We start from the raw sequence: 61345 nt of genomic DNA, 5'->3' as shown, positions 1-61345 counted from the left end.
GAAGGCCTCGCAGAACAGTTGTCCTTTGAAGTAGCTCTTGAAGGCAGAAAGGAAAGTTATCAATCAGCCAAGATAATCTCCTGTGCAAAGGCTTACATTGCTATCGTAATTTCTCTTTGCAAATTTTCTCTCTGAAAGGGTAGACTAATTTCTTGGAGGGTGGGAGTGAGAGGTGGTGCGGTCAAATGATTCAATTCGTGTTTAGCAAGATCCTTCTGGCGATTCTGTAGGGTGTGGGGAGGTGATTAGAGCAGATGACACTGGCGAGACGGGTAGTCGTTGTAGATTCACTTTTTAGAACCAGTAGCAGGTTCTTGGTTTAGCAGAAAGCCACTTCCTACTGTGGACTCGGCCCGGTTCTAGGCGCGGTGGGGGCGGGAGCACAAGAAAACCCGGCCTAAATCCTGCTGCCGCCCAGGGGCACAACAGAGGTGGACACCTGGTCCGGCGGGAGATTGCGGGGGGAGGAATCAGCGCCGTCGGGGAAGTGGAAGAAGCTGCAAGGCAGTGGGTGTTGGGGGAGGAGAACGGGAGGGTGAGATGCGCTGAGTCCATGCTACGTGGCCAGCCGGGTTGTGGGGCGTCCACATCCTCCGCAGAGGAGGCGTTGGGTCACTCCTGGGGGAATCAGCAGGGAAGAGAACCCCTGAGGAGCGCCCTGCAGGCCCACGATCATTGGAAGGGTCTCCCGAGCACAGAAGCAGAAGTCGGCGTCCCCCAGGGAATGGGAGTTACACAGCTTGTGAACGCTCTGCTATCCGACCAGTCCCGCTGCCCAAATGGTCTCCTCTAAACTCCCACATCTCACATGGAACCCACCCTTCCCATTGCATCGTCACCATCTCCCGCGACTGAAGGACCCAAACAGGAGAGAACCCGAGCAACTGCCGTGAACGCAAGGAACTGTGAGTTCTCAGACAGGCCTTAAGCTGAAATCCCGCCCCGTAGGCGGGGCTTTTAGTGACGTGCAGACTGGGAAGGCCTATAACTATTGAAAAGGATAATCGAAAGCGGGCAGTCCCAAGGCTCCGGTAGCTCGCCGTGATCGTATAGTGGTTAGTACTCTGCGTTGTGGCCGCAGCAACCTCGGTTCGAATCCGAGTCACGGCATTGTGGAACAATGACACGGCAAGGGGCCTGAATTTTTAATTCTTTCTTTTCTTTACCCACTCGATCTGTTTTGTATATATCATAAATTGCTTTTTAAAAAATAAGCCGCTGCACCTCCCCAGAATATTGAGCCGCCTCTATTGTCACCACCCCCAGTAATTCTGGTTTAACGCTTCGGCTTCGGATCAGTATGAAAATCGGTGTCCAAATCATTCTCCTACACCAGCAAAACAGTGCCTCTGTGACCTTGCGATTTTTTTTTCTTTTCATGCATTTTTTAAAATTTGTGTTGTTCTTTTTCAAACAGAGAGTGCATGTGCACAAGTCCAGTGAAAAGTAAGTCTCCTCATTCTTCACTCCGTCCACCAATTATTGCCAGTTTCCAGTGTATCTTTCTATGACAGTCCTTGTATAAACACTTATATGTATGCAAATATATTCCCGCTCTTCTTGCAAAATACAAATGACCTCTTCCCTTCCTCTCTCTCACCCTCAGAGTCAAAACTTGAGGTGATAGATTTGCACTGATAGGCAATCTCCACTTACAGGGAAGAATAGTACACATACCTGGAGGGAATCTCTACTTACCCAGATCCCGTCCTTTTTCTCCCCAGCCCTCCATCCTGGCTGGGGAAGGTGGGAGATGTTTGGGTTGGTAAGAGAGGGGAAAGTGGTTCACTACTGTGTCCATAGAAACCTTTGGGTGGGAGCCTGGGCTCTGTAAGGAAGCAGCCCTATTTTGATTTTAGGTTGGAAGGGCAGGGACGCATCCTGGGTTTAGAAGTGGGAAAAGGGATTTGATTAGTTAATCCATTTGAAGGCTCTCAACTTCCATCTCTCCCCATTCTTATTGTCAGGATCCAACCTAAGTCACAAGCCAGTGTAGTTAGAAAATTCAAGTTCATTGAAGGCAGAACCAAATCTTACTATGTTTGTGTTCCAAGCACACATCTTCTCCATAAATATTTGAACTGAGGTTTCTAATGGAGTTTATAAATGAGTGAAGTGGCCTAATTTGCTTTTTGGTTGTAAATTAAGTTGTATCGTTTCAACACAGAATCATGTTATTTTCATATCAGACAAATAGAAAACTTGGCCCAAATGAACCTCATTTACATCCAGAATCTCAAAGAACAGAGTGCATATGTGAGTGTACTAGGATATGTTAGTCCTCATGAGGTTGTGGACAGAGATGGGCCCAAGGCAGGGCAAGGACCAGACTTAGAAGAAGGCAAAACCCAGAAGGAAGCAGAGTTCAGGACAGAATGAGCATCCAAAGTCAGGCACAAGCAGAAGTGATGACACCCAGAGTGTACGCAGTAAGAAAAGTGAGGGCTAAGGACTAGGCCTTGGGATGTGCGCACAGTTAGGAGGTTAAAGGGGAAAGAGAGGATGTGGCCTGAGAGAAAGGAAGAGAACCAGAACAGTGTCATTTAAAGAAAACTTTGGGAGAAGAAGATTTCGAGCACAGAGAGGTCAGCAAACTCAGATGCTGCAAAGGAGAAAGAGGAATGAGACAAAATCTTTGGGTTTGACACTTAGAAGTCATTGTTGATTTTTAAAACCTTCTATGAGAGCAACTGGATAATGTGTTTCAAGAGTCAGAAAAAAAAAAAGTATACTCTTTGCTCTAATAATTCTACTTTTAGGGATCTTGCCAAAGCAAATAATCCTAAACTTGGAAAAGTTATCTGCATAAAGATGTCTGTTTACAGAGTTATTTGGAAGGGAGGAGAATGGGAATAGCCTAAATGACCAACAAATAAAGTGCTGAACTAAACTAAGGTATATAATAATAGTCATTTTAATTTTTAAAAAATAATAATCATTTTTAAAGTATAAAGTCAACTTTTAAATATATATTTTTTTAACTAAAAAGAGTAAGATTCCCTTAAAGAAATGACTGATTACAGCTCTTCAGCAGGGGAAGTACAAGTTGAGTCTGGAATATCTTGTGTAACAAAGCAAGTGCTTAAAGACTGATAGGACCAAATCAAAAGGACACAGAAGCCTTCTGAAAGGACTCCTATTGGACAAATTTGGGGCAATTTGAGCATCAAAAAGAATATTGATAGTAATAGATTACATCACAAAGGATTAAAGAATTTTTGAGATCATGGGGAGAGAGAGAAAAAGAAGGGGGAGAATTCTTTACAGAAGAATGCCAGACAATAAACACAGAAGTAATGACAGAGGTAGAGAGCCACCATTTTGCAATCGCAGTGTAATAACAGATGCAAGCAGGGAAGCCAAAACCACTTGGAAAAACCTTGTTGGGAGCAAATAGTAAAAAGGTCTTAGGAAAGCACACCAGAACTTACTTTAACTTGTCGCGTAGAGAGATCTGATGAATTCTAACTTAACCAAGTGAGCAAGCCTGGCACCACCAATAAAGAGACAAATATACACTATTGGCCTCCCAGTGTGACACAACATCCCCTACAGGGTGGTCTTTTCAAAACTGAAAAGTCTTCTCAAATATGTTTAACCTGAATCTAGTCATGAGGAGACTATGGAAGGATCCAGAATGTGGGACATTCTATATGACAACTGCTTTGGATGCTTCAAAACAATGCTATGAAAAAACAAACTAGCAATAATAAAATGGGGAACTGTTCAAGATTAAAGAGACTAAAGAAACTTAAACAAATGCAATGGAGGAGTCTAGATGAAATCAAATCTATATAAATATATGTAAATATATATATATATATATATATATATATATATATATATATATATATATGATTTTGCAGAGAAAAACAAAAAATTCAGTGTAGACTGAATTTTATCTATTTATCTATCACAATAGACAATACTATTGTGATAATGATCTTATGGCCCTATAGAAGAATTCCTTATTCTTAGGAAATTGCTGCTGAAGTATTTAGAGCTGAAGTGCCATGATATTTGCAACTTGCAATAAAATGGTTAAGGAAAAAAAGGGATAGAGCAAATATGGCAAAATGTTCAAAAAGAGTGAATCTAGGTGAAAGGTATACAGATTCCTTTCTTTGAGCTTCTCTGTAGGTTTGCAATTTTTTAAAAAAGGAGTTGGAAGACAATAAGACATAACAAAAATGGGGGAATTATGCAATGTTAAGTATAGCTCTACAAAATAAGAACAAGAGAAATGTTCTTTATTCATTTCAACATTTGCTAAGCTCCTGCCACACAACAGGCTCTGTACTAAGTGGTGGGAACACTCTGTTCCCTTCAGAAGCCTGGGTTATGCTGTCATGCTTAACGTACTTAACTTTCAAGACTTTGGATCCGGCCAATGCCACCCAAGTCTCAGAGGACCCTTGCTGTGACAGCTTCACCTCTGTTATCCTGGGTTCCTAGCAAGATGCCTGGTCCCATGAGGCATTCAATAATGCCTGCTTCCAGGAGTCCACACTTTGGTGGGGAAGGAAATTGCATTAACAGATCATTTAAAATAAGATTAAGAACATGGTGCACACAAGGTATTACAGCATTTTAATTACCATTTAAACTCTTACCTTTATGATATCCTCCCCCTCCTCATCTAACTTTATTTCCTACTCTTCCCTACTATGAATCCTCCCCTTCTTTATGGCATTCTGGTTCCTACCTCAATGCCTTCGCTCAGCTCATGCTGACCTCCTAGCTTGGCATGAATGAACTTTCACTCCTTTGCTTCACCTGTCCAAAGCCTACCCAGCTCAGGTCTACTTTTACAATGTGCACATGTCATTTTCCCAACTGTAGTTCATGAAGCCAGACAGAGTATCAGATATTTCAGTATTTCCTATAGCCCAGCTCAGTGGTCGGCAAACCGCGGCTCTCGAGCCACATGGAACTCTTTGGCCCCTTGAATGTGGCTCTTCCACAAAATACCACATATCCTAATTAAGTTAGTAACAATGTACCTACCTATATAGCTTAAGTTTAAAAAATTTGGCTCTCAAAAGAAATTTCATTCGTTGTACTGTTGATATTTGGCTCTGTTGACTAATGAGTTTGCCGACCACTGGCCCAGCTAATCAAGGTGTGGCGGGAGAACCAGCTTCATCTGTATCAGCTGGGAGTCCATTAGAGCTACAGTCTGGAATCCTACCCAGCCACAACTACAGAATCAGAAACTGCAGTTGAAGATTCATGGTCACATTAAAGTGTGAGAAGCACAGTCCTATAACACTAGAGTATGAATAAAGCAGAAGCTCAAATATTTTGAGACCTGAGGCCCTCCCAGGGGATCCCATGGGGATTCTCAGGGTTGCCCTCCAGCTTTGAGCCCCCTTCCTTGGTTCTTTGCTCCCTCAGAAGGCAGATACGAAGCTAAGAGTGAGGGAGACACTGAGGCAGTGTCCACGGGGTGATGGGGAGGCGAAGCTGCTGCCTTCCCAGCAGAGCCGAAAGCCAATGTTGATGTCTGCTTCGCGGGTACATTTCTGGGGAGAAACTGGCTTTACGTCTAAGACAAAAATGCCTATCGCTTCAGCATCCGAGCCTCAGGACAAGAGGTCTGTGATAGACAACATTGGAACTGTTTCTAGCCTCGATTTATTGACTCGCCTGTTTCTCTTCTGTCACTAATCTGATTGACAATGAAACCCGGGATGTGACTTAACGTGGTTTCTGCGTGAGCGCGCTCGGTGGGCCTGCTGGACGCGGGTGCTCCGGAGGGCGACAGGCGTTTATGCGGGGGCTGTTGGCGTGTGAGGAGGGCGTGCGTGGAAACGACACGGGAGAAGCGGTACCTCTAGGAAGTTGATTGTCTGTGATGGGAGATGTGTCTGCCTGACGGGGAAGCCCTGTGGGCTCGAGTCTGCACCAGGCGAGCAGTGGGATGGGAGGAGGTAGGTGGGGCTCCCACAAGGGAGGGTGTGGTCACAGACACATCTTGGGCACAGCCCCTTTTCTCGCCCGCCCCCGCTTTTCCTCCTCGGATACGATTTCCCAATTGGGGGGTCTTGGGGGAGGGGAGGGGGAGGGACGGAAGGTGCCCGAGGGCTCTTCTCTCGGCGTCGCCCGCGAGCTGGCAGCTGAGGAGGGAGAACGGATGGGGACAGGTGCGCCCCCACCGGGGCCCCGGGGCGACACGTGGAGGGCTCCTCCTCAGTCCGGGGCTCGCCCCCGGCCCTGGGGTCGCCCGCTTCAGTCCCCCTGAGTCCCCACGGCAGGACGCCCGCGCCCCTCTCGGCGGGGGGCCCGGGGAGGTGGGCCCCGCCGGGAGCGGAGCCCCGCCCCTCCTTGTTACTGGCGAGCCCCGCCCCTCCCGCCGCCGCGGAGCCCCGCCCCCGCCCCGCCCCCCGCGGCCGCGGCTCGGAGCGCAGTCGGCCGGCCCCATGCTGCTGAGCGGAGCTCCGCCCGCGGGCTCCGGCCCCGGGCCGCGGGCTCAGGGGGGCGCGGGGGGCGGCCCGGGGGGCTCGCGCCGGGGCGCTGGGGGGCCCGGGGCCGGCCCGGGAGGAGGCGGCAGTGGCGGAGTGGCCAAGTGGCTCCGGGAGCACCTGGGCTTCCGTGGGGGGAGCGGCGGCGGCGGTGGGGGCAAGCCGGCGCCCCCGGAGCCGGACTACCGGCCGCCCGTGCCCGCCCCGGCCGCGCCCCCCGCGCCGCCCCCGGACATCCTGGCCGCCTACCGGCTGCAGAGGGAGCGGGACTTCGAAGACCCCTACTCCGGAGGGCCGTCCGGCTCCGCTGCCCTGGCCGCCCCGGTGGTCCCCGGCCCCACGCCGCCCCCGCGCCACGGCTCGCCCCCCCACCGCCTCATTCGGGTCGAGACCCCGGGTCCCCCAGCGCCCCCGCCCGAGGAGCGGACCCCTGGACCCCCGGCCAGCAGCGACAGGGTGAGTGCCGTGACGGGCGGGGTGTCCGGGAGGAGCGGCGGCTGGTGGTCCAGGGCTTTCGGGAGGGACAAAGGTGGCCTGGCCGCCCGGCCCCTCGGTGTCACGGTTCCTGACGGACCCGGTCTCAGTCCCTGACCCCGGGGGGCTCGGAGCCTTCATCCACCTTTGTTCCAGTCCTCGACCTACTGATCTGGGACGCGTGCCCCAAACTCTGCCTCTACCCCCTATTGTCGCCCCAGGACTTGGTGACCCTCCCCCTCCAGGGCTCTGATCTCCTCATCGCAGTCTCCTGGGACCTAATCAGCCGGCCTTTTTCTAACGGGATTTGAGTTCCCCTCACCCCGCCTATTGGCCTTTCTGCCCACTGGGAGCAGCAGCTCACTGCCCTTTGATCTCTGACCCCTCCCACCAGAGCAGAACCAGCACAAAGCTCCAGTCCTCCTCACCCCTCTGGTAGCCCAGGCATCCTTGCAGGTGCTGAAGCCCCAGGAAGGGGGTGGACACAGCAAGAGCTGGCCTTTGCCTCACCCAGTCGGACTGGAGCTGGGTGGACTGTTGTTCTCAGGAAACCCGACGGGCAGTATGCAGCTCTGTGCTGAGGATGCTGACCACGGAGGTCCAGGCAGGCCCACTACTACACTCCTTCCCTTGTCCCCCCAGGTGTGGGGACAGTCAGTGCTCAGAACCTGTTGCCCAGAAGGGGCTGAACAGCTGAGACCACGCTCCTTCTCCTCTTGGCCTCTCCCTCCCTCTGTCCATTCTGAGGGTGGCGAGAGCCTTTTATGGATCTGCAAGCTTGGGGTAGAGAGGAGAGCTGGGCATCCCCGGTTCCAGAGAACACCCGCTGTGCCTCAGCAGGCCCTGGTGAAGCCACCCCATGCCCAACCTCAGTTTGACGTATCCCTCCTTGACAGCGGAAAGCCATCCCCAGGTCCCTCTAGCCCTAAATTTTATGACTGTCTGGGCCGCTCTGGCTCCACTGTCCCTCTTCACTCTCCCCTGGGCGCTCAGCTCTGGGGCTTTTCCCCCCCTCCTCCTCAGAGAACAGTTTTTTTTTGGATTGGAGAGCAAAGTTGCTGTCCGAATCCACTGGCTCCAGGGTGGAGGCTTTCAGCTGAGAGAGTGCCGTTCTGCCTGATTTCCTGGGTAAGAGAGATGTGTCAGGGTCAGAGCAGAAGCCTCAGGAATGCGAATTATTTTCCCCTAGTTCCTGCCATGGGGCACGGCTGCCCATCCTGAGTTAGGATCCTTAGCCTGCAGAAGGAGGCTGTGCTTTCTTCACACGTCCTTACCTTATCTTCCTTTTTCCTGATTGTCCCCGGCTATTGGGTGATGTGATGGTGGTGGAGTAAGGCACAGAGAGCGTTAGGCCTTGTTTTTACTATTTTTTAAAAAATGTTTTTGTTAATTTTAGAGAGAGATGGAAACATCAATGGTAAGAGAAAATTGATTGGCTGCCTCCTGCATGCCCCCTACTGGGGATAGAGCCCTGACCAAGAATGGAACCGTGACCTCCTGGTTCATGGGTCCATGCTCAATCACTGAACCACACCAGCCGGGCTTGTTTTTACTATTGACCAATAGTTTCCTCCTCCCTGTCTATACCCATTCGCACATGGGCCTGAGCTGTTCCTGGCCCTCTTCGTCCTAGAATGGTTTAACAGCCTTCTCACCAAGCTGTGGGCTCCTCCAGGACAAGGACCATGTTCTCCTCAAGTCTGTGTCTTCCAAGTGATGGGCACCATTTTTGGCATAAAGAAGGGTGCGTAAATATGTCCTGAATGACGGCTGTCCATTGCCTTGTGGCCCGAGGGTCAGGGACTCCCCTTGTACATTTCGCCACAAAGACCCCACGATGAAGGGGCTGTGCCCACACAACCAGTCAGAGACCTGCAGCCTCCTCTCACTGAGGGCATCCATGCCTCACCCTGGGTCAGCTCTGTGATCTGTGGGCTGTTCAGACCTTGGGGCCCAAGAGGTGTCTGACTCCTTTGTCAGCTGCAGGGACAGGAATGAAATCCAGCAGGATATCCTGGGAACCACACAAGCAGTGGCTTCTTTACCAGGTGTGATGAGAAGGAGCCAGGATGCCATCCAAGATGGCCCAGGGGCAGGGATGCTGACCTGGGACTTCCCACCATTCCGAGAGAGCAGCTTCACCCCTTTAGGAGCCGTTTTGGGGATCCCAGAGTCTTCCCTTAGGAAGAGCCCTGACAAGGTACCTGAACCCCTTACCCTAAATCCAAGTGTCAGCACATGCCTACAGAGCTCACTCTGCCCCTGAACAGTGAGCTGGCTCTGGCTCTTGAGGCATTACTGAGCCAGTTTTTCCATTCTGTGGCTGTTTTATCCCTATTCTCTGTTCTCCCTCCTCTCAGCCCTGCAGATCCTCTTGGCTTGTTGCTTTTGGGTCACTGGCTGAGGTGAGGTAGGCACTGGGGACCAGGATGTGCCTTGGGCTGGCCAATTTCTCTCCTCCGGGAGCCCAGTGACTGGTGCTGGGTGGGTCAGAACCCTGTGAAAGGGGCTGGTTTGTGAGGTTTGATGAAATGGGTGGAAATGTCTCTGTGATGAACCAGAGAGATTGAGGGGAAATGAGTTCAGTGAATATGGGGTAGGAGAGAATGGGGACTTAGATAGGACCCTGAGAGGCCCAAGGGGCTCAGGACCATTAGCTTTCTCCCCAGGCAGGGCTCTGGCTGCTGGCCTATCCTGAGACCTACTGCTGCAGTTGGCAGGGTACAAGGGTGGCCATCTGGGCAGGCCTGGCAGGACAGGCATGGGAGCAGCAGGAGCCGAGCCCTGCATGGGATGGGAAGGCAGGGACTCGCCATCTGGCTGAAAAAGAGCTCCCGCATGTTGTTGGACCCTTTCTGGCCGCCAGGCCATGCTCTGACAGAGGGGTTAGAGAGCCAGGCCTTCCCTTGCTTTGCTCCCTTTTCTCAGACCTTCAACAAGAAAAACCTGGTCTAGGAAAGGGGGATGGGATGGGAAAGGGGCCCTGATTGGATGAAGCTTTGAGCTGTCTGTGACCATCTGCACAGTGTCCTTTGCGTCCATCATGCCAAGATATGCATGTGTGTGTGTGTGTGTGTGTGTGTGTGTGTGTGTGTGTGAGAGAGAGAGAGAGAGAGAGAGAGAGAGAGAGAGAGAGAGGGAGAGAGAGAGAGAGAGAGAGAAATGTGATGGGAACAACAAGACAGGCATCTTGTATGAAGTGAAACTAGAGCTCTTATTCTTAGCTTATGGGGGTGTTTCTGGAGTTCCTGAACCTTCAGAAATTGTGCAGATATTTGAGTAGATGAGCATTTTTCTGGGAAAGGGGGTTCTCACAGGGCCCAAAATATTAAGAATGTAAATAAAAATAGGTGTACCTTATAGATGGTATCCACATGGACTTGGATCCTTCAGGCCCAAATTTAGAATGAATGAACAGACAGGTAGGAAGGGTACAGTAAAGTGAAGGAGATATTTGGTTGTCTGAAATTAAACAAGACATGCCTCCCCTGGGGCTAGGAGAGCGGGTAGGGGCCCTCCCTTACCCAGTGTTCATTGAGTGTTTATGTATCATTAAATGATACCTAGGCCCTGAAAGGGACGCACCACCCAGAAGACCTGGTCCTTGACTTTTTTTGAGTTTGCTTGTTTGCCTTAATTTTCCTTGTTATGCCCTCCACAGAGCCCGGAGGTCTGATCTGTTTATCTAGCACATGGCCTCCTGTGGAAGTAGAGGGAGGAGAAGAGAGAGGTCCAGATCAGGGACCTTTGTGGACTGGCTAGACCTCTTAACCCTTTGTGGCCTGAGCTGGTCGTCTGTGCTGCAGTTGGTGCTTCGGGGAGGGCTGAGGCCTGAGACCTGTGGGATTGTGTGGCAGGCCTGTCCACTCGACCCAGTGCCGCCTCCTCACATTGCGGCAGTCCGACCCTCTAGAAGACATCTTTGGCTCTGAGACACCTCAGCCCTGGCACTCTGTCCATTGGGAGTCTGGAACAGCTGGGGCCCTGGAGACCATGAATGGGAATGGGAGCAGCTGGCTGGGCCCTGGGCTTGGAGGGGGACCTGCTGCCTACCCCAGTTGGCCTCACCACGGAACCAGTGTGATATTATATGGCAGCAGTGAGCCTGTGGTGCTTCCAGAGCCTGGGTCCCAGACGTGGGGCTTCACAGCAGTTCAAGATGCTTCAGTCTGTTGGAGCTTATTCTGTGTCTGTCACTGTGAGCTTCTGGAGGACCAAGGAATCTGGTCTCTTCATCTTTAATGATATAATGGCGGACATTTACTGAGCACTTACCTTGTGCCTGGTACCATTTTGAAGCAGCTGACATGGATTAGGCCAGTTGATCCTTTCCTCAACCCTATGAGGAAATTCAGTTATTATCCCGGGTTATATACAGGGAGACTGAAGCACAGGAATGCTGGGTCACACTTGCATGGTTTCATAGCTAGTAAGTAGGAGAGCTCAGGTTGACAGCGAGGCAGCCCGACTCCAGATTGGCTGCCAGCACCATGCCAGGGGGCCCTTGCACTTACGGAGAGGAGCCCTGCAGAGCAGAGGTGTTCACTAGACATATGCTAACGAACAAGGGGAAGGAGACTCAGAGAAGGAATGAGGAGTGCATTCTGGGCTGAGTTCACCAATTTCTGGATGATGAAGGACAGCATTTGCCACCTAATCTCGAGGGAGCCATAGACACACCTTATAAGGGTTGGCAGCATCGATTGCATTCATCATCTTCTTCCCAAGCCTATGAGGTAGGTACTAATACCAGCCCCATTTTACAGATAAAAATACAGAGGCCTCCAGACATTAAATGTAAACTAAAGAAATGGAGAAAAGGGGCAGTGGTAGATTTTGGGGACCTTGCCGAGCCAAATCCTGTAATGTTTGTCCCCTTGGTCTCCCTGGACTCACAAGCCCCATGGAGGGCGGAGGGCCCAGCTGCAGAGTAGAAGGTTCCACCAGATGGTGGGCCTTCCAGCACCTCAGGAGAGGCTTGGGCAGGAAGGAGAGTTCAAACCTGACAGCTGCTCTGGGAGGGGCACTGCCCAGTTGGAACAGGCACAAGAGCTGCCTCCTGGAGGCACCCTGCTGGATGATAGAAAGGAGGGGACCTGGTTGGCAGGCGGTATGGGGACAAGGGGGCCCTCTGGGCAGCAGCTACTTACATACTAGCTTGGAAATGGTTCAGCATTTCAACAGCATTGTGACTACCAGAGGGCTTGCCCAAATATCAGCCCTGGCCTTGATGTCTTCCTTGCTAGTTTCTCCCTTCCGCTCCTGAGTCAGGGGCTTTGATTCCCATTCTAAAGTCGAGTCTCTTGACAGCCTGCTCCTACAGCTGCTGCTGGTTGGTCAGAGTTCAGATAAATGGGGATCTGAGAGTCTATGGGTACGGGGAGAAGGACGCCTGTTGAGCCTCCAGGTAATGTGCACTGAGCACCCACTGTGTGCCAGGCTCTGTGGTGGACGTGGTGTATAATAGTGAGCACGTTAGAGTCCGGTAAAGGGCCCATACACAAAATAAACAGTGGGAGGACAAAGGTGTCAGAAACCTACAGGGGCAGCTTCCCCCACTGAGCAGTTTTGCCTCCTGTGTAACCCAGAAGCTCCTGAGGAAGCAGGCCTGGCCTATGACACGGGTCCTCTGTGCTAGGGCAAGTGCCTGTCCTGCCTGGTTTCCCAGCAGGCATTTCTGCTGTTGCTTCTGACTCGCAACCCCATGGGCGGCTCCTTGGGCACCCCAGCCCAGGGCAGGGGGGTTGGGGCTTCCTGGAGTAGGGTGTGGAGCCAGGAGTGGAACAGAGGAGCCATTGAGCTGCCCACAAAGCTGCCACCTGGGCGCCCACAGGCACCAAGGGCTGGCGCTAGGGAGGCCCACGCCGGCCTGGGAGGGGTCGTGGCTCTAGGCACCGGCCCAGGACTCCAATGGGAAGGGTGCTGAGTGCAGCTGTGACCAAGCTTGGTGAGGGAAGGGCTGGGGGGCTCTGTGGGGTTGGGGGTCGCCGGTGCATGGTTCTGGGTGCTTCTGCTCTCTGAGCAGCTTCCAGGGTCTCAACCCCCCTAACCTGATCCTCCACCCCACCCAGATTCATGCCTCCTCCTTCTTCTGAATGAACAAGAAAATGCGCTTCCTTTGTCCATTCTTCCTGTTTTATGTGAACTGATTTAACAAAGATTTACTGAGCACTTTTGGGCACTCGGAATTTAGCAAGTAAACATGGTTCTTGCCCTCAGGAAGCTCACAGTCTGCAGGAAGACATAATAAAACAAGTATTCACTACACACAGGATGACAGCCCAGCTCAGAGGCACCTAACCTGACCTGGGGGAGAATGGAAAGGCTTTCTGAAAGAAGAAAAGAATTTGATTCAGGCTTAGGGAAAGTTTTTGAGGTGAGAAAAAGAGCATTGAGCTTTCAGGTAACAATGTGATCTGAGATGGGTAAAGAGAAACCAAAGAGGCAAGTGGAATCTTTAAATCTCTTTAACTATGGACTTTTTATTGTAGCCACTGGAGAGCCATTGCAAGGTTTAAGGATAGCGTGTCCGTTGATTCAGTTACTGTTGAGTTGCTGCCATGTGTGAGTTGTGAGGCTGAGTGCTAACTGGGCTGGGTACCCAACAGGCTCACTCCAGAAATCCCCTTGGTCAAGCGGGTGGGGCCACTTGGTGGTGTGCCAGCTGGCCTGGGAGGAAGCAGTTTGGGTTAGGAGGGGGTGAGTGGATTTATTTTCTTTACTTCTTAGAGGAAGGAGGATGAGGTGTGGTGGGCTCTGAGGGAGGTAGGAGCTGATCTAGTAGAAACATTTTTCTAATAGAAACATAACTCTAGTGCCTACTGTGAGCTGGGTACTTACTGGAGCCGGAGAGACAAAAATGACAAAGGGCTCCAGGCTCGTGGCTGATTTGGTGGTGGGTCAGGAAGATCTGAGATGGTAGTATTCTTGGAAGCAGGCAGAGATCTGAGGGCGGAAAGGGGCTGGGCGGCTTGACTAGGACAAAATGGAATAAGGTGGGAGCTGAAGAGCTGAAGGGTGAGATGGTAGGAGCCTTTGGGACATGCTTTGGAGACCCTTGGAGGGGTTTGCAGCAGCCCAAGGAACATGAAGAAGGGGTCTCTGAGGTGGGTAGCTTCCTTTTTCCATCTCTGCCTTACTAAGGGTCCCAGATCCACTAACCCAGGGCAGGGAGGTCACCCTTACAGCTTCCCTGCTCAACTGGCTCCCACAGTCCTGATCTGTGGGATCTTGGCCCAGAACCAAAGCCTAGAGCAAGAATGGGGGAGAGGCAGGAGGGGCCCCTCCCCGTGCTGCTGGCCCCAGAGCCATGTCTTGTTAATGCAGTGCTCCCCTGAGGGGCTGGGTGGGCTGGGCTCTGTCTCTGCCTCAGCCAGTCCTCCCCTCCCTGCCCCCCAGGAGCCTGTGCCCAGCTTGGAGAAAGGCTCTATTGTCCTCAGTTGTGCCCCGCCCTGAGCACCTTGAACTCCTCTGCGGGGTGTGCAGCTTGTGGTTCCCTGTGCCTTGACTGGGAGCAGGGACAGAGGGGTGGCCATGAGCCGTTTGTGTGGGAGAACGCACGGGATATGGAGGGCCAAGACCAGGCCTTTCCTGTCCCTGTTCTCCAGGCGCCCAGGGGGTTTCAGCAGAGCCCGGATCCTGGCTTTCCTTATGGCTGTTCTCCTGGGACAGCCAAGGTGCCCACTGGTGGCAGGTTGGCAGCATGATTTTGTACAAAGGATGCAGGTTCCAAGCCTGGTTCCTCCACTTACTTGGAATGGTCTGGGGCATGTTGTCCCCTACCTGTTTTGAGCCTCCTTTTCCTTAAAACGAGGATAGTAATACCCACATGATGATTATGATGGATGCTCTGCAGCTAAACCAGCAGAACCGTGGCATAAAGTGAGCACTCAGTCTTTCTGTTCTTGATGGTCAAGTAATATTTGTTCAGCATCTGGTAACACACTGGTAGGCATGGACCACGCTAATCTCCAGCTTGCCTCTTGTGCCTGTCCACTCTTTGAACTCGGTTGTAACCAGTTCTCTGAATTAATCCCCTCTGTGGAACCACCTGGTGTAAGCTCTTGGGCTGCCTGGACCCTGACCGAGGCAGGCTTTAAGGCCCAGAGTCTCATCCTGGCTATTTAGCCTAGGGAATGGCCTAGAGCAGGCGTCCTCAAACTACGGCCCGAGGGCCACATGCGGGTGTTTTTGCTGTTTTGTTTTTTTACTTCAAAATAAGATATGTGCAGTGTGCATAGGAATTTGTTCATAGTTTTTTTTAAACTATAGTCCGGCCCTCCAGCGGTCTGAGGGACAGTGAACTGGCCCCCTGTTTAAAAAGTTTGAGGACCCCTGGCCTAGAGGCACAAAATTAACAGAAAAGAAAGTACCATTTTGGGGGCAGCCTAGTGGGAGACCCCTGCAAAGGAAGAGCCAGGGCTTGTCCCCATCTGAGTTCAGAGCCTGCCCTTGGGTACCTGGGGCTCCGGGTCTAAGGCAGCCTGTCCAGGACTCTTGCTCCTGTGGATAGAGCATCTGGGGAGAAGAGCTGTCTCTCAGATGTCTGAAGCCTGCTCTCTTCCCACAGTTGGCGATCCTAGAAGACTATGCAGACCCGTTTGATGTCCAGGAGACTGGTGACAGCCTAGTAGGAGCTTCAGGAGCCCCAGAGAAGGTCCCGGAAAACGATGGCTACATGGAGCCCTATGAGGCCCAAAAGATGATGGCCGGTGAGTGATAGAGTAAGGGAGAGTGTTGGGGGAAGTTGTTCCCTGAGGCCTGGGTGTCTGCAAAACAAGCTTTGGGACCCACATGTCTTAAGAATTGATTCCTTGGTCTCTAGAAATATGGAGAATGCCTTTGCTGGGTCCTCGGGGAAGGTGACCACTACTTTCAAGATAGTCACTTTGGAGAAGGAGCTGTGATTTGTGGTACCTGAGACCTGAGGTGGTAGAGAAGGCCACACAACCAAAGGTCAGACAGGTGGAAGCATTTGGGATAGTCAGGAAGGGGAAGATAAGTGGTGTGGGCTGCGGTCATTGGTCCCTAAAAGAGAATCACTAGCTTTAGAGAAGGTGGTAAGTTTGAAACGATGTGATGTCAAACGATGTTATGACAATTGGAAACGCATGACTATAAATGCAGATGCAGTGCCCATGATGCTGGGCAAGTAGTTTAAGGAGTGAGGGCAGGAAGAAATGGATAAGACCTGGCTCTGGGGAGCAGAGAGCAAGAAAGGGCCCAGGGAAGGACCAAATCGGGGCAAGGAGGACAGGGGTGAGTCAGTCTAAGCCAAGCTCCCAAGGCAGGAGAGGCAAGAGGAGAGAGGCCAAGAGGGACGTTGGAAGGCCTTACAGGCTGGAATGAGGCATTTGGACTTGCTCCAAAAGGGGAAGGGGAGCCATTATGGATTCTTGAGCAAGAAAACAACAGGACAAATAAGGCATTTTAAGGGGATTACAAAGGCTTTGGTGTACAGAACAGACTAGAAGAGCTGGGCATCAATCAGAAAGATGAATTAGCAGCCTATTGTGGAAATTACTGAGGCTTTACAGAACCAATAATTAACACCCCTTTCTTCCCCTCTGGAGCTTGGAAATAATTGAGAAATAAGATCAAGGAAACAGAAAATGGAGATAACAATGTCAGTTTTATTACTGATAAAGGTGATTGGAGAACTTTACTTAGCTATGTCACTACAATGGGCTTCTTAATACTTCCCCAAGAATTAAACTTGCCCACTCAGGCTTGGGCAACGTAGCATGACTGTAGGCCCCTGCACAGGGGCAGGAGGAGAAAGAACCAGAATGTTCTCTCTGTGTAAGAAAGCAGAGCAGATAAACTGCTCTCCCTCCTTGGGAGAGGTGGGCGAGGGGCAGAGAGCAGTCAGGAGTGTTATTCCATGGAGCCAATGAAACAAGGTCCTGAAGAATGGAGGTTCGCCCTAGTAGTAATCTAGATGTGGAGAGATGAGGGTGAGACTCACCAGGCACTGGCAATGACGGATGGACTCAGAAAATGAAGGAGGGCCAGGACCAAGGAGAGCAGTATTGGAGAAAGTGGGAGGGTGGCTACCATATTTAGGTCAGAGGGGTGTGGCCCCCTAGGACAGTGGTCGCCAACCTTTTGGACCTCACGGACCACCAGTGGTCCACGGACCTCCGGTTGGCGACCACTGCGCTAGAAGGTCCATGAGTGCCCTGGAATTGATGAGAAAATTTGCACATATGGGGAGCTCTATAGCTTTTATAACAGTTAACACAGGTCAGAGATCTCAAAAAGAAAATCATAGAACAGACTAGAAGAACATTTAGGGAGAGTCGTGAGTTTGAAACATCAAACTGAAACATCTTTATGGCAACTAGAAACATAGATGCAAAGGGTTCCATGAGACTGGGCAAGTAGTGCAAGGATGAGGCCTGGGAGAAATGAATAAGACTTGGCCTTGGGAAACAGAGACCGAGAGAGGATCCAGTAAAAGAGACCAAATGGGAGGACAGTCCATGAAGGGGACAATTTCAAGGATGGGGTGGTCAGCAGTGTCTGAGCAACAAAGGAGGATTGTCATATTGTGAAATGGTATCACTTGGGACACAGGAAATAAATGGAGTTGGGTAACAAGGAGATGGACTAGGAGAGGACCCTGACTTGGTTTCCTAAATGTGTAAGCCTCAGCTCCCCAGCCCTTGCTGGTCATCCCAGGATCCTTTTTCTGGCTTTCATTCTGGTGCTTCTGCCCCTGCATCTGTTGGGTCCCATGCTTTTGGAACCCCAGAGGTGTTTTGAGGGAGAGGGACCCTGTATGTGTGTCCCAGAGCCACCAGCATCTGTGAAGGAAGCCTGACTGGTTGCTGGGAGCCCTGCTGGGGGGCTGAGCCAGGCAGCCAGGCTCTCACACCTCCCTCCTGCTTGTGCTGGTAGAGATCCGGGGCTCCAAGGAGACAGCCACTCAGCCCCTGCCTCTGTATGACACACCCTATGAGCCAGAAGAGGAGGGGGCCACCCCTGAGGGTGAGGGGACCCCTTGGCCCCGGGAGTCCCGCCTGCCTGAGGATGATGAGAGGCCGCCCGAGGAGTATGACCAGCCCTGGGAGTGGAAGAAAGAGCGGATTTCTAAAGCCTTTGCTGGTGAGTCCTGGGCGGAGAGGGTAGGTCCGCGGGGCCTCTGGGCATCTTTCTGGGCTGGGGGAGTGAAGGAGTGGCACCCTGGGGTGGGGGTGGGGGGCCCAGGAGAGAAGTGTAGTTGAGTCTTCACCATGGAGCTGTGAGTTGGCCGGTGGACAAAGCGCTGTGTGCAGAGTCAGGGTGTGGGCACAAGAGGAGGATGAAGGTGTCTCCCTGCATCACCACCTCTCCGACGCCAAGAGGCTTGGGCCACTTCCATCTTTTGGGGGACTGGGTATATTTAAAAATAAAGAAGTTCCAAACAAAATTATAAAACTTGTGGCATGTGTTAAATACTTAACAAAAGAAGGCATTAACCCTCCAAACAATGAAAACAGCTGCCTCTGTAACGTTAGAGATACCAACCCTGAGTGAGAGGGCTGTGTCTCCCAGGGTAGGCTATGCAGACCGGGGGTGCCTACTCCCAGAGGATTTCTGAGAAATCCCCTTTACCGAGTGAGGATAGGTTTCTTCGGTACCGAGCACCCCAGTGGCCATCCCAGGCCTGGAGTCCGACATGGAGAGGTGTGTGTGGGGGGTTTGAGTTGGGGACAGGGGGCACAAGAGCTTTAACTCCTGGATCCTTGATTCAGTGAGGACATAGAGGACTCAAATGCCATTAGACTCCATTTCCATGCCCACGGTCCTCTTTCTTCTCCTTGGGCAAGAGGCTCATCCTGGAGCTGGACCCAGCTCTTTGCTCGGTGGGGAGGCCCACCCTGGCAGCCAGACTGAGAAACCACAAGGTTTCTAATTTGTTTCCTGTAAAGCGCGCACCGTTGAGGATGGGCCGCTTATCTCCAGAAGTCTCCTTGGAGAATCAATACTGTTTGGCTTGCTTAATGGGAAAATCTATGCTCGTCATTAGGAAACCTTGTTAGCAGTCCTGGCGCCGCCCGTGGCATCACTCTTCTCATTGTCAGGGCTTGGGATTTAGGGCGTGGGGGGCAAATTTCACGAAAACAGCTGCCCCTACATCTGAGTATCCCTGACAACCTGGAGCTGGGCTGTCTCAGCTAGGCGGTGGGGAAAGGAGGGACGGAGGCAAGGCTGGGGGTGCCAGGAGGCTGAGGGAACCTGGGGGTGGTGCTGGGAGACGTGGGCAGCTCCTTATCCCTCTTTCCCTCCTTTCCCGGCCCCTCTGGTTCCTGGAAGCGTGTGAGAGGTCAAATGAAGGGGATCCGCAGGGCTGACAGCAAGACCCTGCTTTTGCCACCTGAGCCTCCCACCTTTGACCATGCCAGCCCAGTGTGGTCAGTATGGCTCCACCTGGCCCTCTGCGAGTCTGTTCCCCATTCAGAAGCCGCCCCTGCCTCCACTCTGACCCTCCTCCTTTCTAGGCTGTCCTGTGTCCTGGCTCTGGGTTTTGGTGTCTCAACCTCTGCCTCTCTGTCTCTGTCTCTGTCTCTATCCCTGTCCCTGCCTGTCTCTCTTCTCCCTGCTGTGCTACTGGTTCCAGTTGACATTAAGGTCATCAAAGACCTACCTTGGCCTCCACCGGTGGGACAGCTGGACAGCAGCCCCTCCCTGCCCGACGGGGACAGGGACATCTCCGGTCCAGCCTCACCCCTCCCCGAGCCCAGCCTGGAGGATGGCAGCGGTGGGTCCTGTCGGGGCTTCTGGCCAGGGTGACGTGTCCTCTCATCCCTCGGGCCCTGGGGGCTTGGGTTGGAGGAGCTAAGAGGTGGGGCATGGTTTGAAGGACCCAGGAACAACCCCTCTCTTCTGAAGGAAGAAGGAAGGGAGAAAGTACACAGCTCCCCTCCCTCCCCAAACGTATGGGGAAGGTGTCTCCTAAGGGAAACCCACTATTCTAAATTCGCTTCTTTGGGTAGTGCTTTGCCTGACCAGAACTTCAGCAATGCAAGTAACTCCTGGGATGGGGGACACTAGCTAGCACAGTAAGTGTCTAGGAAAGGATCTGCTCCTTGCGTTTGCTGTCTGAAAGAAAATAAGGGCTTGAAAGTGCTGCAAGGAGAGAAAAATAGTCCAAATGGGGAGAAAGAAGGCACTGAACACCTCATCTACGTTCAGTTTTACCCAGAATGGGCAGTTGGGGGGAACGGGGTTGGGTGGGGGGGAGAGGAGGGGGTAGAGTGCATCTCTGCACATGCACAGAGGCCTGAGCACCTGTTTGTACATGTGTGCCCGAGTGTGAGTGGGTATTTTGTAAATACAGGATGTCACCTGTGCATGTGTGCCTATGCCCATGTGGTCTGCTGGCTTCAGCGGTCCCTGTGCAGGCTCATCAGTCAGGTCTGCCCTGGTCCGGGAAGGCAGAGCCCCCTCTACTGGGTTTCCGTGGGGGTGGAGAGGGGAGTCTGTGGGCAGCGACCTTGGGAGCGGGGGAGGGGCGGGCCGGCTGGCGGCTTTGGGCAGGATTAGCCTGTCAGGATGGCACCAAGGGGAATCAGATAATTGTTCTCAGATCGATAAGTCATTTCTACAGAATGGCTTGGCAGGGTGATTTGGAGAACGGTAATGAACTCTGAGGAGGAGAAAGAAACAATATTATCAGCACTGAAGCCACCCGGAGGAGGATGGAATAGGGGAAGGCAGTCAGCTGCTCCCAGGGAGAAGCTTAAATGGTTTCTCTTGTTGCTCCTCTCCCCTCTTCTCCCACAGTGTAGGGACTGGGAGGCCCTGTGTGGCACCGGGGGGCTGAGCCCCACCTTCACCTCCACCCCTGGGGGATGGACCCAGAATTCCATCCCTAGAGCCAGTCAGGCCCATGAGCACGTCCAGGAAATGGGGGTGGGGTACTGGCTATTCTCTAGGGCTCTACTTCTAGGGTCCTCAGTGGCTGTGACTGGTATGTTCCCCACAGCCCAGTTTGAAGGATCTGAGAAGAGCTGCCTGTCACCCGGCCTGGAGGAGAAGGGGCGTCTACCCCCCCGACTCTCTGCAGGGAACCCCAAGTCAGCCAAGCCCCTAAGCATGGAGCCCAGCAGCCCCCTGGGGGAGTGGACAGACCCAGCACTGCCTCTGGAAAACCAGGTGTGAGTGTCTGTGTCCAGCTGGGGACTCTCCCCCCTCCCTTTCCTTCCTAGCACTTGCCTGAGGGGACCCCCTGAATGAGTGGGCCCGGTCAGCGAGGGACCCAGCAGAGATGCTCCCCTTCCTCTCTCTCATCCTCAGCTGGTACCATGGGGCCATCAGTCGAACAGATGCCGAGAACCTGCTCCGGCTGTGCAAAGAGGCCAGCTACCTGGTGCGCAACAGTGAGACCAGCAAGAATGACTTCTCCCTGTCCCTCAAGTGAGTGGGGCTGGCTGGCGTTTTAGACAGGATTAGCCTGTGAGGGTGGCGCCAAGGATAATCAATGGGAGGACACCCACCAGGACAGGAAGAGACCCTAATATTCCCAGGCTCGGCCAAGCTGGGGAGAACCCCATCCCCCATGAACCTTTGCCAACTCTGAGCTCAGCCCCTGCTCTCAAGGAGCTCATAGTTTCTTGGGGGAAATAGTTAAGCTGGTGTCCAGTCCAGAAGGGTTCTGTCACTTACTGTGTGGCCTTGGGTGTCCTTAATCTCTCTGGGCCTCAGTTTCCTTAACTTACAAAGTGAGGGAATAATGATATCTACTTCATAGGGAATGATTAAATGAAATAATGTATGGGAAGTACTTGCCATAGTGCTAAGTGCCCAATAAATGATCACCATCATCATCATTAATGGAAATCCACAATATTCTAAAAGCACAGGCCAGGAGATAGGAACTTTGCCTGAAAGGATTTACAGGGTGAGATGGAGGCTGGGTCCTGGGAGGAGGACAGAGCTGTGGACACAAAGCTATTCTTATTCACTCTGAAGAAGCGGGCAGGAGGTCTGGTTGCTAGTGGCTGACAACTGATCCTGGAAGAGGTCGGGGAGGTCGGCCCTCCCTTCCCATCAGCCCTCCTCCCTGGGAGCGGATACACAGGCCAGGATTGGCTTCCCAGGCTCTCCTGGTGGGATGGCAAGTCCTCTGCTTGGCACCCGAGCGTTCCCCCTGGTAGAGCCTGTACTCCACAGGACCGCCTGTCAGAGTGGAGTGTCCATTCACACCTCCTCCCCCACCACCACTACTGGAGCGTGTGTATCACCTACCACATTTTCTGGGTGCAATGGAATATAGATATACCCGCACTTCCAACAAATCCAATATATGGAAATTTGGGACTACTAAATAGATACATTTGAAGATACTTATTCAGCTTCACTAAAATATAATGAAGAAAAGAAAAAGCCAGACTATAGTCATAACCTGCGATTTATTCTTGGGTTTAATAAAATTAGCTATGTGACCCAGGGCCTTGGTTTCTCCATTTGCAAAATATGTCGATGGTTACTTCTTAGGTTTCTTCCAGCTCTCACACTCTGGGAGTCTGCAAATTATCATAAAATCAAAGGAGCATTTGGAAAAATTTGTCAAAAATGTGATTTACATAACTTCCGGAATGTGTATTGCTTTAAAAATTATAGTTAAGATTCATAGAGCATATACTATGTGCCAAATAGCAGCGTATATACCATCTCTTAAACCAACTAGCATCCTGCAAAATCAATCTCTTTTTATAAACAAAAATAGATTCAAAGAGGTATGACTGGCTCAAGGCCACCAGCTAATAAAGTTCCAAGAGCAGAATTTTTTAAAACTATATTTTTATTGATGTCAGAGAGTGAGGGAGAAGGAGACCAAGATAGAAACATCAATGATGAGAGAGAATCATTGATTGGCTGCCTCCTATACGCCCCACACTGGGGATCGAGCCCGCAACCCAGGAATCAAACCCGGGATCATTCAGTCCACAGGCCAACGCTCTACCCACTGAGCAAGACTGGCTAGGGCTAAGAGCAGGATTTGAACCCAGCTCAGTCTGACTCTAATAACCACACTGTTCCTCCATTGCACAGCTCCACCCCTCAAGTCTGGAACAGTCTAAGGCAAGGGAGACTGCAGGGGTCTGGCTCCCTAGCAGAGCACTGCAGAACACAGCCCTGCCTTAGCCTGGGGTGTAAAGGGGGAGACTCGTCTGGACGCCTGGCTCCAGCCCTGGCTGGTCTGGCCCCGCCAGCAACTGTCTGCCAGAGCCTCGTTCACATATAAATGGCTTTTCTGAAATACAATTATGGTTTCTCTTCTCTCTGTAATGGAAGGGCTTTCATTGGTAATTAAACAGCTTCCTCCACAAGTCAAGCCAGCCCTGGCTCTGCTTCCCAGCTAGTCCCACCCTGGCCCCTGAGGGTCTGGCAAGGGTTCCGCTGTGTCCTAATGGACCCTTGGGACTTTGTCCCAGGAGCTCCGTTATCCAGATGGAGGCTGAGCTCTCAGCTTCCAGCTCTGGTCTCTGGCTACTTGTTGCCTTTTTGCCCAGATCTGTCCCTCAGAGAAGATAGAATGCACAGTTGTTAGGAGAGATGATTTTCCCAAGTGGACTGTGGGAAGGGAGCCATCCCCAAACTGCGAGAGGGTGAGGGAAGGCAGGGTCCACGCTGCTGCCCACAGCCTTGGGCCTGGGCCTAGGCATAGGGCAGACAAGGCAGGGGATCACTTACTGCCTCCCCTTCTACAGTCCCCAGGGGCCGCACATTTTCCTGAGGCCCCCGGCTCCTTTCCAGGGCCTGTGCGGTCACTGTCAGCCTCAGCAGTTATCTCAGACCAGCAGATGAAGGCTGGCCCCACGCCCTGACACCCCCCCACCCCAGAAGTGGGGCTTCCGGCAGGCTTTGGGGCACTGTACCCTGGGGAGGGAGGATGGAGTTAAGGGCCTGTGTTTTCCTCCCACCCCTTTCCTCTCTTCAGTCACCCCACTCCCCCCGCTTTCTGACGGTGCGCCTAGTGCCGTGGTCGGCAAACTGCGGCTCGCGAGCCACATGCGGCTCTTTGGCCCCTTGAGTGTGGCTCTTCCACAAAATGCCACGGCCTGGGCGAGTCTATTTTGAAGAAGTGGCGTTAGTAGAAGTTTAAGTTTAAAAAATTTGGCTCTCCAAAGAAATTTCAATCGTCGTACTGTTGATATTTGGCTCTGTTGACTAATGAGTTTGCCGACCACTGGCCTAGTGAAATGGGTCCAGAGGCCTCTTTTAACCTAGGCAGGGAGGCAAGCAAGGAGGTATTCCAGCCTCACCTCTCAAGAGCAAGGGCCTCACCAGGAGTCCGACCTCCCACACCTGCTTCTGAGCCCTGTCCTTGTCCCCAGGTGGGCTCTGACCAGCAGGGCTCCCCTAAGCAGTGCTGACCACTTGCTGGTGAGTGAGTGTCAGACCTGGGGCCTGGGCTGTATAGTTTGGACAAATGTTGTTCTTGCTGGGGCCCCACCCCCGCTCTAAGGTTGAGGGTACCCAGACATCTGGGAGCTTGCCAGAGCTGGGGGGAGGGGGAGGACGGGGGGGAGAGGGGACGGGGGGTGCGGGGGGGCAGGGGTCCTTGTCTTGTGGTCAGGGCCAGGCACTACCGCTGACGTCCTAGGTTGTGCCGGGAGATGGGAGAGGCGGTGGAGCATGTCCTCTGAGGGAGGGCACGGCGCTGCAGCCTCACCCGTGACGTCAGCCCAGGCTGAAGGGCTGGCTGGATGGTCTGGGGGCTTGGCTCAAGGCCTAGTTAGCAGGAGGGTGAAGGGATGTCCCTAGGACAGGGTGGCTGGCTATCCCCAGATTTGGGGAGCAGCTCACCTCCTCCCCTAGTATCTGCAAGAGAGAGCCCGAACCAAGATTCTCTTGGTTGTCACATCCATCCACCAGTCTCCTGTCTCCACAGGAGTGACTGAGCGCCTCACTCGTGCCCTCCCCCACAGCTCAGAAAGGGGGATGGGTAAACTGGTCCTGGCCACATAGGCTGGAAGGCAGGAGTGCCTGGTTACCAGGGTTTGGGGGTGGGGGTGAGGGGTGTTGGTCCCTCCATTTCCACCTGTACACACCCTGTACACTCACTACAAGCACATTCTTGGCACACCCTGTGCCCTCACCACAAAGCCAATACCTACTGCTACCTACTTACAAAATCCCCTCCGCCCCCTCCCTGCTTTCTGCACTGACCTCCATCTCCCATAGCCGCCTCCACTCTCCGCTGGTTTGGAACAGTAGCTGCAGGGCTGGGGGAGGGAGGGGACGGGGAAGGGCCTCCACTCACTGGGTCTCCTCTCTTCCCAGGAGCAGCCAGGGCTTCATGCATATGAAGCTGTCTCGGACCAAGGAACACAAGTATGTGCTGGGCCAGAACAGCCCGCCCTTCAGCAGCGTCCCTGAGATCGTGCACCACTACGCCAGCCGCAAGCTGCCCATTAAGGGGGCCGAGCACATGTCCCTGCTCTACCCCGTGGCCATCCGGACTCTGTAGGTGTGAGGCTTGGGCTCTGCGGCAGGCCCGGACCCAGGCCTGGGCCTGCGCCCCGGCTGAGGGCTGTGGTCCTTCCCAGGGCCATGATCTCCCAAGCCTTTCTTCCCTCTCCCTGGGGTGGAGTGGGAACTGGAGATTCCTTAATTTATTCTAAAGAGTAAGGGCTATGGGCCTTGGAGTGAGAGGAGGTCTGGAGCTGAGGAGAGAAGAACCCCTGGGCAGCCCCTGGAGGAAGGGGGCTCCCAAACCGCGAGTCTCCCGAAGAGTTTAAGATCCGCTCCAGGCCCTTTCCGCCTCGGGCCGAGGTGGCCACCTACTTCCCCTCCACCCTCCACCCCCAGGTCCGTACGGGGTGGAGCAGGACGCAGGCCCGCAGGGCACCCTGACCTCTTCCCCTCCACCCACAAACGATGGGCAGACCCCTGGGATGGAGATGGCATTGGGCGGGAGCGGCGGGAAAGGGATCGGGACGGAGGGAATCGGTGCGGTCCCCGGCCGTTCCGGCTCCCGGCCAGAGGCAATAAATAAACCCAGTGCTGCCAGGCACCGCCGCGTCTGCGCCTTCAGCGCCGCACCCCGGGCTGACGGGTGGGGAGCGGCGAAGCGAGCACAGATCTGTTTATAAATCAGCTCGGGAGCAGATACAGGCGGCTGTGAAAAGCGCTTTCGAAGCACCGAGTTCCTTCCTTTGACGAGATATCAAAACATCCCCCATTGCCCCCGCCCCGGCTGGGGGGCGGGGGGGGGGGGGTGCCGGAGCCGGCCGGCCTCGTGGCGCCCCCTCCCCGCCGCGCCGACGAGCCCGGCTTCCCAGGATCGCTTCCAATTTCCTGCCTCCAGCCATTTGTCTGGGAGGAGGGGAGCCGCGGAGAGACAAAGAGGCAGCGCGCCAGGCGGGAGGAGCGGGTGGCCCTGCCACGCGGAAGCCGCGCGCCCGCGAGCTGGGAAAGCTGGCACAGCCTGCTGCCTTTCCTTTCCAGAGGAAGCGGGGCCCTGCCGCCGCCTCCTCCATTCCCTGAAGGATGGGTTCGCCCCGGGACCGGCAGCCTGCGGGCCTCGGTCCGGATCTCCCTCCCCGCCGCGGCTCGCGGCCGAGGCTGGCGGGGAGCCGTCCGCGCGCGCCCTCTGCTGGCCGTGCTCTTAACTGCGGGACCCGGGCGCGGGATCACACCCGCCGGTGGCCCCCAATGCGCCCCTTCTGCAAACCGCCGAGGCTTGTGGGCCCAGCTCCCGGGAATACCCTTGGGCCGCCAGGCAGAGCTGCTGTCAAGCCACTCCAGGCCTGCCCTCCTGCTCTCCTGGGCAAGCTGAACAAAAATTCTACGAGGGGCTGAACTCACCCCCTGGGGATGGCTGCCTTGGGAGAACAGTCTAAAGACCTCCTCCAGAACCTAGATCTGCAACTCCGAAGTGTGATGTGAAGCATGGGATTTTGGATTTTCTAATCCAGTGGTTAACTTATCAGGGATCGGGACAGAGGATATAGGTAAGAATTCTGTGGAGACAATAGAATCACTTAAAATTGGGCACTGCTTCAGAAATTCCCGCCGAGAGGGTTGCCCTATCTTTAAGTAAATGCAAAAACAGTTCCAAAAAGGTTAGGTGGTGTGCTCATCTGTCTCCTTGCTGTCATCTCACTACCTGGTGCTCAGAGAAGGACTGGGAGTAATAGATCCCGGAGCAGGCCAGGCCAACTCTGCCTCCCTGTTGGCTCCTGGGTGTCTCGGCCCCCATCCCCCACCCCTTGTGCCCAGTCCACCTTCTCCAAAACCCCTCACACCTCTCCCGCCTCCTGACCAGGCTTCAGAAGCCTCACACTTGCCACTCAGAGAGGCCCTCTGTCCGGAAGGATGCCCTTGAGCAGGGAAAGGGGTCTCTAGCTGGGGTGCTTGGCCTGGGTGGGTTCCTTTATTCAGAGGATACGAGCAAGCTCAGAGAATGTCTGCACTGGCCTGTTAGCCGGCCAGTTGAGTGGCTTCTTCTGCCAGTACCTACCCCATCCTGGGGCAGAATAAAGCAACCCAGAGGGCAGAAAAGTGGTTTATTTGTAAAGGAGACTATGGAACAAGAAGAGAAGGTCTGAAGAGACATTGGGCCAGGTTCTGACTACAGTACCTGTTTAAGAACTTGGGAGAGAAGATCAATTGTGCTGTTAAACGGGGTGCTGAGAGATTTCCTATAAATTTCTCTCTGGGGTCCAGCCTCTATCCCCTTGAGGACATTTGCCAGCCCTTTTGACAGTGGATAGCCCAGAAGAGGGAGAGGACTTAGGGGAGGAGTTCTAAGATGCCAGCATCTGTGCTCCCACTTCATCCTTAGGCTCACAGCCCCCTACACACACACACACACACACACACACACACACACACACACACACACTACTTACTACTTGTCAGCCCCAGTCTTTTGAAATTTTTCTTAGTTTGGAAGAAGAGGTGTTACTTTGCCCCAAAACAATAATAGCTCCCAACTCTAGTCCCCGGACAGTGCCTTCCACTTGTCCAGGCTGAGACTATGAGTCTGGGGGTCCCTGAACCCACATGGGGTGACTGACCATGGCCACCTGGACCAAGGTTGGAAGGTGGGAGTGAAGACAAGGCGAGAGAACCAGAAACAGGAAGTACAGAGGTGAGTCGAGGTGTGACCCAAACCTCTGCTCAGCAGGCAGTGGGTGGAGCCCCTGGGCAGGAGGCCTAGAAGTTCTCGTAATGGTGGGAGAAATGAGTCCGGTCCTGCCTGTTGATGAGCTGACAGGCTTTTTCCACATTCTTGGTCATGCCAGGGGGGCCACAGCTAAACACCCCGATCTTCCGGACCTGTTGGGGAAGGAAGGAGTGAAGGCTAGCTCAGTGTTCAGAGGGAGGCTAGCTCAGGTCCATGTTGAAGCCATGAAGAGTCCTTGATGAGGGCGCATCCACGTTCCTGTGAAAGTTTGCTTCTACCATGCCTGGTGAGGGCCAGCTTGGTGTTTTTAAATCTAACTTGGTTTTAGTAGACCTTCTCTCTGTGGGTCCAGCCTCTACCCCTTCCAAAGCATTTGCCAGCTTCAAGTGCAAGCAAGAGCAGTGTCTGATACGGGGCTGGGTTAATCAATGTTCAAGTTGAGGGATAGCTTAGTGTCTCATGAAGGGCTCACCCAGTGTTTATGAGAGCAGTGGCTTGCTCAGTGTTCATGGTGAAGATTAGCTCAGTGTCCAGGATGAGGCCTGGGTCAGCACTAGTGTTAAGGGTAGCTCTGAGTTTATGGTGAGGACTAGCTCAATCATTGACCTCTTCCTTCTGAACAAGGCATCATGGCTGCATAAGTGGCAAGTCCCTGTTGCCTGCCTCCCCACTTCCCTCTCAGGGTGATCCCCTCTTCTCCTTTCCCATTTCATTACCCCACCAACTTCCCAGGGGGTGATGGGTTCTCCTCGGCAGTCAATAGCTTCCCTGAGGAAGCAGGTTTGGGAGCTTTGCTCAGCCCCGCGGAGGATAAACTGAAGAGGCCCTAGGTGGGGGGTGGGGGAACTGACCTGTGGGTGAACCTCCTGCAGGGAGTTGAAGAAGGCCTCAAAGGGGGGGCGACCAAAGTGGGTGACGGAGCGCAGGCCCGTGAACAGACTCCGGTTCAGCACCTTCTGGAAGTGCCGCTCACAGATGTACTGGGGGCACAGGGGCAGGTCAAGACAAGGACAATCAGGGTCAGTGCCTAGCCCAAGCCAACCCAAAGCCTGGGTTGGGAGGGAGCTGGAGGCTGAGTATCAGAGTCACCTGCTCTGTGGCTCCTGCCATCTGAGCCTGGCTGTCCACCCACCTTCCCTGGCCATCCTGCCTTCCCCTGCTAACCCACTCAACCACTGAGCTACCCTGCCTGGCCAGCCCTGACGTACCAGCATGGTGGTCCTGAGGTCGAACTTCTCAGCCAGCTGGGTGATGTAGATGTGCACGGACACCAGGTCCTGGTGGTCATTCTCCTCCACCTCCCGGATGATGTCAGCCAGCCACTCGAACTGCCGCTGCGTCCGTGTCACCCAGATGAAGTAGATCTGGGGACAGGGCTGGAGCTTAGAGCCCAGCTCAGCCCAGGCTCCCTATACCCCAGGGATTTACACACCAACAGAACTCTTCTGGCCAGCTTGTGCCCCTCTCCAGATATCCTGGGAAATGGAGTGTATGGGGCCACAGGGCCAGACTGGAGCAGGACATGGAGTTGCCCCAGGGCATGGAGAGGTGCAAGTAAGTGACAGCCTGGGGCACCTGATGGTCTGAGCCTATCCTGCCACTCTCTCCAATGTGCCCTCCTCAGGCTCCAACCTACCAAAGCCCAGAAGGAGAGGGTACCACTAAAGGGCTTGTCACAGAACATCTTCAGGGAAGACCCAGCTGGCTGTCTGGAGGGATGGGAATGGACTCAGAGGCCAGGGGGATGGAAACTTCCCTAGGGGAATCCATCTCCAGCTTCTGATGGGGGGAAGTGGGGCTGTTTGGGTTAAGAAGCAGAGGCAGCCTGGCCAGTGTGGCTCAGTGGTTGAGCGTCAACCTATGAACCAGGAGGTCATGGTTCAATTCCCAGTCAGGACACATGCCCGGGTTGCAGGCTCGATCCCCAGTGGGGAGTGTGCAGGAGGCAGCCAATCATGATTCTCTCTTATCATTGATGTTTCTATCTCTCCCTTCCTTTAATATATATATATATATATATATATATATATATATATATATATATATATATATATATATATATTAAAAAGGAAGCAGAGGTAGAGCTGGCTTGGACAGAGGAGCAGAGAACTGTCTGTCACCTCTGAATGCTGACAGCATATGGGCTGGGCCTCTGCCTGCTGCATTCCTGCACTCCTGACTCACCTGCCAGGCCTACAGAGACAAGCAGGGGCCTGCCACAAGGTGCAGGCTGGGGTGAAGGGGCCTGCGTAGAGGGGTCCTGAGGGCCTGGGCTGTGTTCCTGGAGCCAGCCGTGCCCATCAGCCCTGCCTACCACCTCCTGTTCTCTTACTCTTGAGATCAAAGCCAGTTTCACCTGTGCCCCACCCCAAGTGTGCCCTTCCTTCTCCCAGCCCGACAATGCCTCAAGTGCTAGCTTCCTCTGTAGGAGGAGAGTTTCTTCACCTTTCTCCAACCTGCCTGGAGGGATTCCCAGAAGCAAACCCTATGTGGGGTGCTTCATAACTGAGGGAAGGAGCCCAGGGGCATCAACAAACTAACTCTGTCCTTTAGGATCTGGGGCTATCCTGACCACCCCACCCCAACCCGACCCAGGGCCAGGCCAGCTTGGCCTTGCCTAGACCACGGAGACCAAGAACAGAGGCAGGAGAGCCAGCACAGATGGACACAGTGATCGGGAGCAAGGGACATGGGCTGGCCAGAGGAGGGGGCACTTACCTTCTTACAGAACACTTGGTAGCTGACTGATGACTTGAAGACCAGGTCTTTGAGGATGGAGGCAAAGGGGGTGACCCCAATGCCCCCTCCTACCAGCACTGACACCTCAAACTTATGCCACTCCTGGTGGCCCTCTCCAAATGGTCCATCGAGGTACAGCTGCAGGGAGCAGAGTGGGTGTGAGTTAAGCTCTCAGCTACCACCATAGTTCTGAAGCCAGAAGTGAGAGGCAAGAAAAAGCAGGTTTATGGAGTGAGGGGAAGGGGGACTGTGGCTTTATCTGGGACAGCCAGTCTCTGGAAGGGGGAGGGAGGAACACAACGGGCGTCTGGTGCTGCAGAGTCGAGGCCTGCTAAGGGGCTGTGGGAGCATGTGGCACATCTGGCCTGGGTCTGGGCACCTTCGGGTATCTGGCAGAGCTGTTGGTCAGGGGTGAGTAGATCTCCCTGAGGCGAGTGGTCCAGGGCCCTGCCGCCCGGATGTGCAGGCTGAGCGTGTCCTCATGGGGCGCAGAAGTCAGTGTGAAGGGGTGGTACTCGGTGGTCCCCAGAGCCAGGCAGGCGATCCGCACCCACTGTCCTGACTTGTACTCAAAGCCTTGGGGCCGCTGGAACTGCAGGTGGGTCACTCCTGAGGAGGGGAGGTGGGCGGGAGGCTGCTGTCCTGAACCCAGCAACAATGTGGTCTCCCACTGCAGAGAGTTCCCCCACTGCAGCCTCAGCTCTGCTTCTGGAATATGCCCGGGGGACCTCCCCCATCAGAAGGCATTACTCCCCTCAGGCCATGTCTGCCCTGAGGAGGGGCTGGTGGTCAGCAGGGCAAGGAACAGCCTGACCTGGGCTTCTCCTCTCTGTTGTGAAAGAGGCTCAGGGCCCCTGGCAACGAGCTTTTACCAGCTCCCTCATCCCTTCCACCCCAAGGCCCCTGCCAGCTCCACTGGGCCAGGCTAGGAGACTGCAAGGTCCAGGCTCTGCTCTGCTTCCTCGGTACCACCACGCTGGGCCCCTGACAGCCTCTCGGCTGGTACCTGAAGGCAGCAGCTCGGCCTTCACCACGCTGATCTCCACCTTCTTCCGGCTCAGGCTCACCAGCTTGTCCCCCCCATAGATTAGTGCCGGGACCAGGAAGAAGATGTGGAAACGGGGCAGCTGGATCAGAGCGAAGCTGCCGTGGATGATGAGCTGAATAGAGTGAAGAATACCATTCAGACCCGGCCACACCCACAACAGGATCTGAGGCTGGCTCTGGGCTTAGACCCCTGAATCTTTCCTCACTGGCATGTCCACGCCTCACCTCACCGTGTGCCATGCTCCTTCCAGGTTCCAAAACCTAACCATTCCCAACCCCATCCTCCAAAGCAGGGGTCCTCAAACTTTTTAAACAGGGGGCCAGTTCACTGTCCCTCAGACCGTTGGAGGGCTGGACTATAGTTTAAAAAAAACTATGAACAAATTCCTATGCACATTGCACATACCTTATTTTGAAGTAAAAAAAACAAAACGGCAAAAACACCCGCATGTGGCCCGCGGGCCGTAGTTTGAGGACGCCTGCTCCAAAGCATCCTTGATGAATAAGACTATTTGCATCTCTCCGACACCATCGTAGACCAAGCCATGTCAGCTCTCCCCTGCACTCATGCTGTAGCCTCCTAACTGGTTTTCCACTGGGTTGCCCCATGTGATCGATCGATTCTCTTCAAGGCAGCCCGTGTGACTTTATAAAGTTCATTTTATCATGTCACCCCCAGCTTTAAAAGCCTTAGCGGCCTTCCCATTGCCCAGGGATACTCTGACCCCTGCCTGCCAAACATGGCAAGTCCTTTCTGCTCCAAGACCTTTGCACCTGCTGTTGCCTCTGCCAGGAATGCTCTTCCCCTGGCTCTTCCTAGATGACCTCCATCTCAGGTTTCAGGTCTCGGCAGACACACCACCTCCCTGGGCTTCACCCCCCCGCCCCCCCCACCGTCCTCTCTATCACAGCTCCCTGCTCACTCCCTTCAAAGCACTTGTCATCCACAATAATTGTGTTTCTCCATTCGTTGACCTATTCACTGTTGCTTTCCCCAGTGGACTGCTGGAGTAGGCACTGCATCCATTTTCTTTGCCACTATACTCTCAGCTCCTAGCGGTTTCTGCCTGGCACATGGTAGGCACTCAATTACTGTTGAGTCGATGAAAAAAAGTTCCCCCAATTTATCTTCTCCCTTTGGAGTCTAAGAACACATAACCAGTCTCCGTTTTCCATGAAATAACCGACAGGCATTGTCCAGCTCTAGTCCTTTCCTCAATAAGCTGGTCAGACACTCCTTGCCCCATTCCTCCCACTTGCTTGCTCCGAAGTCTGCTCAGTCTGGCTTCCCCATCAAGCTCTTCTCAGGATCTTCTCACTGAGGGCTCACGAATGGCCAAACCCCAAGGTGTCCTTTCAGGCCACTTTCGCTCCCCGCCTTGGCACCTGTGGCACAGTGCCCCCCTCCCCCCGCCACCTTGACACTCCTGCAACCATACAGTGCTCTCCTGGGTCTCCCTCCTCTCAGGCCACTCACTTTCCACCTCCCGCACTGACTGTTCCTTCTCCACCCCAACCCCTGTGTTGCCCAAGCCTGATTTCCTCACCCTCTGCTTGTCTTTATGCTCTCCCACGTAGCATGGCTCTCAGCTGAACCACAGCCTCTCAGCTTCAGCGCAATTCACACAGGTCCACCATGTCCTGCCACCACCTAACGCCCTTGGCCAGGCAGCACTGTCTCCTCTGCGCCCTGAATATTCTGTCATCATTCACAGGTGCTCATGCCCTCCCTTCTACCTGGAATGCTCTTCAGCTTCCACTCTGCCCTGTCAAACCCTAGTTTATCTCTCCGTAAGGCTTGGCCCAAGTCCCATCTTCTCCCCGAAGTCTTCCCTAACCAGTTTGGCCCAAATGAAACTCCCTTCAATGAGCTCCTGTAACTTACTTTTCGGAACACTCAGCTCAGCAATGAATCCTGTATTGTCTGCTCATGTCCATCATTTCACATGCATGGCATTTACCTCTGCCGCAAATCCTGAGGGCAGAGCATCGAGTCTCCCCTTCCCTGCAGGGCTTAGCACAGAGCTAGGACATAACAGACTCTCAGCACAACTGTTAAACCGAACTCTGGTTCCTCATTCAGCTCTCCCTTCCCCCAGCTGAGGGTCCCTGAACTCCTGAGCCTTTCCCCCACAGGATTTACTGGAGCCTCTCAGAGCTCTCCTCTGAACTGGCTCCAGTTCCCCCAGTTCCTCTTTCATTGTGGAGCCCACACCCACCCCCAAGGCTTTCTGAGCATCCAACCAGGCTGAGAACAATGCCAGGGTGACCTCATGCTATACACCCTGTTTGGTGTTGGCTCTAGTTTTTAACCACAATCTGCTGTTTGGCTGAGGAGCTGGGGGAGCAGCCGCCAGCTCAGCGTTGGCTGTGCTAGCCCTGCCTCCCCAGCCTTCTCAGGGTCTACCCCGCCCTGGGTCCTTTACTGGTAACTTCTCTTTCTGCCGGAGGTCAGGGGGCCACACCTGTGATAAATGGGAAGGAAGCGGGTGCTTTGGCCCTGACCTACCTCCAGGGGAGAGGCTCCCAAGCTGCCAGGGGAGGGCTGCCCAGCGGAGGGGCCTCCACCTTTCTGAGCTGCTGACCCCCGTGCTGGCAGGAAGGGTGGTTCTGAACTCCAGGGATTCTCCCAAACCAGAGATTAATCAGAAAGGGGTCTCGGTCTCAGGGAGCCAGTCTCCCATTAGTTCAAAGAAGCTCCTCTTTCACCAGGAATAAGAACATCACCTCCACCCCTACTGGAAACAGTAACTAGGACTCCACCCATTACCCAGGGGGTGGTGAGGAAGGGATAAATTAGCTTGAGAGAGATTTCTTTGGAAATAAACATCATCAGTTCTAGGAAACAGCCTAAGCCGAGGCTGGGTAGTCATCTTCAGAACTGTGAAGTACCAAGCCTTGGGCAAGATAGAAATAGACCCTCCTACCTATCAGTGAGGACAGCACAGCACCTGGGAGGAGACCCCTGTGTGCAGTTCTGCCCGGAGCCAGTGGCAGAGAAGGAAGCCATATGGACTATGCATTCCTTAAATGCTCCCAGCCAAGCTGTCATCAGTGGGGACACAGGAGCCTTGGGACTTAGTTTAGCTCCTCGACAAGTAGGCCCTCAGGGTGCCCTTTTGGGAACTGCCTGTGTCCATGAGGAAGGAAGGCCAAACAGAACCATGACACAGGGACACAGACCAAAGTCAGCTCCGAAGCAGCTGACAAACCCAGGGAAGGGGGAAGGGATTGGGACAGGAGAAAGGAGGGGATGTGAAGGAAGGCAGGCAGGAGCCCAGATTAAGGAGAAGGAAAGGGGAAGGTGGCCTTACAAATCCAGTTTATCAACAGTCCAAGTGAAGGCTTTTGGAGCAAAGTCATTAACTTTACAGGTAGCGCTTAGTTGGGTGGGGTGGCTAACATCTTAGAAAATGGGATCAGAACAAAAGCGGCAAAACCCAATTAAGATAAGTTTCTCTAAAAAGAGGCGATACGCCCTTGAGTGTAGGCAGCCCACCCTGGAGCCCTAACCGGCCACTCAAAGTGGAGAAAGACTGGCTGGGCAAAATGATGTGGGGGTCTCTGCTGGGAATGCAGATCAGTCTGCTAGAGCTGCTACTGCAAAACCCAGGGCGGCAAGTCCCTCTCCAAGTGCTGCTTATCAGGGTCAGTCTACTCGAAAGTCCCCTACTATCATCTCCATCGTTTAGTGACAAATGAAGAGGATACTTGAAATAACTAAGGGGATGGAGAACCGATGTCTCAGCCCTCACTGCCTCCCTGGGAACTTCTTGCCCAGACCCCATTAGCCTGGCTCAGAGCCAAAAGCCCTCACCAGGATGTAGAGCAGGATGTAGAGGTGGTGGGTCAGCCAGAAGCCCCGGAAGCTGCGGCGCCGGAAGTGGTGGGAGGCGAAGACATACATGATGGCCAGGACCAGGAGCATTATAACCCCCGTGAGGCCTGCAAAATGAACAAGGGTTCTGAAGGGCAAAGGAGCAAGGCTGTTCTGGGCCTGCCAAGGGCCTGGATCCCTTTTCCACCCCACTGTCCTAGGAGGGGGTGGGGAAAGCCCAGCATCTTCTTCTGTTCCTCTCCCTTCACACCACTGGCCACAGGTACTTCTCGCTTCTACAGACCCTACTCATCCTTCATAGATTTTGTCATGATATTTTTCAACTACCTGTGTTTTATGTCCATCACTTTCCTGACTCTCAGGTTCACAAGAACAGGATCAGGCTGGGCTAGTTCACCACTGAACCTAGTGTAGGGCCTGCACACTGTGGGCCTTATACAAATGTATGTTGAATAAATGAATGCATGGGGCTGGGGCTCTGGACATTGCAGGCCCTGCCTTATGCAGTCAAGGCTTGTTCCCTCCCCTGCAGCACTCCACCTAGCTGCCACAGCACACAGCGCGAGCACTGGTGAGTAAGTGCTACCCTCAGAGACCCCCCTGGGTTCAGCCCTGAGTTAGTGGGAGGCCCCGCTTCACAGGGAATCCCAGGCCTGGGCTACCCAGGAGGGCAATACTGGAGCCAGAATGGGAATGCAGAGGTCAGAGAATGGCCCCTCAAGTGATCAAGGAGGAGAGAGGCAGAAATTAGGAAGATTAGAGCCCTGAAGAATGGCAAAGCAGAGGTTAAGAAGGGATCTAACCAAAGCCTGTCAAGTACAGAATGGAGAGACGAGCATAAGCACAGCCTTATCCTGAAAACCCCACTGTGCAGGAATTAGCAGGCACTCTCTGAAGTTTAGAGCAGATCGTTTTAGGATTAAAAAAATAAAAAAAGTAAAAAACTGTGCTTTGTTTCATAGAGGAGTGAGTGTAGAAAACGTGTTACCCCAAGGAGGGAACAGATTGAAAATATAAATAGGTTCAAGAAGTGTTTGAATAGATTCACAGCTAATAGCCCTAAAATGGGTGATTATGGGGAGTTAGGAATATGCCTCTAAACAGCCCTTGTCAAGACAGACTAAAAGGGGTGGTGGGGGGCTCTGCCTGACTTGACAAAGAGCCTGGTCCCTCCCCCATGCAACTGGGGCACAGTATTTCTCAGAACCACTGTCAGGGCAGGTGTGTGCATTAGGGGAGAGGCGGGGCACCACTCCCATCACACAGAGGGAGGAACTAGTTCAGAGTTGGGATGGGAGCCCAGTCAAGCTACTGCCCAGGAGAGTCCTGGGGGCCAGAGGGCAGAGCATGACTGACCGTGAGAGCCCAGCGAGTGCAACTGGGCTGCTCTGTTGGCAGAGAGAACCTGGAACTAGGGGCCAGGCCCGGAAAGTTCACGGAGCAGAAGGGCTCTCACCTGGCACGGTCTGGAAGAACCACCAGTAATACTTCTGGGGGAACTCGGACCTGTGGGGAAGGGAACGCAAGGGAGGATCCTGAGAGGAGATGTCTGGGACTTCCAGAAAGGACCCTCCAGATGAGGCACCCCAACCCAGCCACGGTCCCCCTTTCTGCTGACTCAGGGCGGGGAGCTCAGGCTGGTCATTGTCTGTCCTATAACCTGGAAGGTGACACTCTCCTCTGAGCAGAGATCATTTGCTTCTTTCCACTCACAAAGAATACACCCTTTCCCCTCACTTACTACTCACCCATCATCATGGAAGAGGCCAGGGAAGAGGCAGGAGAGGATGCTGAGTGGGCTGATGGAGAACAGGTACACGTTCACCACGTGGCCTGCACTGTGTAAAACTAAGGGAGACCAGGCAGATGGGGTGAGCCCGGGGGCAGCCCGGTGGGGGTGCTCAACCCATTCAGCCCAAGGTGAACTCGCGCCAGCCAGAGGTGGGGGGGCTGAAGAAGGACCCTAGGGGGTTGGATTTCTGATCTCTGAGAAACTTCCTGTTCCTCCCCATGTCCCATATACACACCACCCATGAAGACAACCATGAGTCTAAATTATATATTAGAAATCCACTCCTTTGGTTCCTCTCACAGAACTATCTTTTAAAACATAAACGTTGCAAGATGGCACATTCTGTACACTCATTCTGGGGTGTTAGTAACTTGTCAGGTGGAGGCAGTGAGGTGGCCTGAAGGTGTGGGAAGAGGCACTGGGGGGCGGGGTGCAGTGAGGGACCCCTGGGCTTACTGCAACCACTGCTGGGCCGCCGCCATCCTTATGAGAAGGACATCCAAGACTCTCTCTCCAGTTAAGTGCAGCGAGCACTCACTCTGGGAGAGGGACTAGGGGCCTCTCAGAGGGGGGGGGGGGGGGGGGGGGGGGCGGAAGGACCAGGAGAGGATGCCGGGGACCCAGGCCCTGCCTGTGAGGACGATGGCAGTGGAGGCGATGAGGCGATGGAAGTCCACGGCGGCGTCGAAGGGCACGTAGCGGTTGAGGAAGGTCTCCCGCAGGAAGGTGATGAGGTTGCGGCACATGGTGAGCAGGATGTAGGAGAACATGAAGGAGATGCTGGCGGCCGTGCCCCGCGACAGGATGATGCCCACAAAGGTGGTCTGTGCAATGCCCGAGGGGGGCGAGGCAAAGGCGTAGTCTGCGGAGGGGCCCGGGCGGGTGAGGGGGGGCCGTGCAGCGGAGAGCGCTACTGAGGGAGGTCACCCGCAGGCCCTGGCCAGCCCCGCCCACAATCGCCTCCCCAAGTCCCCATTCAAGCTGCCCCCAGGGTCTGTCATTCACACAGTAGGCCCGCTCTGTCCTCCCCGCAGCCGTCAATCAAGCAGGCCCCGCCCCCCGGGCTCTGGGTGTTTCCGAGTCCTGCGCCCACCCCCGCGGCCAGCACGCACAGTAGGCCCGCTCCAGGAAGAGGCCCGCGGCCACGGTGTAGAACACAGCCACACAGCCGATGTGGCGCCGGTAGTTCTCGATGAAGCGCTTGAACTGCTGCACCGTCTGGTGGCGACGGCTTCGCTGAAACTTCTGTCGGTGAGCCTCGGTGACCAGCAGGGGCTGAAACAACGTCACCCTGGGAGACAGCAAGTCTTGGCTCTCAGGTAGGGACCCAGCGCGAGTGCAGCCCCGCTCCCCTCCCAGCCTGAGCTCGGGAGAAAAGGGCCCCGGGTTACTCAAGCCAAGCATGGTTCAGAGTCACACTCTTCAAGCCAGCTGTCCATGTGGGGACCCCTGGTAAGTAGTCACTGGGTCAGTACATCCCCGGGGACGCACTTCACCTACCCCCAGTTCTCACTCACAGACAGCCCTCTCCCCTTCCAATCTGAGCTCCCAACTCCCACATCTCTATTCTCACTCTACACTGGAGCTCAAAGGGCACCTCCTCCAGGAAGCCTGCCCTGACCTCCCAGACAGAGATGAGCATTTCCTTGAGCTCTGAAGCCCCTTGCTCTTACCACCGTTATCCCATTCATCAGTGGGACATTGCAGTTCTCAGTGTACCAGGCTATCTCATATGAGGCTGTGCCTGGCACCAAGTAATCAATGTATGCATGCTGAAGGATGGATGAACTGCCTGGGCTTAGGGGAAGCAGACGTACTTCTTGCCAAACCTCCGTCGAACCTCCTGGGGAGGATCGGTGTCCTTGGGGCACGGCAGTCTCTGCGGTGTCCGCTCCACCTCGACATCACTGCGGGAACTGTGAGCACTCACTCTGGGAGAGGGACTAGGACAGGGATGCAGGAGACAGGATCTTGGTTACCTAAGCCACTTGGGGCTCCGTGGCCCCTGGTCTGCCTCCATACCCACTCTGTTGAGGAAGGTCAGAGCTCTCAGCCGGAGGACAGCAGGATTCCCAGAGACCTAGCTAGAGAATGAGTCGCATCCTGGGGGTTCTAGACAAGGCTGTCACATATAGCTGTGCCCTTTACAAGGGCCTCTGACCCAGGCCAAAGGTGAATGCAGGGCTGTGTCTGCAGAGTAAGAAGTGTCTTTTTCTGATTTGCATGAAGGCTTGATGTAGGCTGGCAGGGTCGGGTGGGGGCTATGACCCCAGTCATTTTTGGGGAGAAAAAAGGCAACTCCCTGTCCCCAGCCCTCCCTCCAACATTCCCAGATGAGGGCTCACCAGAGCTTATCCTGGCTGATGTAGGAGGCTCTCCGGCAGAGATCCTTGATGACTTCAGGCACCTCCACTCCTGCAAAATGCAGAGCTGGGCTAGGGAGCAGCTCAGGGCCCGGAGCCTCAGGAGGACCTGGCTCGTATGTCCAGACACTATAGAGGGTCCCTGGCCAATACCCTGCCTCTGGGTGCCCCAGCCTCAGCCTGTGTCCCCAGTGGGAGCTAGCCCTAGCCACCCCTGGTCAGGGAGAAGGCCTAAAACAAAGTTGGCCAGGCAGGCTCCCCTGAGTGTGTGCTCACCTTCAGTCTCACTCCTGGGATGGAATCAGGCTTATGGGGTGGAGCTCAGGAACTGTATGCAACCCGTCTGCTAAAAACATTCCGCCACAAACCCCCACTAATGACCCTCCAGCTTAAAATCTCCTTGGAGGTAAGTGTAGAATCTAGTGGTGCATATATGGGAGATTCCACTTTTCTGTGTTGGAAAATGTTCATAAGGAAATGTTGGGGGGCGGGGAGCAGGGGGGGACCCTTCCAGGAGCTGCCCATTGTTCCCTGTCTGGGCTCAGCACTTAGGGACAGTCAATCCAGGTTCTCACAGGAGACCTGGGAATCTGCAGGTCACTTCCAAGCGCTAAACCAATCCTGAAGATTACCCTGGTCTACAGGCCAGAGGCCAAACGTGATTAAGCTGAATTTAATAAAATCAGAGTGTTGAAAACAAAGTAATCTATCCCCTCTCAAATGCTTTAGCAAACAGCAGATGTGGCAAAAACGGTAACAAATGACAAATCTAGGTGAGGGAGAAAGAGATGCTCCTTTAAACTCTAGGTTTAAAATGTTTCCAAGTAAAATTTGGAGGAAACAATAAAGTACAACAATTACAAGTCAAAGGGGCCCTGGGCTGGGTAGCTCAGTTGGTTAGAGTGTCGTCCCAATCACCAAGATTGCGGTTTTGATCCCAGGGCACATGCAAGAAGCAACCAACGAATGTAGAAATATGTTGAACAACAAATCTCTCTCTCTCCAATAAAAATTTTCTTAATTAAAATGCCAAATAAAATAATACTCATTGCTAACCTTCTACTTAATCCTCCTTTCCCAAGCCTGGTCCTTCCTCCACCCCAAGGGCTGTATATCCGGGACTCTGGCCTGGGTTCACTTCAGGCACCCACCCCTGCTCTGCCCTCACGCCTGGGTGCCTCCGTCTCTGGCTGCCTGGGAAAGGTGAAAAGCTGCAGGGTCTGCACTCTACCAACTCTCCTCCCACCCTGGGCAGGGGAAGCCCTGACCAGAAGCCCAGCGGTGCCTGTCACCTGGACTGCTCCGCTCCCCCAGGCTCTCATAATCCTGGGAGGGGCTGGGTTTGGTTTCAACATGCCCCAGTGAGAATCCCAGGCTGTGAAGACACAGTGACAGCTCAGAGCAGGCCACAGGCGGTCCCTCTGCCTGCTCTCTGCCCACTCCTCACCCTGATCCTAGCCCCACCCACTGAGTCAGACACAGGAAGGGCAGGAAGTAGGGGGGACAACAGAAGTGGGTGTCCATGCACTTAGCAAACATTTACCGACCACTCCTCCAGGGGATAAAGTGGCAAACAAAACCAGAACACCCACCACTACCAGACACCCCAGCTGAGGTGGGTATGGCCGGGGTAGGGCTGTAATGAGGAGACACTATTTCCCCTCTGCACTGGGCTCCAGGCATCGGGTTCTCTGACAAGAAAGAGGAATTCCAGCTGCCATCCCCCATGCCATCCTGACCCTGCACACCCCACCAGCAGGGCTGCATTGTGACTTCTGTGGGTCCTAGGCACCGTTGTCTTCCTGGGCCTCTTCCTCCATTAAAAAATAAATTAAAATTTATATTTAAAATAATGATATTGATGTAAAGCAGGGGCGAGGAACCTTTTTTTTTCTGCCAAGGGCCATTTGGATATTTATAACATCATTTGAGAGCCATACAAAATTATCAACTTAAAAATTAGCCTGCTGTATTTGGTCAAACATTTAATTAACTCACCCCGAATGCCTTGGCAGGGCCAGACCAAATGATTCTGCGGGCCTCATACAGCCCGTGTGCCAGACATTCCCTACCCCTGGTGTAAAGAATATAATCCAGGCTGGATACAGCATTACATATTTATTATTATTATTATACTCATTCTCTTTTCTGATCTTATTTTATGATTTTTTTTTCTTGTCTTCTGATTTTAAAAGGAATGAAAACATTTCCATGGATTCCCAAAATACATGGGCCTTGTGTACCGTGCCTGCTGTGCCTAACGGCTAAGCAGCCCTACCTGCAGGCTCCCTCACCTTTGACGCAGAGCTGTGTGAAGCGGAGCTCGCTGTCATGGTCCCGCAGCATGAAGTGGAAGTCCTCCCATGTCAGCTCCTCCTTGTCCTGGAAGCCCGACTCCCGGAACATGGACTCCACCACCTCCGCCAGCTGGGCCTTGGACAGGCAGTTGTTGGAGATCTCGATGAAGGACCTGGGGGTTGGGGGAGGGGAGCTATCAGGCCCTGACAAGGGGCCTGGGGCCTAGACACACCGGCCCACTGGCCATCCCCCCAGGCAGGCCTTCAGAGCCCACATGGGAAGACCCCAACGGGCCAAATCCCAAGCGCCCTCTTAGCTCTCACAGTCTCTGGCTCTGTGGGTGAGAAGGTGGGGGCCCCTGCTCTTTACCCTCCTGCTTCTTCCTTCATGTCCCACCCTGTCCCCTGCAGTCCCTGCTCTGGCCCACTCTCCTAGCTGTCCCATTGGACCAACCTCAGCATCCTGATGAACTCGTCCTTGGAAATGAGACCATTCTCATCAAAGTCGTACATGCGGAACATAAGGCGAGACTTCTCCTCAGGGGATCCTGGGAGAAGGAGGCACCTATGAGAGGCCCGGACCTCCTGCCTAAACCCAGGCTGGCCAGGAAGGGCCTTACACGAGTGTGACCCACTGCTGGACACAGCGAGGGGTTGCTCTGCTTCCTGACTCTATCGGGGCGCTCCCAGACGTCTGCCATGGCTAGAGACCTGGCCCCAGTGCTTCCCCATCTCCAGCTACACCCAGGTCAGCTACACCCCAGCCTCAGTCTCCAGCCCCTTCCATCTTCTCCTATCTGGACAATCACTCCCTCCTCCACTACCTTTCATGAAGACCACCAGGATGTCCAGGAACTCCCGGAAGGACAGGTAGCCATTGCCATCTTTGTCGGCCAGAGAGAACATGGACTCCACAAACATGTCCTGGGGCTTGAGGCCCAGGGACTCGGCAAACTCGACCCTGCTGAGCTCACACGTCAGGGCCTCCTGCACCTTCTGAGATGAGTCCAGGGGCAGGGTCCCCGCGTCTGCCTGGTCGATGTCCAGCACCTGCACTTGGGCAGCAGCAGAGGGAGGGCGAGAAGGAGACAGGGATTCCTTGACTTGAAGGCCAGTTGAGCCACCTCTTAAGGTATCTGCCCAGCACCCCCTCCCCTAAGCACTACCCCATAAGCCCTGTGGGTGGTCCCTGTGGCCATTTAGTCTACAGAACCTTGGCCCTGTGCATTAGCTGATTGGGCCAGGGATGCCCACTTGAGCCACGCAGGGGACCTGGAATGGGGACTGAGAGGTCCCAGGTCTGTCTTGCCTGAGCACAAGAAAGCTCAGAAGTTGTGGACCACCCTGTTCCTCCAAGTGCTCAGAGACACAGAGACAGAGCGCAGCAGCAGCACCGAGGAGGAGGAGGCAGCCTCCGAGAGGAGTGGCCGTGTTTGCCGACAGCTTTCCCTTCCCTGCTCCTTTCCAGGCCAGGCCACAGTCCTCCCTTTGGAATTCCTGAGACACTGCTACATCCTGAGTCATCTGACCCTTCATTAATGCTGGCTTGAGCAGGTTGCTCTTATATCCAGAGTTTTGACTGAGAGAAAAGCTCAGCTGGGTTGAGAAAAAGCTGGGCTTGGGAAGGGGAAATTCTCGTCATGAGCCACCTTTATCCCACCCCAGGGGCTGCCCCAGCGTAAGGAGAACAGACGGTTAAGGAAGCAAGCAGGCTGCAAACCACAACACCTGTTGTTCCTGCCTGTCAACTAGAAGCCCCTACTCCAAGCCTGGCTATGATTTCATGAGGTAAACCTTGTTGCTTGAAACAAGGTGCTTTAGCGGAAAGAGCCTGGGGCTAGAGGCAAGAGACCCAGGTTCCTGTCCCAACTGTGCCCCTGTCTCACTGTGTGGCCTCAGGCAAGTCTGTTCAGTTGTCTGGCATTCATTTCCTCACCTGCCCTCTCACAGGGTTATTGTGAGAATCAACAAGAGAGGCTGTATGAAAAAGATCTCATTTCAAAGCTGAAAGCACTGAAAGGGTTGGCAGCTACCCTAGGAAACAGTAGCACACCCTCACCTCCCAACACAGGGAGTTCTCTTTCATAGCGCTGCCAGATCCTGAACCGAGTGGAGATGCCTGCCTGGGCCCTGGCAATGAGTCAGCCCAGCAGGGGGACCCTCCATTCTAGTACATACTCATATTCAACTTGTTTAAAGAGTAAGTGGTGTAGTCAGGTGCACACAGCAAATGACGATTAAATGGTAGATTCCCTCACGGATCCTTTCTGCAGGTAGCCAACCCTGCTCCTTCTCCTCAAACACTGATTTTTTTTGCCCTTCTACTGGGTACCTCCTTTCTTCTTCTTCTTCTTTTTTGGTTAATCCTCACCTGAGGATATTTTTCCATTGATTTTTAGAGAGAATGGAAGGGAGAGGGTGAAATATTGATGTGAGCCCCTTTCTTCTGAGCCAAAACTTCTCCAACTTTGAGTCCTTGCCAAATCTCACCTCCACCATGACTTTATACCTGCCTGAAGGTTCACCTACCATTTCTGAACTCCTAGACCATTTTTTTCCTGGGTCACTTTTATAGCTGTCATTCTTTGCCAATTATCTTCCTTTCTGTGCGCATCCCATCTTCCCATTGGGATGATAAACTCCTTCAGTGGGTGCCCACGCCGTATTATCTTTTATCTCCCAAGCTTCTCCTCTCCACTGTTCTGCTCAGGCTGCCTTTATTTTCATGCCAGACAGGGGTTCAAGTCCTTGCATTTCTCTTCCTATCTTATTTCCCCACAACCTCTCAATGGCTCTCAGAAGGCTACAAGGTAGGCACTAATACCCTCTGGAGGCCTCTGGCAGCTACACTCCTCCAAGGAGGAGTGGCTAAGGGCTCTCACTGCCTGCAAAGCCTGTCTCGACCTAGATTTCCGCAGCCTTTAAGTGAGGACAGAGAACCTGGGCAGCCCTGAGGAGAGATACCGACACATGCAGATAAGCCCCTTCCTAGGAAATGACTCTATGAAGTCTCACAGTGGGTGGGATTGGAATGGGGGCTGGAGCATCTCCTTACAGTAAGGTCAGGTGACCTGGCCAAAATCACAGTAGAGTTGATTCTTGGCTGTGATCTCAGGGTTTCTGAGTTGCTCTGGAGTCACCCAATGGCCTTACGCAGGTAAGGGCACCACCATAGACAGACGTGCAAGAACAGATCTGATCCCACATACAGACCTGGGAGAAAAGGTGCCTGAAGAAGGTCTCCAGGAGGTGGCTCCGCTGCTCCCGCGTCACGGCTGCCCTCATCAGCTCCTGCTCCCGCATCTCCCACTCCTGGAAGCTCAGCCCACTTTCCTTCAGAGCCACCCGAAGGTTTTCCACCAGTGCCTGCCGCTCTTCCTCCAGGTTAAACAGCAGCACCTATGGAGGCAGCAGGAGGGAGAGCAACCGTTTGTCAAGGCCTCTTGGGTCTAGGAGCTTTATATGAATCTTGTAGGGGCCCCTGGAAAGAGAGCCCCTGCAAAAGACATACTGTCATTTCCTGGCTCAGGGGTTAAGTGGTTTTCTTATATATGCAGAGTCACATACATGTATGAAGCATTCTTCCCTCCCCGTTCCATACTGGAGAAGGGGAAGGCAGGGAGGCCAGAGAATTGAGGGGACCATGAGCCAGACACCCAGAGCTGAAGATCAGCCTCTGATTGATTTCCTTCCAAAATCTTTAACAAATCATTCCAGCCTGAAATCAGGGGACAGGGAAGAGCACCCAGCTTCTTCCAAGGAATCCCAGCTCAGACCTGCCACAGTGTCCTTAGAAAGGGAGGGGCAGACTGTGTCTGCAAGAGGAATAGGGGACGGACTGTGGAGATCATATCCAGGAGGTCCAGAGCAGGACAGATGTGCTCAAGTTCATCTCTCTATCAGGTACTGCAGCCAGTAGCCAGAAGCCAGAAACCCTGTCTGGCCCAGTGCTCTTTTCCCTCCACCTGGCTGGCGTGTCTGTGGACAAGGAGCCAGGGGCCAGCTGGGCCATACCAGGTCATACTCCTTGGGGATCTTGAGCAGCAGGGTACGGCATCCACGGTTGTTGGAAAGGATGAGGTTGACCTTCTGCAGGGGCCGCAGCTGGATGATGCGGAGCACAGAGAGCCTGCAGTCCAGGACACGGACCTGCCCGGGTTGTAGGTGCACAAGCACAGGCCGGCAGGGCTCCTTGCGGCCCTGCCATTCCAATGCTGGGGAGAGACGGGGCTGGGTCAGCTGGGGCCTCCGGGCTCGCCCTGCTCGAGGCAAACCCAAAGGAAGAAGGCCAGCTCAGAGCTGGAGTTAGATCAAGGCCTCCACAGCTCCTTGCCTCTTCTTGGCTACTGAGAGACACCCCCTCCCCAACAGTCCTGCTGTGCTTCTAGCCCATGAGCAGAATAACTACCATTTCCTGAGTGTTTACCATGTGCCCAACATGGTATCAAGTACTTTGCATGAACGAATTCATTTAGTCTTCATAAATCGATAAGGTAAGTGCTATTATTATTCCTATGTTACAGATAATGAAAAGTAAGTTTAGAAAACTTAAAGATCTGCCTAAGGCCCAACTGGTGAGATCAAGATTCCAATCCTCAGTCTGACTCTAGACCTTCATTAATTACTTCTCTGTTGCCTGAAATTCCAGTGTAAGGTGCACAAAGCAGCAGTTGTTGGGAATTTGTGAGTCGCAGAAACCCTGTGAAATGTAGTCCAGGTTCTGTGACTCCTCCCCATGGGTCTATCCCATTCCCTATGGGACCTTTGGGAGGAGCTACAGAGGCTGGAGGACTCCAGGACCAACTTCCACCCACTGCCCCTGTGGCCCTTCCCCCTGCCCGGCTGCCCGGAGGCCTAGGAAAAGGAGGCCTTTCCTTAGGCTGCTGAGGTGGAGGTAGGGGCTGTCGCCCTGAGTCATGTCCTCCTCCTCACCACCATGGCCATCCCCGGCTTACCTTCCACGCCCTCCACGAACTTCTCAGACTTGATGCTTTTGCAGTCCTGGCCCTGGAGCTTCTTGAAATTTCTCCTCCGGAGCCGGGCAACAATCCAGGCAACAAGCAGGCTCACTGGCAGGGCAGAGGCAGTAGGCTGCTCAGAGGAAGGTCTGGGGAGATCAGTGGCTCCTTTGCCAGACTCCTTTCCTTGCCAAGACCCCTGCTTTCCCCAAGTCCTAGATCTGTCCATTCTCCAACTGTAAAGCTGCCTTCAGCGAGGTGGGGCGCTGCTTTGCATCCTATGGGGAGTTTGGGGAGCATCTAAGATGCCTATGCAGGCTCCTCCCCTGCTTCCAGCACTCGGGTCCTCTCCTAGCTAGAGCTGCACCCACTCTGCCAGGCTGCGGGTCCACCCACACACAAGTCCAAAGCCTCTGCCCCAGCAACTACATCCCAGCTCCGGTTCTCCAGCAGGGCTTTGCCTCTGACAGGCCCAGGCTCCTACAAAGAGCTGTGGATTGTGGATGCCTGGGATGCCTGACCAATCTGGGCCCTGAGAACAGGGGGGCAATTCTCCCTGGTGCCAACTTATCTGCAGGTCAGACACTTCTTGTGTCTCCTCCTGCCTCTGATGTTTTTGTCATCTGCCCAGAGGAACATGGCTTGATGCCACAGATGGAACCAACCCTCCTCCCAGCTGGCATCTCTTACCCAACCCCACCCTGCCCACCACTTTTACCCAGGGGGAAGCAGCAGAGGGTCCCAATGGTGATCCCGAAGCCAAATCCACTGCCCTTGAAGTAGTCCCGCATGACAGGGGGGACACAGGCTGGCAGGCCCTCCGTGCTGAGTTGTCCTGGCTGTGGGCAGGGGTCTCCTGGGGAGGCAGAGAAAGCTAGAGTCCTGGGGGGCTGTTGGACCACAGGCTCAGGCACAGCATCACTGAGGAGATGAGGGTGGCAGAAAGGGGGAATGGTGGTGGTTCTGGGTACCAGAGGGAAGGAGGCTGCTTACCCCTGTCATGGACCCTGCCATTGTACCAAGAATGTGGTGTTTTCCTACTTGGGTAACAAGTGGGGTCCAAAATGAACCTCAACCTCTCTCTTTCCCTCCTATGCACATGTGTACACACACACACACAGACACACACACACACACACACTCACACACAGAACCCTTCCGTTGTCACTGCTGTGGGGGTGGGATATCCTCACTACACTTAGCCCTCCTAGTGTCTCACCCCCCCCCCCCCCCAGCCCCATCCCAGCTGAATGCGTCTCCTTACCAGGACTCTCTGAGTCTCAGCCCTGCCCTTACTCGGGCACCTGGAGTTGTGTAGGGGGGAACCTACGTAGCTGTAAGTGGCAACCTTGGTGTCCAGATCCGAAGTTCCCAAGGGCAAAGCCATAGTTCACTCCCCCCTTGGAGTCTACTGTCCAGCCACACTGACCCAAACCCATGGCTGAGGAGGAAAGAAACTCCAGACCCCAAACCCCTGCAAGCACCCCTTGGCCACTCACCCACATGCCAGAAAAAGACATTGGGCTGCAGGGCACTGGGGTCCACGTTGGTGACAGCCACTAGAACATCCCAGAGGGATGTGTTTCTGATCTCTGCGATCTCTTCCTCAGAGAAGAGTCTGGGGGTGAGAGAGGCGGGGTGTTCTCAGAGAGGGAGAGAGATGCAGGCCCCAGGCCCAGGGATCCAGACGAGGAAAGAGCCCCAGAGGGACTGGGGATGGGCAGTGCCAGCTGGGAATCAAGGGTCCATGGGGGCTGCTTATAGGCAGAGGGTCTGGAGTCTGAGGTGGGGACCCAGGCAGGCCTTACCCATTCCTGGTGTTCTCAAACCAGTAACGGTCACCATCCCGCAGGCGCACAAACTGGTCGAGGACTATGGTGCTGAAGAGGGGCCCGGGGTTCCCGTGGCTCTCCAGGAGCCCCCCGGGGAGCAACTCCAGCAGGGACAGGTCCTGGTTGTACAGAGCAGCGGTGGCTTCCAGCACCTGGGGCCGAGAAGGGACAGGAGTGAGTGTAAGGACCTGGCATCACCCTCAGGCAAAGAGATGGTTCCCAGGGATCAGCCTTAGGGATAATAATAAATGACAGTAACACTGACTCAGTTATTATGCCCCAGGCACTGCTCCGAGTGCTTTACGTTAGGTCACTCATTATGGGGATTCTCTCACAGACTCAGCTGCCTGTTTTACAAAGTTGGAATAAATTAGGCAGCCAATCCCCTACGTAACTTATTCTTGGAAAGGTATGCAAGTTCAAGAATCAAATCAGTGCAAATGTTAAATGGTAGAATGATGTGTTAGAAAAGGTTTCCATTTTTTTAGATCTAAAAAAGTGTTTAAAAAAAATCAAATCCCTACATATACATTGTATTTTAAAGACAGTCTTCAACAATATATGGGCAGCATATTCTACCTCACCTTTACTTTAGTTCTTTTCTTCACAGTGTAAATAAGCACCTGACCAGTTTAATCCCAATGAGGTGCAATTGAAGCTAAAGATTTGCTACTTTGGATATGCCTGCTGATTCTTATCTTTATATTGATTTTATAAAGTTTACAAGCCCCACACACATATCACATCTTTGTTGGTCTTTCAATTCTCTATTTTCCAACAATTTTATCAAACAGTAAGGCCAATAACATTGTCATCAATTATAGAAACCCTGCTGTACCAAGATGTTAAGGCAGCTAAAACTAGTCTGTTGGCGGGGTGATAGCGTAGGGTGTGAGAACTGACTCCCCTAAGGCAGCTTGAATAACAGTGTGCAAAGGTACGACCTGTTCCTGAGTCAAGGACCTTTTATACACCCAGGGAATCTGGGGAGAGTAAATGAGGTAATGTCTACTAAGTGCTTGGCATGCAGTAGATGCCCAACAAACATTTGGTGGATCTGCACAGTTGCAGAGTCTAAAGCCAACTTCTGCTGGTCTGGTAACCTACAGCCTGGTGTATGATGCTGGGAAAAGCAAGGTGGGTGAGCCCTGCCCCTCTCAACAGGTGCTTGTCTCTGGTACCCGGGTCTCACTGCCCATCTTCTGTGTCTCAGGCCAGTGTTCCCATGGCCCTCCCACCCTGCCCTCTGGGTCCCGACCACTCCTCACGGTGCCATGGCTCCGGGAGAGTGCAGGGTTGATGTCCTGCCATCTGGTAATGGGAGGCAGGCCCAGTGCTTCCCTGGCCTTGGTGTAAGAGGGCAGGCCCAGGTCCCGGCCCCGCTGCAGGCTGCTGGCCAAGTAGTCTGTGCGGGAGTACTTCAGTGGCCCGGGCCAGAAATCTGTGAATTTGACAGCAGAGAGTCTCAGGGAACTCGGCAACACCAAAGCTCCTCTGGCCCATCCCCCAGGCTCCCACCAGCCCCATGGGGACTTAAGCTGTGGGAGCTGTGGCCATCAGGTCAGAAGCTCTCTCGGCAGTGAGACAGTGCAGGTTCCCAGGCCTGGATACCCCGCCCTGTCTGGCTCTGGAGCTCCAGCTGAACCTCCTCCCAGGGTTGCACAGCCTCCAGGCCAGTCTTGGCCTCACCTCGCACATCCTCAACCACCACGTGGTCTTCTTGTTCAGCAATCTGGGAGGCCATGCCCAGTAGCAGCGCGTCTACATCTTCAGCTCTTTGTAGATTTGGGTGCTATGGGCGTGAGGAGAGGAGAAGAGTGTGGCTAATGGGGCCAGAATTTGGGCAATCAGACTCCCTCCGCCTATAGTCTACGTTCTCTATTCAGTCCTGCTGTTCACTCCCAAACTGGTGGGTCATTGCTCTTCCACAGGTTGATTCACCACTCACGGTGAGTGATGTCCTCATCCAGAGCCCATGCTGCTGGGAGAAAGGTCTCCATGAGCACAAGGAACCAAAAACTTGATTTCTTCTATTTTATTTTATTTATTTATTCATTATTTCTTCTATTTTAGAAACAGACTTGAGATCATGGTTGACAAAGACACTAGAAGATACAGGTCTTGGTTCTTGTTCTGTTTAGTAACCAGATGTGTAATTGTGGGCAAGTAATAGGATCTCTCTGAATTCAGTGCCCTTCCCTTACTAAAAAGGGCATTAGAGAGTAAAAAAAAATAATGAAATAAAATTAATAAAGTAATAAAAAGGGAGTAGGAGGGCCCTAACCGGTTTGGCTCAGTGGATAGAGCGTCGGCCTGCGGACTGAAGGGTCCCAGGTTTGATTCTGGTCAAGGGCATGTATCTTGGTTGCGGGCACATCCCCAGTAGGGAGTGTGCAAGAGGCAGCTGAATCGATGTTTCTAACTCTCTATCCTTCTCGCTCTGCCTTCCTCTTTGTAAAAAGTCAATAAAATACATTTTAAAAAAAAGGATTAGGAGGACATAGAGGTCTCTTTAAACTCAGCTCCATGATTCTGATCCTATGCCTTCCTCTTCTCTCTTTTCCTTCCTCCTCCCTTCCCTCTTATGAACACTCTGAGTTTGCTTTAAATTAATGATCAATGCTCTTGACCCACACTGACCTGGTTTGGATGGACAGACTATCCCCGGTAATCTCTCAGAATCCCTCCCTTCTCCTTGCCTCCAACCCACAAAAACACATTCATTTGCTGCCTTAGGGAAGTCTAATTGGAGAGTTTCTTTGGGGGCTGAGATGGCTGGGGTACTCCAAGGCTTACAGGGGACTCAGAGCTGCCAAGGGAGAAGAAAAACCTGAAGGAAGCAATAAATGTACAGCCACACTTGCACAGTCCTGAGGTGAGAGTAGAGGGTTGACTTTTGACCATGTACAGCTACCCGTCATCTCAGACACGGGTAGGAGAGATGGCTTGGTCCCCAGGCTGCCTCCTCCACCCCAGCCCATCCCAGCTGCTGGCTGTCTCAGCCCTACTGCCCACTTTCACCACATACCCTAATACACATGTGTGTGCGCATGCAAACACACACAATACACATATCCACCCACATAAATGTCCCCAGCTCTGACCTCTCGGCTCCAATAGCTGTTGCAGACCCGGAGAGCTCTGGAGACGCTTGAATTCCGATTGATGACCCTCTTGAAGTGGCAGCTGGCATTTCTGAAATGCAGGGAGCAGGGGAGTGGTGACTGAGACCCCAAGGTCCTAATGTCAGACATCAGCTCTGGTCTCCAAGGCTGTAGCGAGGGGCCAGGCCATGGCTTCCCTGAATTGGTATGTGTTCGGGGTAGGTCCTGAACAATCTGGTTTTGGGGAGGTCCCTCTCCCACATCAGACCAAATATCTAAAAATGCACCCATAGAGTTTGCTCATGCTCTCTTGTGCATTCTCTCCACATGTTCATATACATTTTGAAAGAATTTTCAATTGTTCTTTTGAAATTACTTGTCTATGAATAACTCAATGGCTATGATTCCTTGGCCATCATCAGGCATATCCAGAAATAGTTCCAGCTCTGGCCCGGTAGCTCCGTTGGTTAGAGCCGTGGTCGGCAAACTGCGGCTCGCGAGCCACATGCGGCTCTTTGGCCCCTTGAGTGTGGCTCTTCCACAAAATACCATGGCCTGGGCGAGTCTATTTTGAAGAAGTGGCGTTAGAAGAAGTTTAAGTTTAAAAAATTGGGCTCTCAAAAGAAATTTCAATCGTTGTACTGTTGATATATGGCTCTGTTGACTAATGAGTTTGCCGACCACTGGGTTAGAGCGTCATCCTGATATGCTGAGGCTGTGAGTTTGATCCCCAGTCAAAGCAAGAAACAATCAGTGAATGCATAAATAAGTGGAACAACAGAAATTGTTCCAGAAAAAGAAGTTTTAAATTATAATCAATTGTAAAAAAATAAATAAATAAACTGACATGCTTTGCTTTGTATACATTTAATTAATTAATTTTTAGTTAAAGTCCCCTTTTTGTTATTTTGGAGTTTATATTTTCTTCAGCTCTCAGACATTTTTTAAAAAATATATATATTTTTTATTGATTTCAGGGAGGAAGGGAGAGGGAGAGAGAGAGAGATAGAAACATCAATAATGAGAGAGAATAATTGATTGGCTACCTTCTGCACACCCCACACTGGGGATTGAGCCCACAACCCAGGCATGTGCCCTGACCGGGAATCGAACCGTGACCTCCTGGTTCATAGGTCAACGCTCAACCACTCAGCCACACTGGTCAGGTTCACATTTTTATTATAATTTCTCCAAAAGGTTTATAAGCTCCAAGTACTGTATTTACAGGTAAAAATGCCCCCAGGGTAGTGTCAACTTCAGCACAACAGGCTGTGTGGCTCAGCCTCTGAGCCTCAATTAGCCAGTCTGAAACTGGAGGATTAATATCTACACCAGTTGCAGGAATATGGACCTAAAGTGCTTAAAAACCACAATAATGTATCTTTTTAAACAATTATTTTTATTCTTCCCCTCCTTGTTCACTGTCCCCTGATAATCCTGTCCTGAAGACTCAAGAGGGCAATTTTCTCAATTGACAATACCATCCCCACCCGGCCCCTCACTTCCCAACACACATTTGAGCCCTCCTTTACCTCACGTAGACGCCAGGGGGCACCATGGTGGACAGGAACTGTTCAGAGGCTGCCAGGAACTCTGGAGAGATGCTGGGGTCCAGGAAAGGGCGGTACCCTGCCCCACGGGAAGAATAGGAGAAACAAACTCCTTAACCCTCCATCCTCCCATAACAGGCATCCACCTGTCTTCTTTCCGCCTATGGAGCCCAACCACAACCTCCCCTCAACACAGGTGCCCCCCACGCCCTCACCTGTATATTCTGGGGGTGTAGTCTGCAGGAAGCTGGGCAGCCACTCATACAGAGCAATGTTCTGAGGGTCAAGAAAGAGGAAAGGTGGGGAGAATGCTCCAGCTGCCGGGCCAGGAGGGATGTGAGCCCAGGGAAGGCTTCAGTGGGAGAGGACGACCAGGCAGGGGCAGTGATGGGAAAGGCAACTCAAATGGGAGGGGAGCTGAGGCCTCGCCCCACAAGGAACAAGGGATTGGGGGGGAGGGGTGGGGGGACACAGCTACATCTCTTGTGTAAATGGCACTTTGCCTCTCTATCACTCCTAGACTTTAGCTCTCCACATGAGCAGGGGGTCCTGCGAGCCAGGGAAGGCGGGTCACCCGGTCCTGGTCACCAGCTGTCCAGTCAAGGGTGTTTCTGGGTGGCCGATGTCCACGGATGGAGGGCTCTGCAGGGGAGCAGAGTCTCCGTGGCGCAGGACCTGAGGGTGGGCGGGGAGGGCCGTGCCACTGACCTGGTAGGTGGCAATGACCCTCTTGCGCGCGTGCTGGAACAGCTCCTCGTCCCCCCAGCGCGGGTGCTGGCGGGCCAGCCTCTGTGCGCACAGGTTGTGGTAGCGGAACCAGAGCAGGCCCAGCGCCTGCAGGAAGGGCTCGCGGTTCCCTCGCTCTGCCCCGAAGGCTGCCTCCGTCAGGGGGACGCAGGAGGGAGAGGAGCGGCGGTGTGACCCGGGGGAGCGGCCCCGCGCACACCCCAGCCCGCGCCGCCCCCCAGCCGGCCCTGGCCGCCCGCCCCTCCCGCGCCCCGGGCGGCCCCGCGGCCTCACCGTACAGCCCCCGCGGCCCGCGCTGTCCCGTGGCGGGGTCGGGCGCGCTCCACATGAGCAGGGGCTCCTGCGCGGCCCGGGGGAAGGCGGGGTCGCTCCCCGAGGCCAGCTGTCCCCCAGAGAAGCTCCGCAGCGCGTCGCTCCAGGAGTGCGAGGAGCCATAGATGGCGCTGCCGTCCAGCCAGCCCGTCACCTCGTTGGTCTGACAGGTCAGCAAGGGGGTAGGTGAGGCGGGTAAGGGGGGGGGGCAGGACCAGCGCCAGGCGGGTGTCCGTGGGTGAGTGGGGGTGGGGGATCCTCTCCCCGCACGACCTGCCAGACCCGGAGCCCGGAGCCCCACCTGCCTGGGACCCAGCTCCTGCCCGCCACCTGCCCAGTCTCACCAGGTCCCGGGGGTTGCTGGAGCTCTGTCCGGTCTTGGGGTCCCAGCGGCTCCTCTGGAAGGGCAGCACCACGTCCCCGCGCTGGTCGGGGTCGAACACGGGGTCTCCGGGCGGGACCCGGATGTTGAGGAACTCGGCGGGGCAGCCAGGTCTCTCTATGCTCACCAGGTCCGAGAGCACGTGGTAGCCTGCCCGCACAGGGGAGGGCGCTAGGGCCCACGCTCCTTTCTTCCCCAGGAAGCCAGTTCCCCCACCCCCAGCCCCAAGCTGCGAAAGACTCCACAGCCATTATGGGCAAGTCCCAGCCTTGACCTCACCCATTCCTTCCCAATGCTGCGTTACACCCCGGTCCAAACTGTTTGCATTGACAGTTTGGCCTTCTCCTTGGTAACTGGGAGGTGCCCAGTGAGTGTGCCTCGGCAGCATGGGTTCCAACACATTGCTGGGAGCAGCCTGCCCATGCCTCGGTGGCATGGTGGACACTGAGAAGCAGGTGTGGGCATTTTGAATAACTAGCAGGAGCCTGGCATTCCTGCTGTGAGCCAACAAACAAACCATCACTAGGCCCTAGCAACCCCATTTCCACACCCGCCAGCCCTCCTGCCAGGCGAAGAACCCTGTACTGAGCCTGTCTTAGCAGCCACAGAGGCAGAGAGTGAGAAGAGCATCCCACCGAGTCCCCACCAGATTATTTTCATGCTCCTGCTTCTACCCCATCAACAGCTCTATCTGGGGCACATTTATTCCTCTTCTAACCAGACTTTATCCCTCTGCTCCCACCCCTACCCCACCTGCTCCTCCATCTCTCTCCCCTGTCTCTCTGACCCTCCAACACTTCTCTCCCTCATTCTCTGAGTCCCCCTCAGACATAGAGGTATCTAGCTGACTCCCCTGGCCTCTATGCCCTACAACAGGGGTCCTCAAACTTTCTAAACAGGGGGCCAGTTCACTGTCCCTCAGACCGTTGGAGGGCCGGACTATAGTTTTAAAAAAAACTATGAACAAATTCCTATGCACACTGCACATATCTTATTTTGAAGTAAAAAAAACAAAACGGCAAAAACACCCGCATGTGGCCCGCGGGCCTAGTTTGAGGACGCCTGCCCTACAGGTTGGGGCCCTTACCGAAGAAGACCCCCAGCACTGTGCGGTTCTGCAGGGAGGCCTGCCCTGCAGGGCCCCTCGTGGCAGTGTTGCTGACGTCACGGGGATTAGGCAGGTAGGGTTCTCCCAAGGGCTGGTACACACCATCTGCATAGGTGGCTGAGACCAGGCGCTGCAGCCGATAGCCTGGAATGGGATGGGTAGGGACAAGGACCAATCCTCAGAGGGCTTCCCTGACCTCCTCTCTCCCAGGCTTCCTCCAAACCACAGATCTTAAAACCTTGGGAATGGATAAGCCTTTGCTGGTGCCTGCCAGTCCTTACCCCTAAGTGGTGGGTACCATCCTAACCCGGGCTCTGTATCCGCTTGACTCTCACTTACCTTTGCTGCCCCATCTGTGCTCTATGAGGTTGTTGTACCATCCATCAAATCGCTGCACCTCCCAGGAAATGGGGTTCTGCGCTCCTGTGTGAGGATGGAGGGAGGGGGCAGCTGGGCAAGTCAGTACCCGAGAGGAGGGGCAGGCCTGCAGAATCTGTGTCCTGTGAGCCTGACCCTTGGGTCAGCAGAAAGTGGACATCCAGCACAGATGTGGGATGTAGGGTAGGGTACAGAGGGAGACAATCAGAGCAAAGTGATGTTCAAATTCAAGCCCAATCTTTAAGCTGTTGGGGCGGAGGCGGGGGTTGGGGGGTTGGGGGGGGGGGTTAGATATGGCAGGGAGCACTTCAGGATTGTAGCCAGGTAGCCATGTGTAGTGTGTTGACAAATGGCCTCAGAGAGAAAGAGGAAGCAGAGAACAGGGGCAATGGGGAAGGAGATGCAAGAGACTTTTACTGCTCTCACACCTCAGCTCCCTGGAGGACATGGCAGGACAGCAGCCATTCCAAGCCTTAAGACATCACACAGAGCAAGAGCTAGCCACCCCCAAAGAGCAAGCCACTCTTCCACCCAGGAAAGGACATGTCATTCTCTGATCCATCCCCAGGCAGGGGCAGTGTGGAGAGGGGCTTGGCCCTCTCCTGCTGAGCAGAGCCCAGGGCAAGGATGTGGGCCGCAGAGCTGTGGTTTTGATCCTTTTTCCAGTTTCTTGGGTGGGATCAGGGACTGATAGTCAAGTGGATAACCTTGCCCCCCCTTTTCTTTGGGAGTCAACATGTCCCCCATATAATTCCTTTTCTTGACCCTATTTACTCCAAAAATCTAGGGTTTGGGAGGGAGTACTCAGCTGCTGAGGGAAGAACTCAGGTAATGGGGGCAGAGGGAAGGATCCAGAATCAGAAATATAGCAGGGGTCCTTCTGGCCAGTAGATTTCTTTCCCCAAACTAGGAGGCCAGAGAGCTGAGTCTCCCCGTCTCCTCAACTCAGAGAACAGAGCAACAAAAAGGACTCTCATTAGCCAGCGGGAGACCTATTCCTCAGATTGTCTCCCCACTCAGACCAAGGACAGGATCTCAGAGCTACTCTCCTGCCCCATAGTTAACACACACATGCACACCCAAGGTGGTCAGAGAGGAAAAATGACTCAGGCCCTGATATGTGAGCAAAGAACTGAGGAGGAGCAGAATAAGAGACTCCAAAATATGTCACTTTGGCATGTGGATTATTTTGAGCTGAAGGCAATCAAGATATAGCAGACTCAAAAAAAAAAAAAACTACTTTTTTCTCAACCACCTAAAAAATATTAGGTAGGGGGCGTGGCCCAGAAAGAGGGTTAATACCAGAGATAACTTTTGATCTGGATGGCAGGGCAAACATCTGCTCTTCCTATTGTCTTATGAATTTCCCTTCTCCCCGTTGATGCCCCAGACCCCTATCCCACTCCTCAGCTTAGGATGGTAAAGAAGCCAAAGAATCAAGAAGGAATGAAGGGAAAATTTTTCCATCTCTGCAGAACCCAACTAAGGATCAGGACTTGGGGCAGAAATAGGGCAGCCGCATACATTCTATCTCTAAAATAAAATGAACTGTGGCAGAACAAGGGATGGGGGCTGTTGGGGAGGGCATGGGGGAGAATGCCTCTTGGGAATTAGAGGCAAGAGAAAAGGAAAATCTAAGGCCAAGGCATAGATAAGGCTGGAAGAAATGCAAATGTGAGCAGCTCTGGCAAGGGAGAAGCTGCAGGGGCTGGCTCACCACCCTATGCCGCCAGCCAGGACATCATTTCACAGATTTTCTTTGCTCCCTGTTCTTGCATCCCCACCCCTGATGATCAGAGACTTGCTCTTTTAACCTAATTTGTGGCACCTTAAGCCCACTTCCCTCCTCAGAGACCCAGACTGTAGGAAATTGCCTCAGATTCTAGTAAGAGACTATCCAAAGCCAAAGGTAACAAGATGAAACTCTTGGGGATTTTTTTCCCTAATCATATTGTTTTAGAACATTGGTGACTTCCTTTTGAGGAAGTCAGCATTCAGTCCAATCTGACCCCAAGATCCTTTATTTTCTTCTGTGTCTAATCAATCTTTTTCTATTTGGGGTCAGGGATAGAGGCCATAGGGCTGCGTCTCCCCCTCTCCTCAGCTCAGAGAACAGAGCAAAGAAAGGGACTCTCATTAGCCAAAGGGACACCCTCTCAGACTAAGGACAGGACCTCAGAGCTACTCTCCTGGCCCATACTTGACATGAAAGGAAGGCACAATCAACAAACTGGAGATGAGCACCTACAGGCTACTGTGTTAGCGAGGGAGTAGGGCTAGAAATGGATGTGATTCAGCCTCTGTCCTTGGAGAAGCCCAGAAGACGCTGGGTTCCTCTGCTCCTAGCCATGATTCTCCTCCAGTCTGTACTCACCAGTGGGTATCCATGGCCCAACCAGGAGTGTCCATGCCAGACCCAGGCAGAAGCCCATGATGAAAATGGAGACCCTAGAAAAAGAGAGAGTAGAGAGAGAATGAACCCCAGCAATTAAGGAAAGTCGGGTCAGGGCCTTGGCAGAGCGTTGGCATGAATCCAGGCATGGGGCTGGGTCAAGGCCACAGAAAGTAGCACGGAGCAGGAGACTCCCTCCCTCCCAAGAATCTTTCACTCATTCACAAATTACTTGATGAACACCCTCTATGTTCTGGGCATGGGCCTAGGCACTGGAGATTAAGTGATGAACAGAGCACACAGAAACCCTCACATTCCTGGACTTTACTGCCCAAGAGTAAGTGGAAAGCCTTGCTTACTGCAGTGTGGTCCTGGGACAGAGCCTTGTGAGGAGGCCAGGACATGGTGCCACTGCCAGTCCACTGTGTGGGTCTGAGATCACCTATCTGGTCTGGGCCCTGGTTTCCTCTTCCAGTTATGGGAGTCAACATGTCTGAACTGTTCACCTCCTAGCATGGTTTTGGGACTCAAATGTGAGATTGAAAAGTGGCAGGTGTTATGTAAATGTAACATAGAGAGTGTGGGCTGGAGCTTGGCTCATCTGAGTCAACTCAAAGGGGCTCCTGTGTTTAATGCCAACTTCCTGCTCACTCTCCCCAGGCCAATAAATCACCTAGGGACAACAGGGAAACAGAGGCAGCAGGGGGCTCAGGTAGGGACTTCTGAGCGGCACAGGGAGCGCAACGCCAGGGAAGACCCCCTACAGGCAATATGGAGGTTGGGGGCGGAGTGGGGCTGGGGAACTATCTAGTGGAGGAAGGTGGGAGCTCATGGAAAGCCTCGTCTCCAGCCAAACCCTCAGGGCTCCTGGATAGGTTGTCTAGTCACAGAGGAGGGAACCCAGAGGGCGACCTCACCCCCACTGGCCATCTCTCATGAAAGAAATGAGCTCAGTCAGCGTGGCTCCGTGGTTGAGCATTGACCTATGAACCAGGAGGTCATGGTTCGATTCCTGGTCAGGACATATGCCCCGAGTTGTGGGTTTGATCCCCAGTGTGGGGCATGCAGGAGGCAGCCAATCAACGATTCTCTCTCATCATTGATGTTTCTAACTCTCTCTCCCTCTCCCTTCCTCTCTGAAATAAATAAAAAAAAAATAAAAATTAAGAAAGAAATAAAAAAAAATGTAGGCCCTGTCGTAATTCAAAAGCTTAGTGTTCTACCCACTCCATCCCAGAGACTGTCCAGATACCAGCCTTAGATAGTTTGTGAAGAAAGAGCAGGGCTCTGGATGGCTGAAGCCATAAGGCTGGACATGCTGAAGTGCCCACAGTGGTCCTTCCCTGATCTAGAATGTCTTGCCTCTTCTCCCCTACCACTCTGGCTTCTGGATCCTTGGTCCGGACACCAATGTACCACCCAATCCACAAAAGCATGCAGCGAGCCTGCAGGCCAGGCTGTGGGAACCACCTGAAGGAGAAGGTGGACCAGTAATAAGCTCTCCCTGTGGGTGGGTAGCCACGGGGATTTACACAGCACATTTGTTCCCTAACTTTTTACCAGCCTTGACAGGAAGGCACAACGTCAGGAAAGGGCTGTGAAGCCCCAGGCAGTGGCAGAACCAGGAAGAGGATACAGGCCTGCCTCCTTCTTGACCCACATGGCAACTTTCCCAGCCGTGAAGTCCTACAGCGGTGACTCTGGGGTGGGGAAAGAGGAGTCCAGGCCCTAGGGAGTCCAGCTTGGTCCCAAGGGAGGACTGAAGAGGAAAGCCTGGTCTCTAAAAGTCCCCAGTTCCCTCCCTGGCACGATGTGCTGCTGCCAGGACGAGCTCGGAGAGATTCCCCGACGCCCAAGCAAACCAGGTCACCCAACATCCCCAGACCGCAAAGCATCTAGTCTCCCCAAACCTTGGTGGGTGGAGGATAGGCCCTAACGGGACCCACTGTAGCCCCAGGCTAAGAACGGAGGCGCAGGAGGGTCAGGCTGAATTCCCCTTCCCTCAAAAATGTGGCGGATTGGGGCACCCTCTGCCGCTAGAGCTCCCTCCGCGCCCCTCTCCCCCCAACCCCGTCCCCCTCCTCCCGGCGCCAGATCTGCAGGCCCAGGGCAGCCCCTCCGGAATCTGACCTGCGGCTGCGGAGCCCCCGCTTCGGGGACTGCGGCTTGGCTCCCGCCGGGCTCGAAGTTGGGCCCGGGACGCCCGCTCTCGTACAGCTCCCTCTCTAGTTCTGCGCCAGGACGGGCGGGGCTGGGGGGCGGGTGGTGAAGAGGAGTCGGCGCACCCCAGATCTGCGGCAGGGCGGGGCGAAACGGGGCGGGATAGAAGCCGGCGCACTGGGGACCCGCCGAGGTGCTCCGTGGAGACCCGGGCGCGCAAGGTGAGACGCCACGTGCTCGCAGGACCCAAGTGGAGGGAAAGTTCGCGTCCGCGGCTAGGG

At 53.7% G+C, this 61345-nt stretch overlaps 2 protein-coding genes across 5 annotated transcripts; one reads left to right on the top strand and one right to left on the bottom strand.

Moving 5' to 3' along the window:
- The first annotated feature begins 6419 nt into the window (after positions 1 to 6419).
- On the top strand, positions 6420 to 26777 carry SHF (Src homology 2 domain containing F). Of its 4 annotated transcripts, XM_079769265.1 has the most exons (7): positions 6420 to 6920; positions 15508 to 15649; positions 17841 to 18047; positions 19543 to 19683; positions 20911 to 21082; positions 21222 to 21341; positions 25215 to 26777. In XM_079769265.1, exons 1-7 carry the CDS (start codon positions 6423 to 6425, stop codon positions 25399 to 25401), a joined length of 1467 nt encoding a protein of 488 aa, XP_079625391.1. In that variant the 5' UTR covers positions 6420 to 6422; the 3' UTR covers positions 25402 to 26777. The 4 variants fall into 4 exon arrangements, with proteins under 4 accessions (XP_079625391.1, XP_079625388.1, XP_079625389.1 ...); XM_079769262.1 differs by lacking the exon at positions 19543 to 19683 and having other exon boundaries at positions 25215 to 26246; XM_079769263.1 differs by lacking the exons at positions 19543 to 19683; positions 20911 to 21082 and having other exon boundaries at positions 25215 to 25387.
- Positions 26778 to 27502: 725 nt separating this feature from the next.
- Positions 27503 to 61114, bottom strand: DUOX1 (dual oxidase 1). Its single transcript, XM_079770000.1, has 34 exons — positions 61035 to 61114; positions 58887 to 58960; positions 56474 to 56557; positions 56114 to 56278; positions 54989 to 55176; positions 54606 to 54807; positions 54294 to 54460; positions 53801 to 53861; positions 53568 to 53664; positions 52036 to 52126; positions 50621 to 50723; positions 50200 to 50372; positions 48908 to 49083; positions 48599 to 48717; positions 47818 to 47955; positions 47097 to 47210; positions 46156 to 46355; positions 45355 to 45540; positions 42966 to 43191; positions 42596 to 42689; positions 42139 to 42314; positions 39827 to 39896; positions 39299 to 39424; positions 38594 to 38772; positions 38113 to 38343; positions 37438 to 37537; positions 37146 to 37195; positions 35669 to 35796; positions 31811 to 31964; positions 31184 to 31413; positions 30784 to 30942; positions 29274 to 29429; positions 28917 to 29045; positions 27503 to 28217 (listed from the first exon to the last, which is right to left on the bottom strand). Exons 2-34 carry the CDS (start codon positions 58942 to 58944, stop codon positions 28095 to 28097), a joined length of 4653 nt encoding a protein of 1550 aa, XP_079626126.1. The 5' UTR covers positions 58945 to 58960; positions 61035 to 61114; the 3' UTR covers positions 27503 to 28094.
- Between the last annotated feature and the right edge of the window lie 231 nt (positions 61115 to 61345).

This window comes from Cnephaeus nilssonii (genome assembly GCF_951640355.1).
Source record: "Cnephaeus nilssonii genome assembly, chromosome: 4".
Taxonomy (NCBI): Eukaryota; Metazoa; Chordata; class Mammalia; order Chiroptera; family Vespertilionidae; genus Cnephaeus; species Cnephaeus nilssonii.
Note: the sequence above shows the minus strand (reverse complement) of the source record. Positions and strands in the feature narration are given on the sequence as shown.

Coding starts and splice junctions, on each gene's coding strand:
- SHF (XM_079769265.1), top strand. CDS start 6,423: ATGCTGCTGAGCGGAGCTCCGCCCGCGGGCTCCGGCCCCGGGCCGCGG. Junction 21,083..21,221: donor CTGCCTCTGGAAAACCAGGT/GTGAGTGTCTGT, acceptor TCTCATCCTCAG/CTGGTACCATGGGGCCATCA. Junction 21,342..25,214: donor GACTTCTCCCTGTCCCTCAA/GTGAGTGGGGCT, acceptor CTCTCTTCCCAG/GAGCAGCCAGGGCTTCATGC.
- DUOX1 (XM_079770000.1), bottom strand. CDS start 58,944: ATGGGCTTCTGCCTGGGTCTGGCATGGACACTCCTGGTTGGGCCATGG. Junction 38,344..38,593: donor CTTCCTGGAGCGGGCCTACT/GTGCGTGCTGGC, acceptor GCCCCTCCGCAG/ACTACGCCTTTGCCTCGCCC. Junction 31,414..31,810: donor GGCCGAGCTGCTGCCTTCAG/GTACCAGCCGAG, acceptor TCCCCTCCTCAG/GAGTGACCCACCTGCAGTTC.